This window comes from Delphinapterus leucas, chromosome 1 (assembly GCF_059928025.1).
Source record: "Delphinapterus leucas isolate spDelLeu-1000000601 "Yukka" chromosome 1, BTC_Dleu_Yukka2, whole genome shotgun sequence".
Classification (NCBI taxonomy): Eukaryota; Metazoa; Chordata; class Mammalia; order Artiodactyla; family Monodontidae; genus Delphinapterus; species Delphinapterus leucas.
In genome coordinates, this window is record NC_143129.1 from 40,347,204 (window position 1) to 40,416,332 (window position 69,129).

Consider the following 69,129-nt stretch of genomic DNA (forward strand, 5'->3'; position numbering starts at 1 on the left):
AGTCGGGCCCCAGCTTGAGACAGGACTGGATGAGGCCTGCCTGGCCCAGGCTGGCTGCCTCCACCCGGGTCCTGTGAGTATATCAGTGCTCAGGGCCCAGCCTCCTCCAGACCACGGGCCCAGGTGTGTGCTCAGGAATCGGCATCAGGAGGCCCAGGTTTAGGTGGAGGCTCAGCCACTCAGCGCTGGCTGGGGGGTTGCAGGCTCGCGTCTCCTCGTCGAAATAAGGATGCCTGGGCTGCCCAAGTGGCAGGGCACTCGTGAGGCTCAGAGGAGATATCAGGTATGGGTGCCTGCACCCCAGGTTCCCAGATCTCTCTCCCTAAGGGAGACAACTGTCAGGCTGCTGCTGGGCCATCTGGCGTCCCCACAGAGGGCTCTGACCTGCTCGGGGCCAAGCCTGGGGCAGGGCTTGAGAGAGTGGCTGGCAGTGGCCCCTCAGGCTGAAGGGTTGTAGCCAACCCCCCAGTGGAGCTGGAAGGAGGAGGCTCGGCCTCCACCAGACGTGCTGGGACAGAGGTGGAGAGGGAGGGAAGGCTGGGACTTGCCCCAGCACATCCAGACCTGCCAGCAGGACCTGAGTCACCCAGCTAGCTAGAAGGACAGTCTAGGTTGGTGACGGCGGCACTGCTTCCCACACTCGGGTCCTCCCAGAAGAGCCCTCCCTCCCTGGTAGCCAATCCAAAGTCTAACTCAAGATGAGGGGCCCAGGGGTGCTCGATAGACCACCTTGGCCATGCCCCTGCCCCCAGGCAGCCACCCACCAAGTTGGCTCTGCTTCCAAAAGCACCCGGAGGAGATTCCACAAGCTCTGGGTGCCTGGACCCTGCTGCCCGCCCACCTCCCAGCCTAAAGGTCCCTTGATTGCCTTACTCTGGCTGTTCTTGTAGCGATTTCAGCTCACTGAAGAGAAGACTAAAGTAAACCCTTTAGAAAGATCTGGGTCTCCAGCTGGTTTGGGCGCTCTGATCTCTGGGCTCCTGCAGGAAGGCTGAGTTCTCTCTGTACCACTCTCTTGGGTCCCTTTGTTCTTTTTCTACTTGAGCCCAGCCCCAAGCACCCAGAGTTGAGGTGGAGGTGAGGAGGAGAAGACTTCCCACGAAACTGGGCATTAAATAAACTCATGCAAGAGACAAGTCACCAGCACAGACCTGTTATATGTCTCTGGCTGGTCCCTTCTCCATCTTCTCAGTCAGGCAGGGCCACGCCAGGCCAAGGATGGGAAGACCTGAGCGATAGCAGCGTGGATGCTGAGGAAGAAGGGGCTGACCAGGGGTCCCGTTCCTTCCTCTCCATTTCCTTCTCTGCTGGTCTTGGAGCTCTCGTCAAAGGGGGGCAGCCTGTGGTCCAGGTAGCCTGTAGCCCAAACCACTAGGCTTAGGTTCAATGAAATTCAAGAAATGCAGTTTTGAACACCTGCTCTGTGCCAGGCATGTAGACACAAAGAAAAGTAAGACATGGTCCATGCCCTCATGGAGCTCACAGCCTAGCGGGGACACACACACACACACACACACACACACACACACACAGCCCTCTAACAGAGGGAGGAAGAGATAAGTGCTGCAGCAGGGGACGGGGTGGGAAGTCCAGGGAGGGAGAGCTCCACTCTGATAGGGACCTTTGGGGAGGCTTCTCAGAGCACTGAAGGACGGGCAAGAGGCAAGAACGGAGAGTGTCCCAAGCAGATGGTTTTGGTCAGTTTCTGGGCGTGCAGGTGAGACAGAGGCATCGTTACATGGTTTGAAGGGATATGTGGTGTTTCAGGCATCAGTACTGCCCAGCCTACACCCCAGAGGGCAGGATACCTGGGGAAGGGGCTTCTAAGGCCACTCCAGTGAGAAGGAGAGGGAAGAGGGGAAGGGAACCCCCACTCCAGAACTTATGGGACTTGGGGGTTTCAGAGGGGCTGTTTGTGCTTGAAAGAGAGAGGGAAGGTGAGGGGAGTTTGGGGAGAGAAGGGAAAGGGTGAGCATTCTCCTCAGGAAGATCTGGGACCATCCGGAAGGCTAGGGACTTGGGGGCTAACACTCAACTATGCTGTGTGATACTGAGAAGGTCATGCAACCTCTCTGGGCCTTAGGGTCCCCACCTTCACACAAATGGAGAATTTAAGATGGAGAGATTGACGAGGCTAGTGAGTTTCTGGGAAATCCAGAAAGTATCTCTGAGAAGCAGACTCAAGTGCAGGCTCCCAGTGTGGTGGAGAGGCGGCTTGGTTTGGTGAGGTCTGTGAGCAGGAACGCACGCAGACAGAGGAGTCGGGACCGGTGTTCTAACCGTGGGGAGTCCTCACTGCTGGATGCCCAGGTTGCGAGGAGGGCATCTGGAGGTGAGTCGGAGAGCAAGGTTGGCTCCAAAGGCTCTCCTGGCCTCCCTCTCACCTTCCCCCGGAAGCAGGGCAAAAGATGAGAGAATGCCAGGGTTCTCTTCTCCACTTGGCAGCTGTGAGATTAAAAGGGAGGTGGCTTCCACGCACAGCTGTCATCTGCTCAGGTATGATTTTGAGGGTGTGGGGAGACCCCTCCTCCCTGGCCCAAAGTCATGGCAATATCAATCCCTTTTCCTATCCAAGACCTCACAGCTAACAATGCTTTTTGTGTACATGGATTCATTTTATCTCCACCATCACCCTAGTGGGTAGCTAGAGAGTTGACATAAGACTCCGCTTACAGATAGCAAACCGAGTCTCAGAAAGATGAGGGGAACTTACTCATGGACACAGCTGGTGAATGGCTGCCCCAGGACAAACCCAGGCTTGCTGACAATGCCGCCGCAGCTGTAGCTGAAGCCTGACACCCACAGGTAGGCTAAGTGTTGCTTGTTACATGTACAAATGCAGGTGACCCTACGAGGGGTAAGCCTTGAGCCATTCACACCTTAGTATGAATTCGTTTTTCCCATTGAACACTTTCTTTACTCTGCCAGAGAAAGAGAAGGTTAGGGTTTGAGAGGTTGAAGAAAAAACATTTTCAAGGAGGCAGAAAGGGAAAAACAATTTTCTACAAATTCCATTGACTTTCTATTTTTTCCCAAGGCTAAGTCCTTTGAGCCACAGAGCTTAATGCCAACCCCAGAGGGAAAAGCCGAGGGAGGATCCAAAGGAACAATTTATTCATCTGTTCATCAAACCTACATGAACATCTGTTTTATGTAAGAGATGGAGGATACTGAGGCGAACTAGACAAACTCTTTCTCTTCGAACATCTCAAAATCTATCCAGGAAGACAGAGGTAAAAAAATGACAGTGGAGCTTGGTAACTGCTAAAACGAAGTTATGATCTAAGAAAGAGAAGCTAGCTGCTGGAGGGGAGCTGGATTAGCAAAGTTCTCTTCCCTCCATGACACATCTTTCATCACACATTTTTCGCCCGTTCATAATCCTGACAGCCAGACAGTCCTTTCTGTCACCTCACTTAAGTACCTCTTGCTCAGCAGTGCCCAGTACCCCTGGCCATGCCCAGTGATCCCAGCCTGTGACCTCAGCAGCTAGGTAAAGGGCCGTGAGGCCTTTATGGAATCTCTGGCCAAGACTCCCATTATACATATGAGGAAACTGAGGCCCAGATAGAGGCAGTGACTTTCTCGAGATTGCTACAGTGAGGCGGTGCTGAGCCTGGGCTCTCACCTGCAGATGTGCACATCACGACAAGCACAGCTGGAGGGGTTTGACCGAGGAACCCCTGCGCTCTGTACAGGGTCAGAGAAGGAAGGTAAGGTGGCTGAGGGGGAGGCAGTAGCGGAAGGTAGAGGAAGCTCTGAAGCCGGGGAGGAAAGAGAGGGCAGGGAAGAGGGCACTCATCAGGAAGGGTTCAGATGGTGACAGGGCAGCAAACTTTCTTCTAGAGGCCAGCATCAGGAGTTCCCTGGTGGCCTAGCGGTTAGGATTCCAGGCTTTCACTGCCGCAGCCCGGGTTCAGTCAATCCCTAGTCAGGGAACTGAGATCCCGAAAGCCGCGTGGCGCGGCCAAAATAAATAAATAAAGCCCAGCACCGTCATCCACAGTCTGTCTTATTGAATCCTCAAAGGCCAGGCCTACTTAAAATTAAATGTAAGTTAATTAAAATTCAATAAAATTAAAAATTCATTTCCTCGGCTGCACTAGCTACCTTTCAGGAGCTACGTGCGGCCGGTGTCTGCTGTACTGCACGGCACAGACAGAACGCGTTTCCATCATGGCAGAAGTGCTGTTCTGGACACCTTACATGTATAATCTCATTTAAATAATATTTCCTCAGAGTGATTAATACATGTTTGTCGTAGAAAATTTGAGGGAACTTCAGTCACAGATGATGCCCTCCACCCACTATTAGCATTTGACATACATCTTTCTAGCCTTTATTTTTCCTTTACAAGAAAATTCAAATAATGCACAGTCGGTGTAAAAAATGCAAACAATATGGGGGCTAGAGAGTAAAAATGTTGTCCCTCCGCAGGGGAAAGCACTGTCAGCAGCTTGGCACGTGTTCCTCCTGAGTCTGCGTTTCCCTCAGCCCCACGGTCTCAGGAACACTGAGGGGCTGCTTTAACCACAGAATCTCTATTTCACTGGCTCTGCCCTCATCCACCTTCGAGAAGACTTCCGGTCCCTCCCCTTCCACTAACCCGAAGTGCCACAGGCCCGGGACCCTCGCAGTGGCCTCTGCTTTGGACCCAGAAGCCCCTCTCTCCTCTTCCCTCACCCAGCCCTGCTCCCTGCGACACCTCATCAGGGCCTGGGGAAGGGGCGCTATATCCTGTTACTTCACCCCCGTCATTTCTCCCAGCCATCCTCCAAGGCCACGGCAGAATGGCAGAGTGGTCCAGAGCACGGGCCCTGGGATCAGACAGTCACAGGTTATGTCCCAGCTCTACCACTCATCAGGATTCCCGAGATCCCGCACGATGTATCTGAGCCTCAGTTTTCTCATCTGAACGTTGGAGATAATATCTGCTTCAAACTGTTTGCTGTGAGAGTTAAATGAGATAATAGATGTAACACATTCTGCATTTCTAGATAGTAATTATTGTCATTTTGCAGATGAGAAAACTGAGGCTCAGCGAGACCTAGGTACTTCTCAAGGTCCTGCTGGCAGGAGGTGGCAGGAACCAGGGTTCTAACCTATGCCTGTCTAGCTCCAAAGCCCACGTTGCTGACCCCACAGGGTCATCCCTTTCCTAACCTCGCTCCTACGCTCCAGAACACCTTCATATGGGTCCAAAAAAGCAAAGAAGCAAGGGAAGCAGCAGGAGAACTGTCAGGTGGCTCTAAACCTCAGACTTTTCCCAAGTCAGAGGCCTGCCGGGGCCAGGAAGGCAGCAGTCCCCTGCCATGCAGTCCCCCAGCTTCCCACTGCAGACTGGGTGTCCTGCTGCTTGTGTCTGCTCTCTGCAGACCTCAGTTTCCCCATGTATATAACAACCCTGACAGTCTGTCATTTTGCACTTCTGTGACCCCCAACCCCGGAAGTCATCAGGGACCCAGAATCGACTGGAGGCAGGAGGCCAGCCCTGCCCCTCAGACCAGACCAGGCCCTGGTGAGGGGCTGACCCACAGTTACCTCACTCTCCCTAGGATCCCCTGGGGCCCTGAGATGGGGCGTGGTCCTCAACAGGCCTGCTGGGTGAGGGCAGGTTTGGAAGGAGGTTTAGGAAGGGTGTGGCAGGGAGGGTGCGCCTGGCAGGCTCAGGTGAGGTCACTAGAGAGGGGGCACGCCTGCCAGCCTCCTCGGCTGTGCCAGACAGGGCCGGGCAGCTTCCCCCTCAGACCACGTCTCTGGGCTCCTCTGTGGGACCCCCATCCTTCGTGAAGTGTGAGCGGAGGTGGACGAACTCCCCTCAACATCCATCCAAGGCCAACTCACGGGACCTGCCCTGCTGGGTGGTGGGCCAGGAGGGCCCCGAGAGCTGTGAGGACAGGAGTGGGAAACCTGTGTGCAAGCTGTGTGCAAGACAGCAGGGTCCATGGAGGAAGGGATTTGACCACAGTTGATCCAGGCAGTCAGAGAAGACTCCTTTGTGAAAGCAGGCAGAGGCCACAGGGGCCCAGATCTGGCTTGCTGTTCCCTGCCCTGCCCCTTCTCCCCTCTACAAGGCAACACCCATTCTCCCTGAGTCCCAGGGGAGGAATGGTCATTGTCTCTTCTTCCTCTTCTTCTGGGATAGAGCTTAGACGCTGTAATTTATTCCCTTCCAAAAGACCAAAAGACCCCAGGTTAGGAATCCCCATGTGGAAGATGATGCCTGAAAAGTAAACTCTGAGACAGCCTCCCTGTTCTAACCATGGGGGGCTCTGGACTCCCACAAAGTAACAGCCTTTCACACCAGTGCTGTGCTTTACAGCTCACAAAGTGTGTTCACACATATTGCCTCGGACAGACCCTAGAGTACAGATTATACTTGAACAAATAGGAGGTCAACGTCCACTGAATTGCCCAAGGTCACACAGCCAATCTGGGCAGAGCCAACACTCTCCTTCTCACATGGGGCCTCAGAGGAGCCAACACAGTCTGTCTGACGGTGGGGAAGGCACAACAGAGAAACGGCTGCACTTGGCTGCAGGGGAGATTGGTCCTGACCGCTCCTGACCGTGCCCAGCGGGGTCCTGCTGCAGCTCCAGAGAGACACACCCAGCCTGCCCCCGTGCTGAGCTGTGTTTCTAACAGCCTCCCTCCTGGCACAGCAGTGAGGGGTCAAGCTACCAGCCTGCAGCTTGTGAGAGAGGAGAGACAAGGGCAGAAACCAGGCCTGGATCCTGAACCCCAGGAACCCAGGGGACAGAGAAAGAGCCCCTGGACCTGCCTCTCCCTACAGAGCAGACACCTTACTTGGCAGGAGCATATCCGAGGATAAAATGGGGCTGGAGAGGGGGTGGCAGTTGGGATATGGAGCACAACTGAGTGAATGAGGTTTACATACAGGCACCAGACTTGACTGTCTGAAGTCAGTGTTTAAGTTTTCAAGGAATTCTTGCTCCTTAAAAACCCCTCTACTTGACCCGGAAAACTCAGCCTGCAGCACGCAGCTCACTCCCTCCATGAAGCTTTCCCCAGTGTCCTGTGTAATGACGGTGCCCCTAGCAGGCTGGAGCTCTGGACTCGACATCCCACCCTGGTCCCTGGCAATAGGGGCTCAATCCATGTTTGTTCAGTAAGTGCTAGACACCAGAAATGAGGCTGTCTTTTGTCTCTACCTGTTCTGTCACTTCGAACTGGGTCGCAAACCTCCATGGTCAACGAAGGCCAGCCTGCCTCATACACACACTCACCCACTTTAACTGGAAGCCAATAATGGCCTTTAGAAACCCTCTCAAGAAGCATCTAACAGGTTTTCCCAGGCTGGGATGGGGTGAGGGAGAAGGTTCAAGACAGAAAACTGTCATTTTTATGTCTTTCCCCAAACTGGGTTATTTTCCTTTGCTCCAAACATTTGGCAGAGGTGTGTGGGCAGAGAAAGTGTCTGGAACTTGGAGTGTCGCTCTGCAGGCATCTGGGTGGTTCTCCACCCTCAGCTGGTTTGCAGCCTGGGCTGGGGCTGGGGGTTGCTAAAGGGAGGGGCCTGGTTTGCAGTGGGTGGGTTGCTGCTCGGGCCTTTGATCATTAACCCTTATCAAAAAGAATTCATAAATTTGTGTTGGTTTTATGCATCTGTCTCCTCCACCGGACTCTGGAGGGTGGGAACCACATTTATTCAATTCAGAATCCTCAGGGATGGGTACAATGCCAAGTATAGAGTAATGCTAAATACATGTTGAAGGCAAAAAAATAAAATAATTTTTTAAAAAAGCACCAAAACCTCCCTGCTAGTCTTATTTCTGGGGCACCCCTGCCTCTCTTAAAGGAAAGAGCTTCTTAGAGCTTCCCTATGCTGATGGGAGGAGGGACCTGTCATTGGCCTCCATTCTAGCTGGAGGTGTGGGCCCTTCTCCCCTGGGCTGCTCCTAAGACTAATTCTTTGTCTCTGTTATTTCTAGCCCCAAACGTGTGTCTTAGGTTTCCTGCCACCTGGCCTGACGGCCCAACCGCCCCAGCTATATCTCTGCACAGCCCCAACCAGACATGGAGATTCACCCCTGGCTTCCTGATAGCTCTCACCCCTATGGCAACCACAACTATTTTTAGCAGAGCTCAGGGGCAGCCGAATGACCTCACTGCCTCATGTTTTTGACATCCTTCAGAGACCTCAGTCCTCCCAACGTTGGGTTTCACTTTCCACTGCTTTTGCTAATCCTCCAGCTGCCTGGGTTTCTTGGAGTGAGTCTTGGGCCCAGCTCAGGGAAGACCCTTTGTCCCCGCCCCACCCCCTGGCTGTAACCCCTAGCCCTAAGCATTTAGGGCCCTCAGAACCATTCGGTTTTCTCAAAGCTGTCAGAAATTCTCCATCCTTTCCTGGGTCAGAATCCCAACATCTGACTCAAGTTCTCAGTCTAACCTAAATCTTTCCCGCTGTCAGGGTTGCCAGATTTAGCAAATAAAAATACAGAATACCCAGTTAAATTTGAATTGCACATAAACAACAAATAATTTTTTAGTTCAGCATGTTTTAGGTAATATTACACTAAAAAATTATTCGTTGTATATGTGCAATTCAAATTTAACTGGGAATCCTGCATTTTATCTGGCAACCCTACCTGCTGTATTCCTTCTCAGTAGAGCAGCAGTTATTAAATGTTTTGGTCTCAGGATCCCTTTATACTCTAAAAACTTATTGAGGACACTCAAAGAGCATTTATGTGGGTGAACTGGTGTTTATCATATTAGAAATTAAAACATAAATTAAAAAATATTTATTAATTTATTTTAAAATAAGTTTTAAAAAGTGACAGTAATAACTCATTACGCATGTACATATATAAAACATTTTTACAAAAACTTGCTATATTTTCCAAAACAAACAAACAAAAAATAGTGAGAAGAGTGGCATTGTTCTACATGTTTTGCAAATGTTTTTAATGTTTGGCTTAATGAAAAAGAGACAGATTCTTTTCTTTAAAATTAAAAAATTTAATTGTGGTAACAAGATACATAACATAAAATTTACCATCCGAACTGTTTTAAGTGTGTAGTTTGATTGTATTAAGTATGTTCACATTGCCGTGCAGAGTTGGATTCTTACGTCTCCTTCAGCATCCGGTCTGTCGTAATATCACACACCATGAAGCTTCTGGAAAATTCCACTGTGCACTCATGAGAGAATGAAAGTAAAAAGGCAAATGATGTTTTCATATTATGATGGAAACAGTTTGGACCTTGTTTTCTTCTGAAAGGACTTGGGGAACCCCCAGGGGTCCCTGACCACACTTTGAGAGCTGGTGCTCTAGAGCAACACCAGAGACTTCAGTGCTGATCAGTGTCAGCACCTTGCCCCTGACATTGATTTGGGGTGGGTATATGACACACTGCACACATAATTTAATGTGACTCCAAGCTGCTTCTTGTTTCTGAGATAGGTAGTGGGGGTGGGAGGAGGCTGAGGCCGGATCTCGTCTAGTGCCTTAGCAGGGATGAAAAAAAATGGGTCTAGAAAGACTCGGACCCAAGGGCCCTAGGGGTGGCACACAAGTTATGAAGTGGACCAAGCTGACTCAGAGAGAGAGTTACAATTCTGCCTCATCTTGAGGCTCTGAGAGGCTCTAAAGAAGGTAAACTCCTCCAGGCAGCGAGAAAAGAATGGATGGGCTGCTGGGGACAGGGTCAAAGAACCAGTGTGCTCGCTGCCCCAACCGGCCCCAGCCATAGCTGGCAAGGAGGGAGCTAACCACCTTACGCCCCCGTCCCTCCCTGGTGTTCATCTGCTCATTCTGACCCTCTCTCTCATTTCCTGCCACGGCTAGTGGTTGTGAGGAAGGACAGCTGGGCCCTCACATTTCAACTGAGTGGACTCAAGTGAGACCCTGCCTTGGGGCCTAGACACCTAGAGACTTTAGTTAGTGGGGGGCTTATTCATTTACTGACCAATCTAGTGACAAAAGAGTGGGGACCCAAAACAGCCAGTGGTCCATCCCTCATCCACATGAGTGGTCCCATTACAACCAAGTCCAATAGAACATGAGCATACTACACATGTTTTGTACCAGACACACACCCTTAGCACACTCACCTCTGGGCTGTTCACGATCATCCTGTAGATGTTATTTTATAGCTTCAACTTTATTATATACAAATTCCTTGAGGGAGGGAACCATGCCTTTATTGCTTCCGTATTTCCACAGCACCTAGAACACAGTAAGGTCTCAATACACGTTGATGGGTTTATTAGGGGATGGCTTTTCACTGATTCAATTATCAGATTCCCATTTCTAAGGGGCTGGGGCCAGGACAGCAGGTGGAGGCCCTTTATTAAACATTTACTGAGTACCTTCTCCCACTCCTTAGTTTCTTTGGGGAGGTGTTGCTTACAAAGCACATTCATGAGTCATCCAGTTTAATCCTTGGGGCAACAGGACTGGTGTGAGCGCACTGTGAAAGGGGCTCTCTAAGTGACTGCACTCTGTTCTGCCTAAAGGAGGAATGTGCTAAGCCAGGAGCTTGTCTCTGGGGCAACAAATACATGTGTGGGATGTCCTCCAGAGCTGTACTGGGGAAGCGCGTCCTGAACACGGCCACCTGGTGCGTCCTGGCTGAGAGGCTGGTACTCCACGAAGACCATTCATGGCCACAGCGTTCCCTGCCCAGCTCTTGTGCTGCCCGAGTAACCGTCCCACTGAATCTCGGCTTCCCCTCGTGTGAAATGGCCAACAGACAGCGAACGTGCTCATCGGCAAACCCGAGTGTCTGGTGGGTTTCACAGCAGTTCTATTTTTCATTATACATCAACAAATTGGCATTCTGGCTGTGTCTGTTCATCTCCTGGAGGTTTGTGAGTCTGCCCCCTAGTCTCCTGGGCCTGTTGCAAGCAAGGTTTCTAGAGCAGCCACGTGAGGCCCAGACCCTGAATTGTGAAAGGATCTCAAGGGAGACCTGGCCACTGTGTGAGGTTCTGAGGAGGAGACAGCCAGCTCTCCCCAGGTGCCACCTGGCCAATGGCTTTTCCATTCACAGAGAACTGAGCACTGGGCTGGGAGGCAGAGCAAGCCAGGGGTCCCTTAATAGAGGGGGGCTCCATGCCAGCGGCTGGTCTGCTACCAACCAGGGGCCCACCTGCTTGATGGGCACAGCCAAAGATCAGGAAGACACTGCAGGCTAGGCTGGAGGGTGATTCAGAATCCAGCCAGGAAACTTTAAAAGGTCACAGCACCCTTTCCCCGGGGTCTGGGTGAGGCATGTGGTCAGCCCTGCTGGGATAGCTGAGAGCCTGTGCTGTCCAGAGCCCGGGTCAGCACCGCCTGGAGCTGCATTCTTCTAGGAGGGGAAAGCAGTGAGGAGTAGGGAGGGGGTGGTGCTGGCTGGGCCCTCGTTTCCGCCCGGAAATGGGATTTTGGCCTCTTGGGCTGGGAAAATCCTGGCCGGCACTGTCTGTTTATCAGGGAAGCTGAGTCAGTCTCCTATCTCCTAAAAAACTGCTGTTTCTAGAATTTCATTGGTCAGTACCTCTCCCAACGCCTTCCTTTTCTCTGGGGAATTCCTTTGGGGGCGGGGGACAGTGGGGAGAAATTGGCTCTTTCCTAGAGACTGAGACCTGAAATCAGAGTTTTTGCCCATTTATGGACTTAAAGCCCCCCTCCCCAACCCTAGGATGACTCATTCTCCCAACTTGACCTAAATGCCCCCAGAGGGGAAAAGGTGAAATTGAGAAGGTGGGATTAGCTGGGGGAGAGGACTGGTGCCTGGAGTGAGGAGGGAAGAGCCTGAAAAGCATGGGGAATTCTTCCGAGAAACAATCAGTGATGGGAGCATTTTAGAGCCGAAAGGAGGCAGAATAAGAGTGAGAGAGGGAGAAAGAGAAAGAGGTTTGTATCCCAGAGAGAAGCTGTGTGCCCAGTGGCATAAAATTCCTCTAAAGGCAGCAGCTCTGTAGAGGCAAGTTAAGGCTCTCACCTGGAGTCAGTTCTCAAACTTTGGTGTCATCAGAACCAATCAACAGGCCTGTTAAAAATGCAGATTCCCAGGCCCCTGTGGGCTGCGCTCAAGCTCCCCAGTGATCTGAAGCAGGAAGCTCTGAAACACAGGAAGAGAACTGGGAATCCGGGAGCCCGCTTCTCCTCTGGGGCCTGGGTTGTACAAGGCAACTCCCATCCCCTCTGCCAGTGTCAGAGGCAGAGCCCTGGCCCAAGGGTGACATTTCCCATGTTCTTATAAAACCTGTAAAAGCCTTAGAAGGTGCACAGCCGTAAAGTTTCAGAGCGGGAGGGTCTTGAGAAATCTTTTAGTACAGCCCTCTCGTACAGGAAGACTCGGTTCTACAACGGACCGTTCCCCCCCCCAACCCGCCCCCCAGCCTTCTCCCAAGGATGGGAGAAGCCCCGTTGTGTTCCTCAGGACGAGAAAGCCAGTTGCAATCAGGCAGAACTGCCTCCCCAGCTCAGCAACACCCACCTCCCCCGCTGTCGAGGCTGTCAAGCTTTCACAAACAACTGATCAGCTATACAAATAACTGCTTTCCCATTCAATAAAATCCTAGAACCTTTAGAGCTCAGGGACTTCAGAGATCAACTAAGGTGATTTTCCACCCAGAGCAGAAATTCTTTCCTAGCAACAACTCCTAAATCTCTATCTCCAACTCACATCTCTTTCCCAAATTCCAGACTCCTTATACCTCTTACCGCCGCTGGAGGTCGAAGTGCTCCCTAGCTTCCCCCACCCCCCTCCACCTGCCACCTTTCCCACTCTCGAACAGTGGACGCAACATCCCTCAAGTCCTTCAAGCCACCCCCACCCCCTGGCTATTCTCAACAAGCAGCCAGAGGAATTAACAAAAAAAATCCTTAGTCAGATTACGCCATTCCTTTTGCTCAAAACCTCCCACTGGCTCCCCATTTCACTCAGAAAAAAACCATAACCTGTATAATGGCTCACAAGGCCCTAGGTGCTCTACTGCTCGACCCCTGCTACCTATCTTGACCCTCTCTCTGCTACTTTCTCCTTCACTCACTCTGTTCCAGCCTCAATGGCTTTTTTTGTTTTAAAGTGCCATACAAAGGCAATTTTAATTTGCTAAAACAAACAAACAAAAAACCCAAAGAGAACGAACTTTTTCTTACTGCTACATCTACCATCTTAAAAAAGCGATACCCAGAATTTAAATAACCTATTTTCAGGTGTTACTTAAACAAAAGCATTTGAGTAAGTATTCTTGTAAGAAAAACCAGTGGCAAACAAAACCAGAGCCCAGACGCATAATTCTGGCTATGAATTTTAAATTAGGTTTTATTTTTCTGTCCTGAAAATTCTGTGTACTAAAACTTCATAGTATAATAGAAACAGACACATAAATCCATTGAGCCTCTGCATAAACGAACATTTTCAGACTTTACTCCTGATGCATTCTTCAAATTACCTGCAAAAAAACTAACTGCTTATAAAGAAAGCTTTAGGCTATGCTGATGATTTAAAAACAAGCACACAACCAACATAAAAACAAAGAATCTTCCTCTTTTTCAGGAGAAACGTCTTATGTGAAGTTATCCTCTCAAAACATGTTTGGTGTCAATTCTGGGTAAACCAGGATGGCCACTTCCGTTCTCTCTCAATGATCCTCTTATCCTGATCTTGCTCGGAGGGTGTCTCCCCCAAGTACAGCACCATGATCTCCACGGTAGGAGCCTTGAAAGGGGCTCCCTCTTGCTTCCCTATCTGTCGTCTGATTTCCGCTGTCTCTTTACACACCTTCTCATAGCAATAGCCACAGAGGACGTGTTTCTGTTTCAGGTGACCGCATTCAGGACAAACGTCTATATTGTTCTTAACTTTAATAAGCTTATGAGGGTTTCTTCTCCTACACCTGTTAACTTCAATGCTGCGTCTGTCTTTGGGAGATGCCATCCAAAAGATGCTCTCCAAAAAACTGAAATCTCCTTCCTTCCATTGGTATCATTTGCTGGTTCTGTAAATATAGCTGGACCTTGGACCGCTAATGCTGGTCCCCATTGAGGACTGGGAAAGCCTGGCCGGCTCTGCCGAAGTTTCCGCTGCAGTTGCTCCCAACAGTTCCGGAGGAGTCCCTGGGCTGCGGGCCACGGCGGAACCATTAGCATAGGCATGGCAGGTGCCATGTTGCTCGCCCGAAAACCTCAATGGCTGTTTTAGAACTAGCCTGACCTGCTCCCACTTAAGGCATTTCTATTGTCTGTTCCCTCCACCTGGAACACTGTTCCCCCAAATATCTATGTGGTTAGCACCTCCCTCCTTCAGGTCTTTGCACAAATGCCACCGTCTCGATGAGCCCTTCTCTGATCACCCCGATATAAAACGTTATTCCCTGTCCCCTTCCCATTCTCCTCATATGCTTATTACCTGTTAATATACTATATAATTCACCTATTTATTATATCTATTGCGTTGTCTATCTTCCTCCACTAGAATGGAAACCCCGTAAGGGTAGAGATTTTTGTCCGTTTTGTATACAAATGTATCCCCCCAGCCCCAGTCTCCTCTTAAAAATGCCCAGGCTCCTCAGCTCGCCCTTTGTCCTGGCTTCATCACAGTCCAGACATACTCTGGCTGTCAGTGAGTCTCTGGATTCTGGCTTGCAGAGCTGAGCAGAAGCTCTAGTGGGATGTGGGCGCTGTGCCATGCAGGGGACTGTTGCATTTCCATTTCCCCTTCCCACCGGCCCATCAGAAGGTCCAAGGCAGCCTGACTGGGATGGGGTCTGGGGAGAAGGGAAGGGCTCCTCCTGACAAGCCTGCTGTGGGGGTCTCCCCGCTCTGCGCAGAGGAGCCTCGGTACTACCCAGTGAGGGGGTTTCCACTCAGGGACAGCCTGGGTGGACTTGCCCCAGGAAAGGGCTGAGGCTAAGGTGAGAATTCTGACCAAGACTTTCTTGCCTTGGTTTCTGAAGGCCCTTTCCTGTCTACCAAAGTTGCCCCAGGTGGTTGTCTGGGTTATTCACATTCCAGAAGCACTGATGTGGCACTAAATATTCCTAGGGCTTCAGCCTTCCCCCCTGGGGCCCAGAGTCATCTCTTTGAGCCTGCTTTCTGGAATGTTTTTGGTATGAAACATCCTGGCAAGTGAGGGGAAGCATCCTGGCAAGCGAGGGGAAGGAAGCTCCGTGCAAATGGAATCCCCGAGCCTGGGTCTCTAGGGGCTGGAGTAATAGACATTCTCTTCCCACCCAGAGTCTCTTTCCCCAGCGGGCTTCCACCACATCCATCCCCTCTCCTGCCCACCCCTCCCAGCCCCTGGCTTGGAAGAGGTTAAGCAAACAGACCTCAAAGAGGACAAAGATCTCAGGACCAGGTACCTTTGCGTCCCCTCCTCTTCCTAGAAATCCGCCCCGCCAGCAGTGTTAGTAGGATGGGCGGCAGGGGCTTGGCGTCCCTTCTCTCCTCCTGTCCTGTCTCCCCACTCTAGCTTCTCCGTGTTCTCACTCACCCTTTATTTCCCAGCTCCCTTTTGGGGCTTTGGAGGTAAGGGGAAGGCATCTGGGGCAGAAGGAATTGCCGTTCTCCTTGTGCCTGGACAAGAGTGTGGCATGTAATAGTGTCTCAATAAGTATTCGTACTTCCATTCACTGATATTCTCCCAACTCTCCAAACCCAATCTAGTTTAAATGAGCCCCCCCCCACCCCCGTCGCCCACTCCGCTAAGATTTGGCATCCCTCAGACCTGGATTTGAGTTGAGTTTTCCCACCTGCCAACTAGGCAAGTTACTTTATGATTTTGAGTCTCAGTTTCTTCCTCTGTGACCCAAGAATGATAAAAATTGTGCCGAACTAACAAGGCTTTCCTGGGCATTACATATCAAGTGTTTGATACATAAGCACTTAAAAAATGGTAGCCCTCCTAAGTTGCAATTCTTCTCTCTCATCATCCCAACTCCCTTTCAACATTCTCTGAACTAAAAATTTTTCTGTTGAATTTTACTTATTTTTATGCATGCTGGCTTGCTGTTCAGTCTGCAACCTCTCTGAGGTTAGGATCTTACGCGCTGCACCAGGAACAGAGCAATTACCTCTATCTTCCACGGAGCTTAGCACACAATAGGGCTTCATTCCTGAGTCAATGAATAAATGAACACAGTTAACTCCACATCTGAACTCTATGCTTCTTGGGTAAAGACCCTCCCTTATATTTTTCCTGTGTCTACCCACAGTCTAGCCCAGAGCTCCAGCACTCAGTTGGACCTGCCTTGTTTTCAAGTGGTGGAGCCTCGGGGCTGGAAGAGCTTTGAAAAGTCTCCATGAAAAGGCTGGAGGTGGGAACCCCATCACCAGGAGACGTGGAGCCTTTTCAAAATTATCAGACTGAAATACCCCATTTGTAGCCTAAACGGTTTCTTGTTTACTCTCCCATCCTGATCCCATAGTTGCCTGGCCTCCCCACTTCTTCCCCAGACTCAGCAACTTTGCCAGCTCCCCAGATGCAGGGAGGGGGAGGGCAGTGCAGATGCTCCAAACCGGCAGGCACCGAAGGCCGGTAGGAGGGCAGGTGTACGGGGAGCAGACTGTTTGGGGGCCTGCGAACACCAGAGCCGGGTGAGGTAAGGGGGAGGGAGCCTGCTTGAAGCTGGAGCCAGCCGGCTGCCTGCCTGCTCTTTGTCCTTATCCTCTCTTTCATCCTAGCCCTCAGAGCCTGGGAGTTTCTCAATGGAGCGGGAGTCCGGGGAATGCTCTGCAGGGGGTGGAGAGGGACGGCCAACGAGGGGGGCATTCCAAGCATTCTTTACTTCCTCTAAGAGTCAGGCGGTTGGGGGGCGGAGTGGGGAGCAGCTGCCTGCACTGGAGGGAAAGGGATTTCTTTGGAGGGAGAGAATAAAGGCGGTGGAGGTGCCTACAAGCAGCAGGGGACGGAGCTAGATGGGGGAGGGATGGGAGAGGAGGGGGAAGGGTGGGGGCAGGGCTGTATAATCTGCCAAACCCAGTTCTTTAGTGCTAAAGGCAGGAGGAGCAAATTGGGACCCTCAGCCCAGGGCACCCTCCCCGCTGGGTGTTTACAAGGGCAGAACCGCTGATGGAGGTGTAACAGGGAGTCCTTTGGAGCTAAGAGCTCGGTTTTTGGTGTGTGTTCTGTTTTTATGAAGCAGGTTCTCTTTTTTCCATCTGTGAGAGCCCAAGGGAGTGTGTGTTAAGAGAAAACTCGAAGACCTGTGCCCCCACTTCCCCAAAGAGAACCACAGAAGCTATTTTCCAATCATCGTTCTGGTTTTTAATGGGGTGGCTCTTTCTAGCCACCACAGAAGGGAAGAGGGACCATCAGGTAGATAGAATCAGGGCGTGGAGTGAGGGAGCCAGAGACCCCTTCCAGATACAGCGATGGGACATGTAGATTTATAAAAGGCCCCCGGCTTCCCCTTGATCAGTAGGGAATCATTGCAAAAATATCTCCCTGTACACAAAACTTAGATGTCATAGTGCACTTCCCCAGAACATAGTATTCACATTATTGAAAACAGTAAGATTCACTATTTTAAAAATGCAGAGCTGAAAACATAAAAATAAATAAGAACATTCTAGGCCCTGAAAGCCCAGAGAAACAGACACATCCGTTCTCAGTAGCAGGAGCAGCTTGGAGGCTAGAGAAGTTCAGAGTCTTTGAGGTCCAAGGTGGGGTCCAGGGGAATCCGGGCCCCTTGAGATGATGTCCAATAGCAGCCCGAGCCTTTTCAAGTCTTTTAGATTCATAGCAGCGACTCCAGGAGGCTTGGGCCAGGTTTGTAGGATGCGAAAGGGGAGAGAACCTTTGAGGAAACAGAGGCTGTGTTCTCTTACTGCTCAGATAAATAAGGAAGGGCACACTCTAGAAGACCATTCCCAGGACACCCCAGGCACATTAGGGGGGTGCCACACTCCAGTCTGAGTGGTTGGTGGAGATGGGAATGTGTATGTGAACTTAAAGAGTTTCCATCCCCACCTTGGCAGGACGGCACCCTGCACAAAACTTACTCTTTATAGGAGCTGGGCGCTGGGAGCGCTCTTTCCAGCTCTCTGCGGCCCTACTATGTGTACAAGAAACAGGCAACCTGGACTCAGCCTTGGGCCTTCCTCTCTACTTCTCTACTCATTTCCCTTCTACTACCTTCTTGGTTCCATGTGGCTGAAGACATTGAACCCTCAGTACACTTCACTTGCCCACTTCCCACATCCAGCCCTCCCCAGGGCTCAATGGCAAACCACCCCAGCCTTCTGGGCTGGGATGCTGGTCCTGGGAGGCAGGGAAGAAGGCAGTTTCCCCTCAGCGTGCAGCCAGCTGCATCTTAGAGCCAGCCGGGATGGGGCAACGCCCCCCACCTTCAGCTGAGCTTTGAGCAGACCCCCAGTGCCTGTTGGTAGGCCTCTGTCACCTCCTGGCAGTCCATCAGGGAAAAGCAGCTGTCCCCCAGGGGGTCCTGCCGCCAGCACCTCAGGGCCCTGCTTCCAGGGCCCTCTGAGGGGGGCTCCTCAAGCCCCATGAGGCTGTGCACGGACACGCAGCCCCGCAGTGGGGGCTCAGGGAGCCGTTCGGGCAAGTGCAGCTGGTCAAAGGACTCAGAGGACAGGATGCTATCCTCACTTACTGCCCCCGTGGGGCGGCCGGCCCGGGCTGGGGGGTGAGGCGGGGCCAGCTCACCCAAGGAGCCAAAAGTGGCGTGGGCTGCGAGCTCCAGGCCTGCACGGGAGAACTTGCTGTTGTGTCTGAGGATGCCCTTGCGATGCAGCAGCGGCCCTGAGGTCTGCGGGGGCGTGTGCCCCATGGCATCCCCACTTACAAACACGTCCCCTGCATCCAAGAGCTCCCCAGACTCACTGGGTTCAGGAGAGGAGTAGTAGCCGGATTCCCGCTGGCGAGACTTCTTGAGGATGCCCTTCTTGGGGAGCGGGGGGGCAGCCTGTCCTGGGCTCACAGGGACGGGGCCAAGCTCAGGGCCCTCCCTTGCCCCTTCCGAGGAGGTCGATGCCTTCTTCTTGAGAATGCTTTTCGGCAGCTTGAGGTTGCCCTTGCCAGGGCGAGGGGAGGCGTCAGCAGCTGGGTCCCCCTGGAGAGTCTGGGCCATGTCATTCTCTCTGCGGGACTTCTTGAGCGAATGCTGGCGCTCCAGGCCAGGGGCGAGACTCCCGCCTCCAGGAGCATGCTGCTTGAAGAAGCTGCAGACCTTGGCCCCGTTCTCCAGGAGGGGGCGGGAGGACCGCCGGAGCCAGTCAGCCACGGAGGCCCGGCCAGAGTCGCTGCCGGTGCGCCTTCCCTCGTGCACAGCTTCCTGCTCCCCGACACGGGTGGCATAGCCCCAGTTTACCCACCAGTGACTGGCCACATCCTCCAGGGTGGCCCGGCGGGTAGGGTTCACCATTAATAGCCACCGGATCAGACCACAGGCATCTAAAAGAAGAAGGAGAAGGGTTTCAGATCCATAGCCATGAGCATGGGCACCCACAGTCCCCCTCACTGGCTTACCCCCCCCCATTTGTGCTAAGACACTGCTCACTCCTGTGTCAGATATGCCACTCCCACCTAGGGCTCCATACACGCTGCAGCCCGGGCCGGCCCCCCAGTCTCCAGCTTTCCTGGATTGACTGTCGGATTTCCTCTTCCATCCCACCGCCCCTCAGGACCACAGCCATGTTTATGTGTTAGTGTGTATCCTCCTTTGCTCCACTGACATGCAACCCTCTGAGGGTAGGGACTGTTCAAGAGTAAACCAAGGTCCTCACACCTTTCTTCTTGCCTTACACATCGTACGTGAAAGGACAAAAAGATTTCTAAGGACAAGGACAAAAGCAGTAGGAAATGAGACAATTGTAGCAAACAGGATCTAAGCTAGACCTTAGGAAGCACTTTCCAAATATGATAAAGCTTGCCCATAAAGGAGGGAAGGAGCTATCTCTTCCTTCCTCAGAGGTCACAGACATAGGAGGCAAAGAGATGACAGCAGGAGCTGAAGTGGAAGGTACACTCCATCTACAGTGGGCTGCCCTCTTCACTTTACTGTCACTGTTTAATTGCTGCCTAAGGAATGAGCAAAGGACACCCAGCACCTAGATGAGAACACCTACACCTCTCACTCACCAGAGGGTTTAGGCGGCTGCCGGTAGGCCCCATTGCTGATCTGTTTCACCAGCGTCTTATGGTCCTGCCCATCAAAGGGCATGGAGCCATGCACCAGGATGTACAGAAGAACACCGAGGGACCAGCTGTCCACCTGAGGGAGAGAGAGGATCAGCCAGGACCTCCTCATGCCACAGGCTAGAGGGCTTCCAGCCTCACCTTCATTCAGTACCATGGGGAAAAGGGAGCCCATGTTGGAGAACCCAGAGCCCAGTGTATCTGAGGACCACCTCCTTCTAGTACCCAGGGGCAGAGAGGGTGACGCTGCAGAAGGGACTGAGGTTCACGGAGAGCTGCTGTCATTTGCCTCCCCTTGGGAGGAGCAGCCACAAACACAACATCAGTGACGAGGTCATCCCTTCTGGGCCAGGAGTGGTGGTTGTGACAGATACCATCCCTCCAGTGAGGCTGGTTGGGGGCTGGGAAAGGAAATGGGAATGTGGAAGGTGAGGGGCACAGAACCAGACTGGGGGTCAGAAGACTTCAGCTCTTGTTCCAGTTTTGCCACTCCCGCTAGAGACCTGGCCACACACTACTTTGGTGGGGAAGTGAGTTTTGTGATCTGAGAAAGGGAATAACTAGAAAAGTAGCGCATCCCTCTCTCAGGATCTAAGCTGAGGCAGGCTGGCGGAGGAGTCCAGACACTTACCTCTGGGCCCGTGTAGGGCTTCCCGTTGACGATTTCAGGCGAGGCATAGAGGGGGCTCCCACAGAATGTCTGCAGGAACTTGCCTTGGTGGTAGAGGTTGGAGAGGCCAAAGTCAGCGATCTGCAGAATTGGGTCAAACACAGGCAGGGGTCACACCAAGGCCTGTGTTGTTCTATAGCTCCTGGTCTGCCCCCCGCCAGACCCCGGGGAAACCCAGGCCCTAGCAGCAGGAAAGGGTGCCCATGACCCCTACCCCATACCGGGCACCACCAACACAGCTCAGACCCTGGAAGAAAGAGCCCTTTGGAGGTTGTGTCAATGAGGAAAGTGTAGGTAGAGGTGTCGGGGAGCTCCAGGGTCCTCACTGTTCCCCAGGCCCCTTTGCTCACGCTGTACTCTACTCCAGGGATGCTCTCTCTGCCTACACACATCCTCCTGACCCAGCAAGCCCACCTCCTCCAGGAAGCCTTCCATTGCCCTGAGATCTCCTCCTCCCATGAAGCCCTACAATTTGCAGTGGCTCACAGTAGCCCCTGCTTGTCAGTTCCGTCTCCTCATACTGCCACATCAATATGCTTCCCATGTTGACCTCCCGCCCCCACCCCTCCTGCAACTCCTAGCACAGCTGTGACCCATGGGTGGGACTAATGGCCACTTATTGACTGAAGGAAGGGTCTACCAGTTGGAGGGGGACAGACAATGTCTCATGCCAATGCCATGAACCTCAGAAGCAAGCTACCCCATGACTTGGGCTTGGGCTGCCCTTCCCAGCAAAGAATGCATCTCTCTGCCCACACCCGGGCAGGAACGTGGTGGCGGGACCGGGGTCAGCCCAGTATAGCTGAGAAGCAGTACTGAAGGAAGAACAAAGATTACGGTCGTGGTTATAGCCCAGTAGAAGGGATCTTCTTACAGGACTTCCTGAGCCCTCTGATATTGAGGGTTTGAGGGGCCCCAAGCCCATCTTCTCATTCCTCAGAAAGACCCTTCCGCCAGCTATCCTCAGGCAAAGGCTGAGGCCAATGCCCTTTTGCTCCCAACCTCTTCATCCCCAGCAGAGGGTCACGTGTGCCCAGGGTGGGGAGAAGCTGTTTATGAACTCTGGCTCCCTCACCTGTGGGTTTTATTGGCCTCCTATCAAGCAGTTACCAGTTGAAGCCTATAACGAGGCAGGTGATTGGGGCAGATGGGACAGTTCGTGCCTGCCTGGGTTGTGTGCATTTATTGGCTCTGGCTTCCCCCTCCCTGGTCAGCATCAAAGAGAGCCCCACCTACTCCGGGAACTGGTAAGGAAAATGAACTCAGTGCCAGGGCGCCTTGGGGCACAGGTCAGGGGCCACTGGGGAAAGGACTATGCTCTGGGTTCGGGAAGATTCTGAGGAGGGTCCGACTGCAGAGTCAGAGCCCTTCCAGGTATCTGCAGGGGCCAGCCCTTGCCGTCTCCCCTTCCAGCCCCAAGACCCGAGTTTATCACATCGACCTGAACTTCTCAGGCCTAAATTTAACTACTGAGACACGGGAGTTGAGCAGCTGCAGAAAGCAGGAAGCTGGCTCTGGAGTGCCTGCTGTGGTGAAAGGTGCTAAAGGGCTGCCTAACTGCGGCAGATTGAAGTGTGCATGCGCGCGTGCACGTGCGTGCACGCAGGTGGGGAGAACTCAGGCCGTGGCCTCTCCGTGCCAGTCCCAAGGCTGTGAGCAGAAGCCAACCTTAGATCTAGACTCCTTCAGCCTTGTGACGTCAAGAGCACTGGTCAGGGAGTCAGAAGACTCTGGTTCTAGCTGAGGCTCAGCCACCTGCTAGCCATGGGACCTTATGCAAATCACTGCTTATCGTAAGGCCTCAGCTTTCAATCCATAGAATGAGGTACTGAAACGGATGATGGCTAAGGTCCTTATCGTACCCATATAAGAGTCTGAGCTTTGCTCAACTCCTTCTGGAACCCCCTAGGGGCTTAGAGATGCTTGGCAAGGGACAGTGCAGACAGGCTGGGGAGGGGTAGGGAAGCAGCTTTAGACAAGAAGTGAGGCTCACCTTGATATTTCCATTGGCATCTAAGAGGATGTTCTCCAGCTTGAGATCCCGGTGGACAACCTTGTTCTGAAAGAGGGAGGGAGGAGGGTCAGGGGAAGGCCACCAGGGAGGGAAGGACATGAGGACCTGGTCTGGACAGTGAGGGAAACACAAAGGGGGCCGCGTCGGGGTGAGCACAGGTAGGCTGGGAGGCCCATCTTTACTGGTACATACTACAACAAATCATGGTCCTTCCAACCCCAGCCAAGAGACTTGAAGCCAGAGACACCAACATTCCCTAGGCTGAGTCCAGAATTGAGTCTTGCCTCTTTCGATCTCCCTGTGTGATCCTGGACCAGTCATGGAATCTCTCTGGTGAAACCAGCCCCCGAGCCCCAGGAACCACCCCCTCAGCACAGGGCTGAGGCAGGTGCCGCTCACCTGGTGGCAGTAGTGCACGGCGGAGACAATCTGCCGGAAGAAATGCCGGGCTTCGCGCTCGCTGAGCCGCTGCCGTTCACTGACGTAGTCGTATAGGTCACCCCGGCTGGCGTACTCCATGACGATCACAATCTTGCTGCTGTTCTCAAACACTGGGGCAGAGCAAGGCAGGAATGTCAGGCCCCTCCAGAGTGCACTGCTCCCCGCTAGGGAACACGGATCACTCCCAGGCCCCCAAACCAGACAGGACCTCCCACCAGAGACATCTGCTAATGAGGCAGGACAGTGCCCTTTGATGCTCCCAACACCTTCCAGTAGCAACGGATTAAGGCCAAGGGAACGGGCTCACCCTCCCTTTCCTTGGAAGTTCAGGCTTCCGAGGATTCTTAACACTACCCTGCAAATTCTGAGACATCACTGGATGAGAATGAAAAACCAGGCTCTCTGGTTCAGTACTTTTTTGCCTCGTGACCTTGGGCAAATCTCTTCTAGATACATCAGTAAGAACGTAGGTTTGGGATTTGAATCCTGGCCCCATCATTTACTAGCTGGGTGACCACGGCAACTTATTCAATCAGTGTGCCTCAGTTTCCTCATTTGAAGAGGGATAATGATAGCAACGTCACAGAGCTGGGGCGAGGAATAGATAAAAGTTAGTCACAGCTCTCAGGCTGGCGGGGCAAGCTGGTGTGGGCTCTGACATACAAGTAAGCACTCAATAGACTGTACCTACTGTTATATTTATTATCAGCATCCTCATGCATAAACTTGAAAAATAATGCCCATAATAATGCCTGACTTGAGGATCAGAAGAGGAATAAAAGTATGAAAGTGCTTTGTAAACTGTAAAGTACCATGGAGAGCTGAGATATTGATCACCCTTAACATCTTTGACTTCCCGTCCAGAATATCCAGGCTGGGGCTTTGTACATAGAAACGATCAATAAATATTTGGTAATTAATTGACTGGCTGGGCTCCTGGCAGCCAGCCTACTCCAGCTGGCTCATCTCCATGTGAGGAAGGGGCCTTATTGCCACTTCAGGCCTTGTCTGGCCTCCTGGAAAAGTAGGGAATGGCTGGTTCACCAAACTGGCCCTTCAGCAGGCTGTGTGTCAAAACATGTGTCTGTGATATTGCATCTTTGCGTCAAACGAGTCCTATGAGTTTGGCTTGCTCAGCCAGCCCCAGGGAGATTACTGTCTAGCCTGTGAGAAGGAGCTAAGAGAGGAGGCTTCTCCCAAGAAGAGTCCCAGCTCCCAGGCAGTTGGATACATGGTCAGGAGGACTGTGCTTTTTCCTAGGGGAGCACAGTGGCCCAGAATGCTGGGGGGTGCCTAGCTGAGGCTCCACCCCTGTGGTTCTCCACATCTCTGCAGGATGTGTGCAAACTTTGTGCCGTAAAATTGGGGGTCAGGAGCCAGCCAGGGCACATTCTGGAGAGCAGCTACGTTAGAAGTCAGTTCCCAGGACTGCAGCCTTCCCCCCCCCCCAGTCCATATCTCTTGAAGTCTGTGGATGGGGATGGATCTGGGGGAGGTCTACCAGATACACAGTAACTATGACACCCCAACATTTGCTGAATCTGAAGATGCAGTAAGTAGCAGCTACATCCTAAGCTTCAGAGCTCAGTTCCCAGACCTATAGCTGTAGATAATGGGTGCGGGGAAGAATTCACACACACACACAGCCCAGTCACCAAGCTCAGCCTGGCCTAACCAATACTCTGTCATCTGTCCACTCCCCCCTGGGGGAAATAAACAGAGAAACAAGTAGCCTTCCAGCCACCTGCTAGGGCTCATGGGAAAGGCTCAGGCTTAGGGCTCAGGCCCTAAGTCTTCCTCTAAACAGAACTTAAGAGAGGAGACCTCTCTTTCTTCCTATCAGGAATATTCAGACTGAGGGCAAAGCCACAGGCTCCCTTTCCTCCTTCCTGCTGTTCCTGCCATTCCTCGCTTCCTGTCTAACTGATATTATGTAAAGGCTGGAAGCAGACAGGTGTGTGTGGGAGGCTGCTCCCCCTCTTTCCCTCATCACCCTCTCTTGCTCACTTTGTTGTCTGGGTCACAGGGAACAGGGCAGCTGGAGAGGAAAGCCAGCGCCGATGTCAGAGCAAGAGGAGGCTTCAAGAGACAAGGAGAAGTAGAAGCCAGCCCCATGGCGGGAATGATTCAGAGGACAGGAGGTCTGGCTCCTGTATATGAAGAAAAACAGCACCCACACACCTGAGACGCGTGCAGGTCCCCGTATGTTTCAGCCTCCCCTAGACTGCTAAGGATCTCATTGGTCTGGGGAGACAGTGTTCCAGTACGGAAAACCTAAGAACAAAAATGCCTACAATCTGTGGAGTTCCTCCCATGAGCGGAGCACTTGGTGACATTTAATTTGAATTTTTTTTTTTGGCAGTGCCACAGGGCATGCGGGATCTTAGTTCCCTGACCAGGGATCAAACCCGTGCCCTCTGAGGTGGAAGCACAGGGTCCTAACCACTGGATCGCCAGGGAATTCCCTGGTGACATTTAATTTGATCTTTGCAACAACCCTGTGATGTAGGTGGGATTATCCCATTTTACAAATGAGGAACTGAGGCCCAGAGACTAAATTAAATTAGTTGCCCAAAGTCATATAGCTGGGTTTCAAATCCAGCTTCTGCCCAAGCCTAAAGCCTGTGTCTTGTTTACCTCTGTGTCACCTGTTCCAACTGGACACACACACACGTACACACACACACACACACACGTACACACACACACACACACACACACACACACACACACACAGCTTCAAATGCTCCGCCTCTGTACCTTCGTGGATGGCAATGACGTGGGGGTGGTTGAGTGATGACATGATCTCAATCTCTCGCCGAATGTGCATCAGATCTTGCTCGTCTTTGATTTTGTCTTTCTGGATCAACTTGATGGCCACCTGGGAGCAGAGAATGCAGGAGAGTGAGGAGAAAGGTCTGGCAGGTAAAGGCGTCCCTGAGGACACTCTGGGAGCCCTGACCCTGGTGATCTGCCTACAGCTGCTACAAAGGCCACAGCGTGCACCCAGAGAAGCCTCTCCATCCTTCACTGGGGCGGGCGGCAGAGAGGCTGGAGGGAACCTTTTATGTTACATATGCTTTACCACACACACACAAAAATCACCGAAAAAAGTTATGAAAAAAATGCTAGTCTCTTTGGTCTAGGTAAGTAATGTCTCTCCCCCAGCAACAAACAAACAACTAGACAGTTAAACAGAGACCTCTGGGCTTTGCTATCTTGTCTGTAAAGGTGAAAATGCCATTTAAGGATTAAACTCTCTGGCTGGTACCTGTGGTGGGTTCAGGAAGGGTGGAGGGAGGCAAGAGGAAGTGGAGAATGAACTGCCAAGAAGCAGCTTAAGCAAAGCTCTTAGAGACTGAGGCATCTTGCCCCCTTCTCCGTTCTACCGCACTGAGCAGAGACGGTGACAGAGTACCAACAGCGCACGCAGCGTGTGGGGAAGACACCGCGTGGTGAGTCAGGGGACCTGGGCCCTCCAGGCTCTGTTGCTGTGCTCATGGGCAAGGCCCAGGCTGGACTAAGATGTCTGGGGTGCTTTCCTGCTTTGACTCTGTGAAATGACCATATAAATGCCCCGGGGCCCTCGGAGGCTACAATGCTGGCATCAGGTGCCGGGCGGGTATGGGGTGGGGTGTCACAGGGCTGGTCAGTTCCTGACAAGTCCTGTCCAAGGACACAAATGGTAAATATAAGACTTCCCCTTCACAGGAGCCGGGCAAGTTATGAGAAATCCCGAGGCACAGGCTGAGGAAAAGAGCTCCTCGTTCATTTCCCAGGAGGGTTCGCCTCCCCTCAAGGTTCAAAAGGAGGTGGAAAAAAGGGAACCCAGAGCCCAAGGGGCGGGGCCTCTAATCCCCCTTTCACAGGGCTCTGGAGGCAGACAAAGGCTTCCGGCTCCGCTGCGGACCGCGGGCCTCGGGCCTATGTCCCCCTCAGACAAGAATGCGGAACAGCCGTAATCCTGTAAGAGGAGCAGCTCACAATGCCCTGGGCCTGGTCACCCCGGCAACAGGCCAGGGATGGCGTGCCCTCCGCCCCGCTCCTCCCCTGGAGCTGCATCCATGAAAGAGGGGAGGCCCGGCTCTCTCGCCCTTCCAGAGCAGGGCAGGGAGGACAATGGCAGCAGGAGGGACGGTCACCATGGAGTCTCCTGCCCAAGCCCCTAGAGGGGCCCACGCTGCAGCTGCAGGGGCCGGGCTGCACCTCAGGCGCTCTCTTCACGCCCCCCACCCCTTCTGCTCCAAACCACCCCAATGAGCTAAGCAGAAAAATCCCTGGCTTAGAATTGCCCAGGGGGTGGGGATGGGGGGAAGGGGCTTAAATCCTCCTCCAACCAGCCTGGAGCTTGGTTCCTGAACACCTCTCCATACCCTTTTTCTCTCCCTGAAGGGGTGATTTTATGGACTAGTTCTTTTCTCTCTGAATTGTTTGTTTTAAAAATCAGACAATACAGTGAAGCTTCAAGACAACTCTTGTTGCTCCTAATTCCAACCCACTAGAGCCATTAAAGTCTCTCCTACATAGAAACTCCAGAGCTGCAACTGTCTTGATATATCAGATAATGTTCTAATAATTTTTCAGTTATGAATTATCACTGCAGAAAAGAATTATGGTCTTATAACTGCAAAAAATGAACTCTAGGTACAAATGAAAGAGAGTTGTCACTTGTACATGAGGACACACCAATCCAGTGGCAACTCAACATGTTTGCCAAGACTTTAAAGGTTATGATGATTATAAATATGAACATAAATGCCTGCACTGAAACGTAATTGCATTACTTGGTGGTGGGGCTCAGGACAGGCTACCCCAGACTGTCACTTTGGCATGTGGATGATTTTGAGCTGAAGACAATGAAGGCTCAGCAGACTCAAGGAGAGCTTTTTATCCCTCCCTTAACTGCATTAAAGAATTTAGATAGGAGGCTTGTACCAGAGAGAGCGCTATTAGCAGAGATAACTTTTTTCATCAGGAAGACTTATCTGCATGGCCCAGCAAACATTTATCTACCAAGCATTCGCTCTTCCCATCGTTCTGTGAATTGCCTTCCTCCCCTTTCAAATGCCACACCCCTACCCCCTTCTCCTTAGCTCAGGATGGCAGGTAAGCCTCAGCTGCCTGACTGTTGGGGAGCCACATATTTGGGGGGGGGGTTCCTGTACATGTGAAATTAAATTTGTTTTTCTCCTGTTAAAAAAAACACAACAGACAGTAGATAAAATGCCATGAGCTCTTCAGATAAAGGCCCATAAAACTGAATTAACAGATAGCAAAAAAAAAAAAAAATCACATGTAAATCACATACCTAGATAATGAAACAAATATCCGAGAGCTTAAGATACACACATATGCAAAAACTAGGCATATCTTGGATGTACAATTGTACACACACAAACATATACAATGAGATAAATCATCGTGGGCTAGGGAGCAGAGCTCTAAAGAAGACAAGGCCTAAAAGAAATGAGGTTTCAAAAAAATAAAGGGCTCTGAGGGGTGCTAGAAGGAGTCCCTGCATGGGTAGAGGGTGTACAAGTTGAATCCTGAGATCTATTTCTTTCAACTCTGGAAGTCTACTGTTTAGAATCAGAATTGTTGATCCTTAGTGGACAGTTGTCCTCCTGCAAGTTCATGCTCTGGCCTCAGGGGGTGAGGTCAAGGACCACCCCTGTGCCCCCCCCCCGCATTGTCTATATTAGGTCTTAAGAGACCACAGCTTGGCTGGCACTTCCCAGGAAAGAAACAACTTAGGTCATCATGCGTCCACCAGTCCCCAAGCAGGTGACAGACAAGAAGAGCCATGTATCACTGCCACGGTGGGGCTGGGCCACTGTTCCCCCATCTATCCTAGTCCCACTGGACACACCTCAACTGTTTACTGGTGAACACAAATCACAAATAAATATTTATTGGTTAAGTCATTGGGCTGATCCCTGACTGATGGACCAGTGCCCAGATAAGACTTTCTGCCCTTTATCCAAGGCATGGGTGGAGAGTCAGCCATGTTTATGAGAACTCATTTTGAGGGACCTTTGTTCTCATCTGCAATATAGTTGAGCAACCATTCAAATATAGTGACTAGAGGAAAGGAAGAGAAAAACAATCGCTGAATGGATCACCCAGAGGTAGGAAGGCCACCTCCCTGGGGACAATCCTGGGTCATCCCGTATAATTATTAACAGTGCCCCTTTTACTCCGCAAAGTATTCGAGTTGAGATGTTATATTATACGGCCACCCTACTCAGAGGGGGCGGGAAACAGAGGCACAACAATGACAATATAAATGTGAACACCAGATTGGTGGAGGGGTGTCAAGAGCCCAGGTATCTAGTCTTTATTTGCCCCTTTGGAGCTACATAACTCGAGACAAGTCACTTAAATGATCCTGTTAACTGGCCTGGCTAGTTTTAATGTCCTCATCTGAAAACTAAAAGGACATTTATCCTCCAAACATTTGCTGAATGCCTACTACGTGCCTGGCACTATGGTAGGTGTTGGGGATTCAGACAAAAATTGGATAGCCCCTGCGCCAAGGCCCTTGGTCCAGTCTAATGTGATGAACATGACGGTTGAGATCCCTGGCTGCCCAGGGGCTCCAGGAGCACTGGAGAGCTTCCTTCGCCTGGAGGAGCAGGGCAAATCACCCCGGGGGAAAACTCTGTTTTAGATCTTGAAGGAAGAGTGGGGTTTGCCAAGCCGAGGTGGGCAGGCCTTTGAGGGGGGCAGTGCAACAAGGGCATTCCAGGCAGAGAGAAAGGTTTGAGCACAGGCCAGAAAGAAAGGAAAGGAACTATACACGAATTTGCACATTAGGATCTCTAAGCTCCCTTCCAAACTCTAGCATTCTCTGCCAAGCTTCTTCAGAAATGAGTCACGTGCTACTACGCCAGGAAGGTGCTAACCAAGGATTGTTACGATAGGTTTATTCAGAGGCCCCATGCTATATCTATGTTTACCTGCCTGAGCAAAATTCCTACTGATACCGGCCCAGTGATTTTCTTGCCCCTGTGGCCCTGCATGCTGGAAAGGCAGCAGAGCTAACTCCTTATCCCATTTTGTAAATGGCAAACACAAAAGTCCAGAAAGGTGACTCTTCCGAGGTTCCTCAACATATCAAGGCTGTCAGGACCCAAGATGGAGGGGTGTTGCCTGGAGAAGCCACCACCTCAGAAGACAAAAGTTCCTTGCAGATGCTCTGCCCTGCCTCCAGCTCCCTGCCTCCTACCCCTGGAGAAGGGAATGCCCCACACCCTGCCATGGGCCAGGCTGTGCAGTACCACCAGCCACCCTCATCCCACTTACAGATATACAAAGACGTTGGAAAGATGGGCGCTGGGGCTCAATTGGTTAAACACTGCCTTCTCTCCTCCCAGCCCCCACAGGAACTCAGATCAAGAATAATCTGGGGCTTCCCTGGTGGCGCAGTGGTTGAGAGTCCACCTGCCGATGCAGGGGACATGGGTTCGTGTCCTGGTCCAGGAAGATCCCACATGCCGCAGAGCGGCTGGGCCCGTGAGCCATGGCCGCTGAGCCTGTGTGTCCGGAGCCTTGCTCCACAACGGGAGAGGCCACAACAGTGAGAGGCCCGCGTACGGCAAAAAAAAAAAAAAAAGAATAATCTGGATTCAGGAGAGGATGGCAGAAAGGTCTTAGAAAAAGAAGATCTAGAGGTACTGGTTTCAGGTGCCGGGAGAGAGGGTACAAGCTGGGCATCTCTGGTCATAGCTATCACCCAGAGTTGGAGCCAAGATCCTTGACTCCTTTTTGGCCTTTCACGGAGCAGCTGCCTCTGGGAGGTGGGGCAAGGAGCTGGAGGATGACCCATTTAGATAATGCAGGAGAGGTTGGGCTGAGCTGGCCAGGGCTGGCAGAGTGGGGATGGCTCACCATCCCACCCAGCCTGCCAGAGAACCAGGCTGGGAGCAGGAATGGGCTCTGAGGGGAGGCTGAGCTGCTTCCCCTAAACCCCATGCTGTGCCCACCCTTTCTTTGCCCACTCTGCCAGGCTGCCAGGCAAGGTGCTTCCCCGCCCAGCCCTCTTGTGTGGTTTGGCCAGAGCCCAAGGACAAGAGTCACCTGCAGCTGGAGTCTCCCTCCCTGCTGCTGAGCAGGCAGATGCAGGAGGAGCTGCGAGGGCAGCACCACACAGAAGAGGCCTCTGGCAGCTGGCCAGGCGGGAGCCCTTCTCTGGATCAGGGGCTAAAGGAGAGGCTGGGACTTTGAACGATGTAGAGACCAAAGGGCTTAGGGAAGCTGAGCAAGAGCCATTCTCTTGCTCAGGGCAGGACAGACCCAGGGTGGGGTGGACTCTCCCTCCCCCAAGAGAGGGAGGGTAGGACCTCAACAAACCCAGCCTTGCTGGGATAGTAACACTGTGTGTGTCAGCTACTGTGCTGAGCACTTTACATATATTATCTTATTTAATCCTATGAGGACCCCACGAGGTAGGAATTATTATAATCCCCACTTTACAGATGAGGAAACTGAGATACACAGAGGTCACACAGCTGGTAAGAAGTAGAGCCAGGATTTTGAATGCTTGCACTCTGATGCTGAGCTGAGCAGTCTTCCTGACAAAGTAAAATGTAGTGTAGCTCACCTACTCGGGATCTCTTGACACTGTCAGTATGTATGGGGGTGGGGGCTGTTCCCAGTGACTCCTCCCACCCTCAGCGCGCCTGGAGCTCTGGGAAAGGCAGTCGGAGCTAGCTGTTGGAATGACAAAGCACACTGAGGCAAGCCTGGGCTCAGCCCAAAGCCAACTCCCAGTCCAAGACTCAGTATTGGTCATCTAGCACCTGGGGTGGTCAAGTCAGGAGCCTATGTTGCAGGCATGCCACTAACCAGCCACAGGACATGTCACCTTCCCTCTCTGGGCTTCAGTGTCCCCATCTGTCAATGAAGGAATCAGACCATCTCAGTCATTTTCAAACATTTTGAAATCCCATGCAACAATCCAATATATGAGACAGAAGCACCCCTGCCCCAGATCACTGTCCCCTTGGACCCCCCTGTGCTCCTCATGGAGTAAAAATTCCATGCAGATCAACCTAAAGGCTTTGGGGGACGCCACCGTTCCAGGGACCCTAGCAGGTGTTTTTCTTTTTAGGGGAGGGGTGGTCAGGAGAGCTGTGAGAGTCAAAGGAGGAAATGCCATGTGGCTACCAGGAGTGTAGTCAGAGCTAGAAGATCCAGAGCAAATATTGGTTTTTCCTTTAGTGCCCTCCTGGAGGAGCCATTAGTCCTGCTCCCCTGCCCCTCCCTCCGGACAATCCCATCTGGCCCCTGAGAAGCCTATCCAGGCAGGGTGGGAATGCGAAATGTGGAGAGAAATTGAGATGGAAGTCACGCAGCGGGCTTTCCTCTGAACCCTCAGTTCACTTTGAGGGGAGGTTGTGGGCTGCTCCCACACCCCTCTCCCCCACTGAAGATCCTGAGGCACCAGGTTGGTCTCTCTTCAGGGAGAAGAGTGAAGAGACAGGAATGGGGGTGCGGTGGGGGGAGGATTCCTCTCCAGAATTTTGAGAAACCATTAGCAGCGCGTAGAGCTGCTCTCCAAGGAGGAGGGAGACCCTGAGCAAGAAGTACAGGGTGGTCTATGGATTAGGGAGCTTTAGGGCAGGTCCCACTCCTCCTGATATGGGCTCCCTGTATACAAGAGACATGAAGCCAGGGAGCACCTTCTGAATTCTCTCTGTTCTGATGTAATAAGAGCTGGAATCCCTGCCTACAGCCACTGAGGTTTGAAAACTGAAATCTGGTTTATCTCATTCCAGAATCAATGATCTTTCCTTTTCTCTCTTTCACACACACACACGGAGACACACATGCGGTGACCCAGGTCAAGAGCTTAATGGGATTTCTGAACTTCAATCTCAGTTTCCAGGCCACCCCAGTGCCCCCAATCCAGTCTGCCCCCCAAAAGAGGCACGAGCCACAAGCAGCTATATTCCAGCTGAGCCCCTGACAAAGCCTGGGCCCAGCTGTCTCCAGCCTGGAGCCTCACCGGGCCCTCACACTTTATAGAAAGAGAAAGAAAAGGAAAGCCAGGAAGTACATGATTGCCCAATAGCTGTAACCTGGTAGCAGGCAACTGGGGACCGTGCCAGGTGTTAGCAGGAAAAACATACTCGGTCCTATTGATGAGGCCATAATCCATTCCCTTTCCCCAGCATCCACTCTCCTTCACCAATGAAATGACTTCTTGAATTTCAAACCAGCTACTGGCTGCAAAAGCAAACAGTCTGGGGAGGTAACTGCTACCATACCTGATAGGGCAGACCATGGCCACTCACACAGGCACACACACATGCATGCACATCTCATAAACAGCACCCAACTGGATTTGGCAAAACAATCCCTAAACCACCTGCCCTAAAAGGCCTGTCAAAATACAGTGTATTTAGGGCCTTCCCTGGCGGTCCAGTGATTAAGGTTCTGCGATTCCACTGCAGGGGGCACAGGTCTGATCTGCGTCCTGATCCCACATGCCAAGCCTGCAGGGTGCAGCCGTCCCCCCAAATACAGGTTATTTGGCCCCATCCTACACCTTCAGAATAAAATCCTCTTGGTGTGGAACTAGAGAAGAAGTAGTTTAAACAAGCACCCAGGTGATTCCTATGCCCATTAAACTCAAGTTTGGGGACCATTGTTAACTTTTGGCAAAACTGCTATCCCTTCGGGGCCAGACTTTTCAAATATAAATACCAGTTCTCATGGCGGGTTCTATTGTCAGCAACAATTTAAATTCATATTTGTATCTCATTCAATCCTCATAGCAGCTGTGAGGGAGGCTCTGTTTTCTTCATTTTTGCAGAAGGGGAAACAGAGTACAGAGATAAAGTAAATTACACAAGGTCCCACAGATTACTACTACTATACACACACACCCATCCCAAATTAACAGGACACATACCTGAAAAGGCCCCAAACCCAAAGGTATCTTGGGGCACAGTGGATTTTTCACCAGAGCCTAGTTTCACATTTACCAGAATTAAAAACCCATCATAATGAAACTCTGGCTCAATCTTAGACCTGGAAAGGACCTAAATGTCAAACCCACCCGCGCCCCCCGGGAGGGGGTGATATCTCCACAGTATGCTGGGCTGCCAGACTATTAGAACTGAATTGAGGAACTGGACACTTCATTCACTTTTTCATTCAGCTACACACGTTTACTAACCCCTTGCTAAGATCAGGTGCCTTCTACTTCCTCTCCCCATCCCACTCTATTGGATAGTCTTGTTACAAGCAAAATTCCACTTAAGTCTCATCGTCTTTAGGAAGCCTTCTCATCCCTGGACACCTTTCGTCCTCTGTGCACCCCGCCTCACTTATTTGGCAATCATCACTTGCTGACCGGAGTTGGTGGGGTTCTCAGGTCCACGACCACTGTCCCTACAGCCATGGACAATTTCTACACTACCAGCACCCCATACACATACGCAACCTCAGCGCGGTAAAGACTGAATGCGGGCAAGTCCACCAAGCAAGGCACTAGCTCCCGGCCCACCCTCCATCACCCGCCGCCTGCGGCTAACTCCCGAGCCTGACCGGCTGGCGCCGCGAGAGGGAGCCGCACTCACCAGGCGCCCAGAGCTCTCCCGCGCCTTCTTCACCTTCCCGTAGGTCCCCTTGCCCAGGGTCTCCAGGAACTCGTAGCGGTGTCGCAGGTTGTGCTTGTGGTGGTGCCGCTTCACTGCCTGCTTCTTCATTAGGGGCTTGGGCGACTTGAGGAGCCCGTCGGCCAAAGGCCGAACGAGCTCCGCGGCCAGGGCAGCGGTGGCCGAGGGAGCCGGGCCGAGGCGCCGGGGGAAAGCCAAGGACTCCATGGCGAGCAGGTGAGCGAGGGCGGAGGAGGAATCGGCTCCGCAGAGAGAGCTAGAGCCCGGGTCGCCTGCCCACTCGCGGCGCGAGAATCCACAGCCGTACCAAAGCGCGCGACCAGGCGCCGAATTCCAAGTTGTTATAAACGCCCTGAACTAGAGGCTCTGGCCACACCCCCCGGCACCCATTGGCCTGATCGCCGGCTGCGCGTGACCAGGACCGCCAGCATTGGCTTGCCGGGTCCCTGGCTCCGCCTCCTCCAAGAGAGGCTGGGAAAGGTGTCAATGGAGCCCCGCCCACCTGGGCCCCCGAGGGTCAGGCAAGGGGAATACCTTACGCCGGGGTCGGCTACGCGGGGCGGGGCGGAGATGTTGGTGGGGTGTTGAGGGGGGTTGGGTGAGTGGCGGCGGGGGTTGGTACCACTGGGGTCCAGAAATTTTCCGGGTCTCTGGAACAGCTCTTGCCCCTGAGAGGCTCTCGGTCCTGGTTAGAGGCCCTGTTGTCTTTCCATTGTGCTGTTCTCATTTAGCAAGGGGCAACCTGACAGTACTAGAGGTCCCCAAAGTATTTCCCCATCCTGAGTAATTTGCTTCCCTCAAATCAAAATCTGTAAAGGCACTTGACCACTTCTTTAAGACTGTAAGGAGGAAGGAGGGATGGAATGGGATGGAGGCAGACTCTCAAGTTGGAGGGCTAGGGGAGAGCTGTTTCAGGGTTCTGAATTCAACTGTCTTCAGTTGGATCAACCTTAATTGTATCTCAGAAATGCAGTTCTGGAAAGTTCTTACTTCTTCAGCAAATAAGGCTTCTAAATTTGAGTGGGTCCCTCAAGATGTGGTGGAATTTACAAAGCATTGGGAGGAGGTGGAGAGAAACAAAGGGAAACACTCATTCATTAAAAAATGTATTACACTCCTACTATAGAACTTGTGTCCCTAAACCTGTAAATAGCTGCCCACTCAAGTTTTCCTTTCTGTGATTTTGGAGCCAGGTAGGGCATGACCTATGGCTTCATTTTTAAGGCCTGGAGCAGAATCCCCAGGTCCAGAATCCCCATACTGAGTGTCATTTAGAGTGAAATGAGAATATCCATTTCTCTCCTGCTTCATCTAGATGTGGAGTGTAATGGGGAGAAAGGAACATTTCCCCTTGAGTCTTCATGGTAGCTCAATCCTGTGCCCAAGGCCACACAACTGGTGAGAAACTGGCAGAGCTGGGATTCAGAGGCCTCAGGAGGATGGTGCCTCCAGCTGTGTATTCAGGACATGCTGAAGATCAAGAAGGATGTGATCCCCAGTGACTGAAATTTATATTTAGTGTCTGCCCACTTTCCCACTTCCACTGATCCTTTCTATTTTGAGTTAGGGGTGGAGAATGGGGCCGTTGGCTTCCTTTATAGCTGGAGAGGATCCACTTATGCAGGAAACAAACACTGCTTCCCCAAATCTGGAGGATCACAGGAGGTGGTAGCCAGTTTGGCATTCTTCTCTCTGCCGGCCTCCCCTGGGTTATCTGTGAAAATAGAATGAGGCCCAGGTGAAAGTTCCCCCCCCCCCCGACTTCCTTTCCCCAATGAGATCTGCATCCATTCCTGGGGCCCAGGTAGCTGGGGCCATCTAGATAGATTAGGGCTCTCAAGAGGAAGCATGGGTAATATAAGATCAAGCACAGGGCTGAGTGTTAGGAGCCCTGAGTTCTAGTTCTGACTGACACCAATCATGTCTGTGGCCTTTTACCCCATCACTTAGTCATTCTACAAATACTGGTGCCCACTAGGTGCTGGCCTATGGATATGATGGTGCCAGGGTGGACATGGTCTCTGAGAGTTCTCAGTCTAGTGAGAAATAAGCAAATCCTAGACAGAGGAAGATGTGTTCGCAATGGGGGAAGAACAGAATGCCCTTGGGGTATATAACAGGAGGGAGCCCCTAGCGCAGAGAGGAGGAGGTTGGTCTGGGGCAGTTTCCTGCAGACAGAGCCTTTTAAGCTGAGACCTGAAGGATGTGAGACAGTTAGCCAGATGAATCAATATTTTATCATAAGTAAGATGAAAGAATCATACAGATGAGCCTAAAATTCCCTTTCAAGCTTAATCAAGACTTCTATGAAATCTAGATTAGTCTAGACCTAATCTAGATTCCAGGTATCCCTAACACTTAGCCCACTGCTAGGCACAAAAAAGGCACTCAGTAGATGCTTATGAACTAAAGGAATGCATGTACAGTGGAATTCAAAGGCTAAAGTGATTTCCCTCTGTTCCCAGCTAAACTGACTATTGCAGGGGTGGGGGGGTGGGGGGGTGGGTATTTGGGGTAGATCTCCCGTACCTCTTGGACCTTCCCCGCCCTCACTTCAGATTCCTTTGATCAGAATGTGAATCCCCATTTAGGGGGCAAGCCATGATAGCCAAAGTCTGCAGAGAAAAGAGATCTCAGTTCCAGTCAAGATGCAGCCTGCTGGCCTCTAAGGAACTACAAGAGAGGGCTTTAGTGATGAATGGGCCTGGCTGCTGTCTGCCTACAGCAGACAGGCCAGGGAGGCAGACGAACAGACACAGAGCCGGAACAGCATACAACTCGGAAATGATCTTAACTGCTAAAGCTCAATGCTCAGATTCCTTAAAGGGAGGCCTGGTCTGTCTCAGAGTGAGAATGCCTGACAGAGAGTCTGATTACGTCAGGGGACTTGGCTGCCGCCAGGTATTGGGGAATTCCTGGGTCATGTGCTCGGATGTGCCCAGGAATCTGGGCTGAGCTGAGCCATCTCAATCCTGCCTGCCCCACCAGCCAGTTGCGGGGCGTTGGGGGGAAGCCCACTATTGGTGATCACTGTGTGAGGGGCTCTGGGATTAACCACTTATTGAGCCTACTAGGTGCCTCACTGGGGAGACAGGAACAAATATCTGTGCCAATTCTTGCACACTTCACAATCTGTGTGTGTCCAGACCAGCAGAAGAGGATGTTAATGTGGCTCAGAGTAAGGATTGCTGTGATGTGTGAAGTGCAGGGTGCTCGTGGGAGGGCAGGTGAGGGATACCAAGGCCACGCTTTGGGGTATTTCTACTGAAAAAGAAATACATCTAAGATGACTCTTGAGGGGCAACTAAGAATTAGCTCCCTGCTCTCAGGAAGTTTACAGTTTAGTAAGGGAAATAAGATAAATAAAGTACCATGTAATCCAAAGCAGGAAGTGGGAAGGCTGGGGCTTCCCTGGTGGCGCAGTGGTTGGGGGTCCGCCTGCCGACGCAGGGGACACGGGTTCGTACCCCGGTCCGGGGGGATCCCACGTGCCGTGGAGCGGCTGGGCCCGTGAGCCATGGCCGCTGGGCCTGCGCGTCTGGAGCCTGTGCTCCGCAACGGGGGAGGCCGCGATGGGGAGATGCCCGCGTACACAACACTGTAAGTCAACTATACTCCAATAAAAAATTTTTTAAAAGTAAAATAAAAGCTACGAAGAAGGTTAGATAGGTGGTTTGGTCAGTAGCACAAATTTAGGGCACAAGAGACGCACTTAAATTCTTGAAGGAACTTCCCTGGTGGCGCAGTGGTTAAGAATCCTCCTGCCAATGTAAGGGACACAGGTTAGAGCCCTGGTCCGGGAAGATCCCACATGCCGCGGAGCAACTAAGCCAGTGCGCCACAACTACTGAGCCTGCACTCTAGAGCCCGTGAGCCACAACTACTGAATCCCGCACAATGAGAAGCCCACGCACCGCAACGAAGAGTAGCTGCCCCCAACCCCCAGCTCGCCCCAACTAGAGAAAGTCCATGCACAGCAACGAAGACCCAATACAGCCAAAATTAAATAAATAAATAAATTTATTTTAAAAAATGCTTGAAGAAAATATGAAGGAAAAAATTTTATGAGTGTTAACCAAAAAATAAGCAACTTCTTGCAACTACCCTATGTCTGGTCTCATACCATAAATTTCACATCCCCATATCTACACTGTTAATCCAGTCATTCCCTTGGAGAGATGAAAACAAACTATAATAAATTTAAACTATGTATGTATTAAAAAAAAAAAAGACAGGTACAAAATGCCACGTGGGGCTGAAAGGATGGGTCTTATTCTGGCTCAGGGGTTTGAGGGAGGGCCTCACAGGAGGCCAGTTGGACCTTGAAGGGAGGGTAAACTGTGATGAAAGACCTTCTGGGATGGGGTGGGGGTGGGGTAGGAGTGAGGGGAGATGCTGAAGGAGTAGTGGGGGCAGGAAAGTAGAGGGCCAGCTAAGCACTTTCTGGATCTGATGATCTGCAGGGGAGCTCCCAGGCCCTAGAGCATCTCCTGCCTTGGGATTTATCTCAATATAGATGCCTGGGGCCCTCTTTCCTTTTCTCTGGAAAAAGGGCTGCTGCAGGCTAAAGGGCTCAGCTTACCACCTCTTTGCCTGAGACCTCAACCATTATATTTCCCTTTCTCAGAGCTCTGAGCTACAGCCCTCAGTAACTGACACTCTCGGGTGGTGGACAACATGGCCTTGAAGGTGCTGACCTTTCTTCCTCAGGGGCTGGTGGAACTGCTTGGTTAGGAACCTACACATTAGAAGTGGCCCTCCGAGACTGGGAGCTGGGCATCCGAAAACAGGATTGTGAATTCTGCAAGTCTCTGGCAAATTGAGATGCTTGACTCAATGCTGTCCCCTGCTGACCGAACTAAGCCTAGCAAGTTTTATGGGATGCCCCATGCTGTGATCACAAGTGGAGGTCAGCTTAGGCAATTTGTTCATTTCATTCATTCATTAATTCATTCATTCAACAAATATGTGCTGAGCGACTGCAATAATAGGTATAATGTTATCCGACATTTATTGAGCCAGTCCTGGTTTTAAGCATCTTAGATATAGTGTCATGTCCAAGACCACTCAGTCCTAGCTACGAGTAACACAGCTGGGAGGCAAACCCTGTCAGCCTTACATCACAACTCAAGTCCCTAAGAATCACATTGTCTTGTGGTGCCCACATGGGCTTCGGAAACACAAGATGGAACTGGTGAGCCGCTTACAATATAAATTTAGTAAGCCTTACCAGGAGTTTGGGGAATTTTGTGCTGCAGACGCTGAAAACGGTCCCCAAGCTCTCAGTTACAATGGGAAATTGAATGTTATTCACGGGCCAGGCCTGAGAGGGATGTGACCAAGGAGAAGCTAGCTCTTCTCCCCAAGCCAGAGAGTTTGCACTGTCTCCCACCTGGAGCAGCAGGGAAATTACACACAGACGGACAGGAGTCACGAGTCCTGGGTTCCAGGGAATTCCCTGGTGGTCCAATGGTTAAGAGTCCTTGCTTTCACTGCCGAGGGCCCGGGTTCAGTCCCTGGTCGGGGAACCCCGCAAGTTGTGTGGTACAGCCAAAAAAAAAAAAAGGAGTCCTGGGTTCCACCTCCTCTTTCACCACTACCCACATTGTTGGTCATGGCCAAGGACTTTCTCTTTGGGGTGCAGTTTCCTCGTCTATAGAAAGGGATTTGGATAAATCAACTCTGAGTTGCATTTCAACTCTGCTGTAACTTCTCTGCAATGTTTAAGTAGGGACAAATTAGAAATCTCAGTCATGCCTGTTCTTTTGCCCACCTGGCAACTGATTCCCTCACTACAGGACACTCACGAGCCCCATTCCTGCTCCCACCCCTGGCATGATGTTTTGGCTCAGGAGTTTGACACCCTGGGCTCCTGGCTCTGCTCTGCCACTAACTGACTATGACTATCCCTTATCTCTCGGCAACTCTCTGGATAAGAATTATTCTCTTTTGCACAGCTAACACGCTTACTGTGTGCTAGTCACTGTATGAATGAATTCAGTCCTCACCACAATTCTATGAAATAGGTTCTAACATATGATTATCCCCATTGCACAGATGAGGAAACTGAGACACAGAGAAATTAAATACCTGCCCATGTGGGGTTACAGAGCTGGCAAGTGGTGGAGCCAGATTGGAGCCTAGGCAATCTGGCTCCAGAAATAGCATTCTCAACCATCATACTTTGGCTTGGAGAGGATCCTTGATTTACCCAAGTCTCAAGTAGACTAAGCTCTCTAAGTCATAGTTCACTCAACATGAAGCGTGCCTCAGGACCCCTCCTGGGCTTGCTGTGGGACGAAACAAGATGTGAAGCTGTCAGACTGATGGTTTCTTCTCAGTCTGCTTGGGGTTTTGCTGGGCTCTGGTCCTCCCAAGTCTGCTCCCCCCAGCCCCCATTCTGGCTGAGACCGAAGTGTGTGTTTGTGTGGATGGGAGCTATGACAGCAAGGGGCTGTCCCCCTGAGCTACAGCTGATCTGATCTGGGACAAAGGACTGTTAAGATAAGTTCAGCGCTAGGAAGTGGTCATTGAAACCACCCAAGGCTGGAGCTCTGTGCTGGGGGAGGGAGGGAGCAGCCTCACTTGGGGGGGAAAAGGAAGGGCCTTTGAATTACTCTCACTGCTTGTTTTTAAGGCCAGACGAGGGTTCTTGCTGAGAGCTGGGAGGTGGGGTGGGTGGATATTTGTGTAGCTTTAAAGTCTAGGGCTTCTAGTCAGTACTTTGGAAAGGGGTCTCCTTACCTCACTGTTAACGGCAAAACAAAAAGAGCTCCTTTCTGCCCCTCGCTTCTATGTTCATTCTCAATCTCTGAGGTTGTGTAACTCCCATTGCTGTGGGGTGGGGATGTAGAGGGGGCGCCTATGCTTATGACTGGGACAAAAGCTTTCATGGGATTCCTCCACTGGGTACCCAGTCACCAAGTACTGTCCACCGGCTAACCCTGGTGTGTTGTTGCCATTAGTCGTCTGAGATCCTTGATGGACTGAGATGGAGAATACGTAAATAAAAATAAACCCCTATCATTACGGTGGTCAATACTTTCATACCCACTGATCCTTCACTGACCCTGTGAAGTCAGGGCCTTGGGTTAGATTCTGGGGTACAAAGGCTGTTGATATAGATGAAGAAGGGGGTACATGAGCCTCAGAATGGCAGTCAGATAATGGGTTTCCATACCGAGCTCTGCCCCTTGCTGGCCACATGACCTGGGGTGGGTGACTCAGTCCCTTCAGGCCTCAGTTCCTATTGGCCAAAGGAGATCCTGAATGTGGAGCCTCTTTGTAAACTGGAAAAGGCTCTCCAGCAGCTGGGGATTTATGGCTGTGCGTACTGTGGCTTGGAACTCAGTACTTTATACTCCATTTAAATGCTGCTCCCTTGAGGGGGCTGAGGTCTTCCTCCTCCTGGTCCTGCCTCCACAGCTGCCACCCTGCACTCAGGGAGGTCCAAAGAGGTCCAGGCAGGACCAGAAAGGGCAGGGCATGGGAGGTATGCCCAGGAGGGACGAGGGAGGAAGGTCTGCCCAGTGCCGCCTCCCTGCCCATGCTTGGCTCCCACTGGCAACCTAAGCCCTTTGCCTCCCAAACTGATCCTGGAATGTAAACCCCTAGCCAAGCACATTCTTTAGCCAGGTCACCAGCTCCTGGCCCTTGGGAAGGGAAGCCAGCATTTCTCTTGGCCCTGAATGACGCTAGCACAATCTGGTGCTGGGGCTGCTACCACCAGCCTGGATTAATAGGCTGGCTGTCACCCAAAGTTTATGAAAAGCCCAATTCTGACCTATCACTCCTGTCAGAGCCCGGGGAGAAGGGGAGAGAGAGCCCACCTCATAAGCAGGGGGATTTGAAATACTGTTCATTTCTTGGCTCTGGTTCCTCATACCAGCCAGATGCGCTCAGAGGAAGGGGGGCTTTGTAAAAGTTCCTCTCAAAGCTGGTGCTCTCTGGGCCCTTGGTTGTCTGACTTTCCTTCTGTTTGGTTGTTTGCTACGCATTTGTTCCATTCAGCCACTTATTACACATTTAGGCTCTGGTGCCCAGCGCAGTGACGCTCTGGGCATGAGGTTTAACAATCTCACCGTGTCCTGAGGAGCCCTGTGTGTATGGGGGTGAGGTGGGGGTACACAAGGAGGGGGTATTCTGCATTCTGCGGGGAGGGATGGGCTGGGGCGGGGTAGCGGGGGGAGCAGCAGGGACAGGTTAGGGAACTGCCTGCTCCGGTGGTCTCCCACAAGCCACACTTGGCAGAGGTAAGGAGGCGGGGCTGGAAGGGCAGGACTTTCGTGAAGGGTCTTAGAAGTCAAGACGGAGGCTGGGAATCACCTGGAGGACCGGGGAGCTGAGGGAGGGTGTTTCAGCTCTGTGAGGGTGTAGGCAGGTTTGCAGATGAGAACCGCTTCTGAAAGGGCAGAGGAATCCAGCCGCCATGTGGAGGGGGCCGGAGGTGTGGGACGAGGCGGTCGTTTTCCACCCACGGTTGAGCTGCCTTCCCCAAGGTGCTGGGACTTGAGTCTGAGGCAGAGTAAGGCCAGTTTGGAAGGGCAGCTCCAATCCAGTCCCTTCTCCTACAGATGGGGGTGCTGCATGTGGAGTGGGGAGCCTGGGAAAGGGATTTGTAAATTATTATTGCCTTATAAACGTTTGTTTTTAAGAATGTGAATTGCTAAACTGAGATTAGGACCAAGGCCCACTGTCTGTTGAATGGGAGGCCGGTCGCCCCAAAGTCCTCCTTCTGGTCCTCCAGATAAGGCAGGCAAGGTGGGCCACCTTCTAGAGACAGTGAATGGGGCCTCAGGGGTCCCTCACCTCCTGGCACATCCACATCCCCCCTTCCGAGGCTGACCGAGGCTGGGGCCTGGACAGCCCGGTTAGTGCCCAAGCGGGTCAGAAGGCCACCAACTGCAAGCCCGGAGTTCCTCGCCCACCCGGTCTCCACACTGCAGCAACGTGGAGGGTGCGGGGAGGGGGAGGCGGACCCCACGAGCCTGGGGGAGACAGAGTTCTCCCTGAACCACCTACAAAAGCCACCACTTCTAAAGTGTCACCTCAGGCATCAAGTCTTCAGACACTTCCGGGCCTCCAGCCCCTCACCCCATTGACCTTCTGAGTCGTCTGCCAGATATTTCCTCTTCAGAGGAGGCAGGCGGCTGGGAGGTTTTGCATGAAAAAAAGAAAAGAAAAGTCTCAAGAGCCAGGAGAATTCAGTCTGGCTAAATTAGGAATGGGACTGGGGCACCAGGATCTTTTCCCCTGTCCTTTCCCTTCACCCATTCACTGTCTCAGTCCAGGTTTACCAAGTGCTGGCTGCGTGCAGGGCATGGACCAGGTGCTGAGCGTGTGAAGGTAAGCAGGGAAGCCGCAAACGGTTCCCCCCGGCCCGCCCCGCCCCTTTTACGGAACTCGTGACAGCTTGGGGAAGCCACAGGACTCCTTTGGGTCTCAGTTTCCTCCCCTGTAAAATAGATGGATCCCGGTCTTTCCTAAGGTCCTAGGGAAATGAGGGTGCAAAGGTCCCCCTGGCTGTTGCAGCAAACTGTGCACGAGGTTCTGGAGGGGCCGGCAGTGTGGATGTCAAAGCAGTGGATGCTCCTGAGCTGGCAACTCACCGTCCACACTGAAGGGGTGCTGAGCCCGGGCACCTGCTCCCAGTGTGTGTACCAGAGTGTAAGTGTGAGGGGTATATGTGTGAGTGCGAGGCGTGCGTAAGAGCGTAAACATGTGTGTGAACGGGTGTGCACATGCGTGTGAAGTGCGTGTAAAAGTGTGGGGTGTATTTGAAGTGTGTGGGTATAAGAGTTTAAGGCACGTGTGAGTGTGAGCTATATTGTAAGGGTGTGAGGCAAGTGTGAAGCATAAGAGTGAGGTGTGTGAGTTGTGTATGTGAACATGAGTGATTATGTGAGTGTAAATCTGCGAGTGTACATGTAAGGTCTGTGTAAGAGTGAGGGGTATGTGGGTGTGTGAGGTGTGTGTGTGAGCATGAAAGAGAGAGGGGAGGGGAAAGGGAGAGAGGGGAGGGGGAAGGGAGAGAGGTGAGTGTGTGTGTGTGAGCGTGTGTATGTTTGTGAGTGTGCTCACGTGCAGGGGTCGGGCTGGCCCAGAGCATGCTGGGTGGAGTCGCAGGAAGTTTGTCTGGTATGAAATACCGACTGCACATAACCTGTAAAGGGGTCCATCACTCTTGGAAAGAGGGACACTTTGGCCTCTGGGCTGCAGACGGTGGTTTCTTGGTGCTCTGCTTCACGCCGTCAGGAACACGTGGGCTCTGGGGGTCCTTTGAACCAGGCACATACCTGCCTGGGGAGCTCAAATGAACTGGATATTTGGGAAAACACCCCACAGTTTAAATTATTAAAGGGTCACATCCTGAGGGAGAATGCAGACTCTACAAGAACGTAACACAGGGTACTCTAGAGACATTGTGCACTTGCAGCCAGCTGGCTCGCCGCCCTTTCCCAGAGATGGGCTCCTCCCCCCTACTCCCCACCCCCTCCCCCGTCACTCCTGGCACTGCCAATGGAGACGGGTGTGCTTGGAGAGGCAGCCACAACCATCATATCACACTGATGCTGACCTTCCTCAAACCCTTCTTCTCGAGGCATCGACCCACTGTTCAGGGTCGGCACAGGCTCCAACTTGCCTTCTAATCATTTTTCACATCACTCCCCACTCCTGTGTGCATTTTGGCACCCAAGTCTCCCTTCCCTTGAGGCCCAGTTATAACAGCAGTCTCCTCCAGGAAGCCTTCCCAGATCAGCTCAGTCCTCAGAGCCAGGAAGAGGCAAGGAAGGTTCCCCCTCCCTCTTGATTTCAGACTTCTAGAATTGTGAGGCAATACATTTCTGTTGTTTTTGAAGCCACCAGTCTGCAGTGTTTTGTTATGGCAGCCCTAGGAAACTAATAAAATGGAAGCTTATCTGCCCAACCTGTCTGGGTCCTTTTATGTGCCCGTCTCTTCAGCTGTTGCCTGTGCTCTGCCTCATGCCTTCACTTCTGCAGTGGTCTAATGCCAACAAGAAGCGCCTGCCCACGCAACTCTTTGATCTCACCAAGCCCGGCCTGAGGCTTTGGTCCTGTTCTGCCGCCACCCAGGGGCGGGCATGCCATCTCTTACTGCAGAGCTCAGAATGGTGGGCGGTGGGGGTATGCACTACCCTCCACCCCGGCAGCTGGATTAGAGTCTCCGTTCCATCACTTGTTAGCTGTGCCGCTTGGGTTAGTCATAGGGTTCCCGGTTCTGTTTCTTCTTCTACAAGATGGGGGTTGGAAAAGGCCGATGGTACCCCACCTCCTGTTCAGTGTATCTGTGGGCCAGAAAGCTCAACGCAAATGCAAGAGATCATTAGAAATTCTGGAGGAGAAGAAGCTATGGAAGGGAGGGACTTGTCCACTTTCTGTGGTTCTAAACCCTCCTGGCACTTTAATCGCCCAGCAGATGGACCTTCCTCCAGAGGAGGCCTGACAAGCTTGGCCCACGTGTTTTTCTGAGGATTCCAACCCCAACTGGGGTTCTTTCTTTAAAAAAAAAAAATTGTTTACTTATTTATTTATTGGCTGTGTTGGGTCTTCATCGTGGCACGCGGGCTTTCTCTAGTTGCCGTGAGCGGGGGCTACTCTTTGCTGCGGCGTGCGGGCTTCTCACTGCGGTGGCTTCCCTTGTTGTGGAGCGCAGGGTAGTTGTGGCGCACGGGCTTCAGTAGTTGTGGCGCACGGGCTTCAGTAGTTGTGGCGCACAGGCTTAATTGCTCCACCGCATGTGGGATCTTCTTGGACCCGTGTCCCCCGCATTGGCAGGCGGATTCTTAACCACTATGCCACCAGGGAAGTCCCTGGGGTTCTTTCTCATCTTAGATGGTGCCTTGGTGATTTTACTTCGTTTTCCTCAGAAGAGGAACTTGGCTGATCCTATGTTCCAATGGCACAAATATGATCATGATGCTTCTCCACTTAAAATCCTTAATTTGCTCCCAGTTTCCCATATGGATAAAGTCCAGACTCCTTAGCAAGGCACGTGAGGCCTCTTGATCTGCCCTGCCTGTACTTCCAGCCCATCTCCCTAGATTCTCTGCAATGTGCATGTTGTCCCTCAGTGGACTTGAGAACACCTCTGTCTCTCCCTCAACAACAAAAAATAATAGTGCAGCTACTCACCTTATATATGCAAATCATTTTGTGTATAGTAGGTAGCTCTTAACCTCAGTGAGGCCTTATTTTTTCATTTTACAAATAAGGAAACTGAGATTCAGGGGTTAACAACGTACCCAAGTTCAATCCGCACATGACAATTATGATTTGAACTCACATTTCTTGCTTCAAAGCCTGGGGTCATCCCCCTCTGCCTGGCTGCTCTCCCTCTTCTTTCAAAGTGCAGTTTGAGATTTGTTTTCTGGAAACCTCTCTGATCCCCTCAGTTCCTCTCAGCTCTCTGTAGCCAGTAAGGATGGGGCACCTCTGGGTTACACTAGCAAAGGCTGACACTTGTCTCATCAAATACTAACTGCAGATTTAGTCCCCGTCTCCCTCCCAAGGCTGCAGCTACTGGAGGGCAGGAATCCCAAGTCCAGGACCATGCCAGACACATAACTGGAGTTCAGTGTCAGACAATGCTTTGCAATAGCTGACACAGTCAAAGGGCCAGAAGGGAACTTTCCTGGGATGTAAATTTAGGGCTATTCTATGCTCGTTTCACGTTAGGGAGCCCTTCCCAATCTTTCCTTGCTAATTCTCATACTCATTCCTCGGGGAACAAAGGGACTGTTTGGAGCCCTCCATCTTTCCAGGTTTGACATTCTGAACCCCTACACAGTACAGAGCAGCTGATTTTCTCCCCTTTCCTATGTGCTATTCCATTTGAGGCGATGCAGTACTGTGGTCACAGGTTTTAGAATCAGATTTGGTTCAGTCACTTGGTAGCTTGTGACCTTGGACAAGTTATATGACCTCTTGGAGGCTTAGTTGTTTCGTGTGCAAAATACGAGGATACTGCCTTCTCCACAGAGTTGATCTGAGGATTGAAGCGGGTGCTTTGCCAACTTGTGAGATGGCATTGTCATTGCTTTTGTTTTACAGATTGGGAAATGAAGACAAGAGAGGGGAGGGGCCTTCCAGAGACGGACTGGGATGAGAAGGCCTATGGCAGGGAGGGGGTTGAGGCCCGGAGCCAGGCCATTGGACCCCAGATCCTGAGCGGCCTCTGCAGCACCATGAGGTACAGCCATGAGGTATGCCGCTGACACCCCCTATTTCCCTCGCTCCTCTGTGAGCCACACCCAAAGTCTTCCCAGCATGGACCTCCAAGAGGTGAGTCCTCAGCAGATACCAGCTTGAGCCCTGAGTGGCCCTCACAGGTTGCAGCAGTCAGTCCCCCATTCTCATAATGGGAAGAGCCTTTAGGGCTGGCTACAGCCCTAAGGTACCCCAACTATTTAAAACGCCTCAGTCCCATCCACATGTCTGGTGCCATTTTGTGTGCTTGGAAAGCCTCCTACACACAAAGCTAGGCTTCCTGTTGGAAGGGGTGGAGGGAGCCCATTTGTAAATGCCTTTCTTGGGGAGGGGTTGGGGAGGGTGGGAGCAGGCAGTGCAGAGACAGAAGTGGAATGGAGGGCTGGGCTTAGCGATGCTTCCCCTAACCTGCTGCCCCGGCCTCTCTTTCTAACAGTCACTTCAGGGGGCTCAACGGAAATGGGCTGGGCGTGGGGGTCTGGAAGCAGTAGGGAAGGCCTCTCTGCAGTCTGCTCCGTAGGGTGCACCCGTGGCCACAGGATGCCAAGGTGGGAGGGAAAGGCTGGGTCAGCAGGTGGCAGTGTCCTTCCAGTGCCCAAGTAAAGAAAAAGATCAGGTACGAGAGAAAGGGAGGCAAAATGACTGTCCCGTAAAGACCCTGGTTCCACTTGTCTGTGAAGGTTCACTGGAGGTGTTACCTCCTCCAGGAGGCTCCGCGTGACCCCTCAGACGGGTGTTCCTGCTTCAGGAGAAATAATCATACCAGCACGTGGTGCGTGCTCCCTGACCCCCCCCCCCACCGCCCCTCCAGGGCATGTATTTTTTTCATCTTTGTATCCCCCGTGTTAGCACAGCTTTTAAAAATAACTTGGAATCAGAAAGCGGTGCTATACCAGCTAAAAGGAGGCACGTCCTTCACGTTTTTACATTAGTGAGCAATTCCCTTTCTACTGTGGGCAAGACAGAAATGAGCTGGAGCTGAATGAACTGAGGCCAGTCACAAGACGTAACCCAACGAAGAAGTCAGTCAACGAGTGCAGCCTTTTCCCAACACGCCTGTGGGGCGTCAACGTGCAGGAGACGGGAAGTGGGCTGTTTTCCTAGGAGTGAGGTGACTGGTCAGGGCAGGGTGGTTTGAAGGTGGAACCACCTCAGAAGGAACAGCCAAGAACAAGTGGTCCCTTGGGGCCCCGTTTAGCCTGAGAATGTCAGAGGGACTGTTTCATGCGGTCCCCTCCGCATATCAAGACACCGTCCACCCCACCCCTGCATCAGGGTGCCAGAGAAGATAGGAATATAGATTTTAATCATTGTGCTGCTGCTGTTAACCAGAGTGCAATTAATCCATCCTTTGTGGATTTTGATGCCACAGTGTCAATAAGAAGGTTTCACACAGAAACACTCTGGGGCTGTCGGTGACAAAGGGGAGGGGTGCCTCTGGTGCCTCTGGTGGGGAGGGGTGACCGAAGGAGAAATGAAGTGAGGAGAAGAGTGGGGAGCAGACCCTGGGCTGGGAGTCTGCTCCATTCCCGTCATTACATTCCCATCAGGACCCCGAGAGGCATGGGTCCTTCCTGGCCAGGGCTTCTGACCTGGACCAGTGCACGTGAACCCGACTCCCCTTCCAAGTCAGCCGCCTCCAGCCTCAGGGCCAATTCTTGCTGAGTAGATGAGGTCCAGGGCAGGCCCACAGTTGGCCACCAAAGGGGGAAGGGATGTAGACCAATGGAGAGAATAGGGGTTGGGACCCCTGTAACCCTTCTCCATCTTCCATCCCAAGAGACCTTCAGACTAGCGCAGATCCAGGGAAAGGACAGCTACAAGTAGCTATCCTCTGGGTCAGAACTGCCCTGCGTACCCCCTATCCTGGAGATGGGAGAGGTAAACCCACAGGAAGGGAGGTAGCATATACTCCTGCTACCTACCTTTCTCTGCCTGAGCAGTAAGTGAGAACTCTCCCCAGAAGTCACCTGAGCCCCAACAGGGGAAGGGGGATGGCAGAGTCATTGAGACTTCTTACAATTTTCTCGGATTGGTAGGGTTTGGAGGTGGAGAGGTCACTTAGAGCCCTATGGCCTAACCCCACTGGCTGCTGACAGGAACTGGCATCCGGGGAAGCAGCCCAAACTACTTTGATGAGATCACTCCTCTTGTCCAGAGTGGGGTGATCCGGTCCAGGACATGGTGGCTGGACCCAGAGCCAGCTAGGAGTCAGAGACACATAGGGCTTCCACCGCATCGCTCAGACCCTGGTTGACGCCCCCCACGGCTAGGAGGCAGTTCTTGACAACGATGCTGGAGCAGGCACAGCGGGGTGTGGGCATGGCGGGGAGGACCTCCCACTTGTTCTTCCCCGGGTGGAACGCCTCTGCCGTCTCCAGGACAGTGGGTTGGTTCCCTGAAAGTGCCAAGGGAACCGGACCTTACAAAGGAGTCCAGTCACCAATCTGCCCCGGGAAAGTCCCCCCATCTTGCTCCCCGCCCCCCTCTGGAACCACAAGCAGAAGCCAATCAACCTCAACTTCCTTGGCTACAGAATTGCTCCTTCCCCACCCTTTTGTCAAACAGCTGCTTTGTCCTTCCTGCCTTCTCTGTCTTTTCATCTCAAGAGTAACTTTCTTTCCCCACCGCTGCTTTTACCAGAAGTTTCTAGACACTACTGCCTCTCTTCTGCCCTTTACTGAGAAAGCTGCTCACATGGTCTAGCTTACATCAAGCTGCTTTCCTGTGTGGGTAAACAGGGTGTCTGTCCACACTGAGTAAACTCTGGGTTCCTGGAAGCTCTGCTGCCCATCTGTCTCTCCCCTGTTGATGTTGGGGTCCTGCCTTCAAAATACCCTAATCTCTGGGAGGTCTTATACAGCAAATCCTGAATTCATTAGAATAACTGATTTGATCACACTGCTTTTCTACTCCATGACAGAGCTGGGTATCCAGGGAGAAGAGAAAGAGGACCAAGGCCAATCCCTGCCACACTTTCACCTCCAGTCATTCCTGGACAGGGGCCCAGGGACCTGTGCTTGGCAAGCCTGTGTCACATGGTTATCAGTATGTCCCTTATGCTCTCTGGGCCTCAGTTTCTCCTGTGTAAGGGGACAGATAGACCGCAACTGAGGCCCATCCATGGAGACACGACATCTAGGCTGGGAGGAGGGGAGTGCTTTGAAATTCTTTGGAGTAAAGCAGTAGGCAGGTGGTGTGCAAGGAGCCAGCACCCTCTCCTGCTCATGCAGATTGCCTAGAATCCACCAAGCACCAGACCGCAGTGCCAGCCCGGAAGCTCTATCCTTACCAAGTCCTCCAGCCACTATGACCCGTCCACTCAGAGAGCCGGCCACAAAGTCTGCCCGCCGCTTCTTAAGGAAGAATGAGCGCTCCATCTTCAGCCATCCCCCTATAGGCCATGGGTGATGGCAGGAGATACACAGAGAGAATTAGATGCTGACCACCCGCCCCTCCAAATACACACGAGTCCCAAACTGCTCTCACCCTAGGCAGCATCTCCACTCCACCCACCCTGTGTGCTCAGCGCATACACAATGTCTCCTGCTGTTGGAAATGATACTCTACCCTCTCCCATGCTTGCTGTAACCCAAGGAACCATAATCTCTTATGACAAATCACCTTGTTCTACCTCTGTTCTCACGGGCTTTAAGCTGGAAAGGAGGCTGACTAGAGGCAGAGAGCGTCAGAGTCAGGATCCTTCTGTTTTTCCACGAGTAAAAAACAGGAAAAAGCCCTTCCTCACCTGGCCCTGGCTGGATGTTGTAAGAATGGACAATAGGTGGAAAAGGCTTTGATAAAAACAACTAATCAATCAAAGGGAACCCAGTACAGATGAAAGAACTTGATCCCAAGAGTAGCCCTGAATGGAGAAGGGTGTTCAGGCTCTGAAAGGCTCACCCAGCTGGGTAAGTGAGCCTGGGTGGATGGATGGGATGGGGGTAAGGTGGGGGATTCAGCCAGAAGGGAGATGCGCAGCCGGGGGCTGGTGCCCAGCTTACCCTGTTCCATGTCGAACACGTCCATCGTCCGGAGGAACTTGGGCTGCTGGTAGAGCCGACCCTGCCGCAGGCCACCCAGGCTGTACAAGCGGTCGTCTAAGGTCACAAAGCTGGAGAAGGCCCGCTTGCAGGGAATGTTGGGGAACTTGGTCCAGGAGCGAGTCTCGATGTCAAAGACCTCGAAGGCGTTGACCGCGTACTTGGACTGTCGTCCCCCTGGAGGCCAGAGTAGGGCGAAGGTTGGGCAGAAGAGTAAGTCTCTGAGGACTGGGGCTGGGTTTCCCCTTCTGACTGTTAACAGATCATATAGGAAGCTCCCTGAGGGGTGGGGCAGCATGATTAACCCCCAGTGCCCCGGAGATGCTCAGCACACAGGCACTGCTTCCAACAGGAACTGACCCGGGGGAGGGAAGAAGGGCCAGACATGGGCCAGACAACCTGTCCTTACCCAGCACATAGATCTTGGAACCTCGGAAGAATGAGGTGGCAGCATATCTCGGGGTGGGCATGGGTGCTAGAGACACCCACATGTCCTTGAGCATGTCATAGTGTTGGAGGTGGTTGTGTGGACGGAGGTCCAGGCCCATCCCGCCTGCCGCGTACACTCGGTAATCTAAGGAGAAAGGCCATACAGCAGACACTATGAGACAGGCCCATCGTACTCAGCTCCTACCACGGCCAGGCTCTGTTAACCCCTGGAATACAAGCACTGAAGCCCGGCTAGGTCCCAACCACCGCTCTGCCCGAGAATGGGTTGGTGGCACCATTAAAAGTTCCTGCCACAGTCAAGCCTGGGTCTTCTTGAAGCCATGTCAGGCCTACATGCCTTAGCCTTCCTTGGTGGCTGGTCCTTGGTTGAACCCGAAATACTAAGGCTTTCACAGAGGTATACTGCAGTGGAGTCTAGGCCTGGACAACCCTTTGCAGGTCTTATCCCCTCCATTCTCCTCCTTCCTGGGCAGCCAGAGGGATGCCAAAGAGAAGGGGTATTCCTCTGATACCCTCCAATAGTGGCCTCTTCCTCAGGAACTCCCGGATCAGAACTCTCTAGACCTAGCAGGAGCCTTTGGAAATGAGGTCAGCCCTGGTGTCATTGGCCTTGTGGGACACTGGCCTGCTGCCATCTCTTTCTTTGTCCGGATAGGTGAAGGCTATCCTCCTTCATGCACAGGAAAGCTCTGGGCTCCAGGAGGCACCCTGCACTGAATGGGCTAGGGGTGAATGAGGGAGAGGCTTTGGAGGAGAGAAAACTGGCCCCTATGAGAAGCCCTGCCCAGAGAAGTGAGTTCCCCCCCGCTCTCTACTGCTCTTGGCTGCAGGTGACACAGTGCAGCAGAGAGGATGGGCAATGCCTCCATGTTTCCCTGGGCCTCACCCCAGTACCTCACGCAGCCTGTTAAGGACACAGCCCTACCCCCAGGGCCCTCTTTTTCCCAGGGACTCACCCCTGCCCAGGATTCTGTCTCCTAGTAGCCAGTCCTCACTGCTTCTGGCTCTATGAGACTTTCATTCTTCAAGGGGATTGCAGGGATGAGTACTACTTCTTTCTACTTTCCAATCTTACTAAAGAGAGGGAAAACAAATCCCAACCCTAGCCTGTGGCTGGGAGATGGGGCCTGCTAATGAGAAATTTACCTTACACAAACTCCGCCTCTTCTATTCCTGTTTTCACCCACACACCTCCAGCTGAGAACCCACACTACCATTCCTGCACCCAATTCTTACTCATCCTTTCAGAGTCACCTGGGTGTCCCTGGATTGCAAGGCTGGGCTGAGAGCGGCGGCTCAGGACCTCCTGTGGCACCTGCATCACCCTACTTGCCACACGTTGCTGAAATAACCTTTGTACGCTTCTTTCAATAGATTGTTAGGTTCTTGAGATTTGTTAATCTGTGGCCCCAGCATCTGCTAGAAAGCGTGTAAATTCTTAGTAAACTAACTGTTGAACCCATTCAATGCCATAGTTAAGAGCACAGACTCGACCATCACCTGCTGGCTGCGTAACCTTGGGCAAGTTACTTAACCTCTCTGGGCCTCACATTGCTTCTCTCTAAAATGAAGATAGTAATAGCACTTAACTTATCAGACAGGTTGTGAGGGTCAAAGGGGTTCATACCTATAAGGCACCTATGGTAAGGACTCAATAAATGTTGGTTCTTAATCTTTCAGCCCCACTTATTGAGATCTGCGGATAAAGGACTACCCTTTCCCTCTCTATTTCCCCATGGGCCTCCACGCCTTCCATCTTTCTTACTGGGAGTTCAGGAGGCCCCATTGGCTACTCTGCCCTCAGGGATTTTGAGTTAGAGTTTCTCTCTCTGACCTTCATTGGTAAGACCTGGGCTCCTAAAGGCAGGGATCAGATCTTCTGCCTCTTTCCTTCCTCCCTGGGACCTAGAACTGTGCCAGGGACAGAGCAGGTACTCAAGAAACACTGGTTTCTGATCTACAGTAGACCCGACAGGCAGCTGAAATGGTTTTGCAAGAGAAGGAGAGAAGGTTGCATCCCACTAAGCCTGTCTGATCTGAACTTGGGGTCTCCTAACTCCTGCTGGGCCATTTTCCATAAAACCCTGTGTGTTTTAGCAAAAGAGCTTTCAGAGCCCCCTCTGTGCTCTGGGCTGTACCAGGCCTGAAAAGAAAGAAATGATGGGCTTGGAAAAAGCGAAATGAGAATCAAAGCTACGTGATCAGCACAGGCATGCCCTGAGAACCTAGTGAACCTGGGCAAGATGCCCCAGAAGCACGACCCTCAGGAACATTATGGCGTCCACTCATCAGTGTCTCTGAGATCAGGAGGCAGATGGTGGTGAGAAGGTCCTGGAATCAGGTCCCAAAGCCCTCCCAGTGGGGCCTAGTGATGGTACGAGGATGGCATGAACATCCCCAGGGCCCCAAATATGTGTCTGGAGGTGGTGGCACTTGCAAGGAAGATTTCAGGGGATTTGGTGCTTTGGGTGGAAGGCCCGATCATTCTGCTGAATGAAGGGATGTACAGGGACATTGCACTAACCCCCTTTGGCTCTCCCCTCTGGCCCGGCCTGCCCAGTTTGCTGGGAGGAACCTGGTGGGGTGGAGTGGAGCTCTGGCATCATATTGATTTACTAGACAAAATTGTCTCAATTTTCCCATCTGTAAAATAAGGCCAGCGGGTCTCTAGTTTCAGTGTCCATTGTAAAGATCAACTGGGGATCAGGAATGTGACAGTGGCCTCCAACTCAGTGTTGGCTTCCATCCCTTTCCCCGTGGCGCCCCACTCCCTTCTCTCTGCCCACCCTCAGCCTTGGCCCCACTCGCCTTTGGCCGTGACAGAAATGCCCATGGCGGCCTCGCGCAGCATGCTTCTCTTCTTCCACTTGCCTTCATCGATGTTGTACATCTCCACGACCTTCAGAGGCAGCTGACTGGTGCCCACACCCCCGATCACCATGATCCGCTTCCCCAGGGCGGTGACAGCCACCCCGGCCCGGGCTGTGGGCAGGGGGCGCAGGTCGGTCCACTGGTCGGCCTCGGGGGAGTAGACCTCAAAGCAGTCCACGGGGACGCCGTTGTCGTCACATCCCCCGATGGCATACACCTGCCCCCCGGTTTCCAGCAGGGAGCAGTAGACCCGGCGGCTGGGCAGTGGCGCCAGGCGCTTCCACTGGAAGTCCTTGACGTTGGGCACCGCCATGGCAGTCCCGGGGACCCCGCCCGCCGCGCCCCCGCGGATTGCCGTGGGAGGTGCGAGCCCGGGGGTCCGCCGGCTACTCCGCGCCTTCTCTCGCCGCCTCCATCTCGCTCCGGTTCGCCTGCTCCCGCCCGACCCCCAGCAAGGGCCCCGACGCCGGCCAGCGCTTCACCGTCCCTCGAGACTCAGCTGTCCGGAGGCGTCCGAGCCCGGCCCTGCGGGAGGAATGGGGCGAATCAAGGGCAGCCGGGCCCGGCGCCCTGGCCTCCTGGCGTGGGCGGGCGAGCGGGCTCCCAGCCCCCCGCCAACTTTCAAGGGAAGACGCGGCGGCGAGGGCGCCACCCCGCGGCGGCATCAAACCCGCACCGCTTCGTCCCCCGCCGCTCCCAGCCAGCTGGTCGGAAACCCGCGGAACGCGTGGGGGGCCGGAAGCGTTCCGGGGTTCAGGGTGCCAGGCTGCCTCCCGGCGAAGCAAGGAGTTAACACCTTTCGGCGCCGCCGCCTGCCTCCCCCGGCTCTCCCTCCCCGCCAACTCCCGTCCCTGCCCCCGCGCCACTTACACAGTGCGGCGGCGAGGCGCAGGCAGCGCATTACCCGAGAGCGGCGCGGGGAGCAGGGGAGAGGGCGCTCTGTCCTTCCTCGGTCCGCACACCGCTGTCACACACCCAGAAGAGGAGAATAAATGAGCAGCAGGAAGGAGAAGCGGAAACGCCGCCGGAGGGTGGGGGTTGGGGGGAGGCCGGCGAGCCGGCTCCACGCACATCCCCACCATCAGCCGCCACACCTGTGCAGGAACCCGCGTGCGCCCCGCGGCGAAGCGAGCCCTGACCTCTTTACAGAAGCCCTGGCTGCGCCCGGCTTGCGGGGGGAGGGAAAGGGCCCGGCGGGAGACGCTCACCTTGCCCACTGTTCAGGGAAAGCGGGGCACTAGAGCCAAGTACCCAGATGACGGGGACTAGACTCCCTCCAGCGTGGGGGTGGGCGGTTTGTGAGTGTTTGTTTTGGATGAGGAGGCAGAGAGTCCAATTACCCAGTTTATCTACAGTACACAGACCCAGTTCGTGACAGCCCGGCTCAATAGTCGACTTTGCTTTGGGGGAGGTATTATCAAATGGTTTAACCTAATAGAAACAAGTTATGTGGGTGTGACACACGCAGACCTGTCACGGGTGCATCCAATGTACACACCGACCTGCGCACATGTGCATAATTTACACATCACCTCACCCTCCACCCGGAAATGCTCATATCCACGGAGAAACTGACAGAAAATGCACAGTTATGCGGACACACAGCCACAGACAAAAGTGGAAAGGCAAACACGTGAGTGGTCCCTCCCACATCACACCTTAGGAAGGGAAAACCTGGTTATCAAATCTTGGCCCTCAGCACCAACCCACAGGTCTTGCCAGATAATTCTTTCAAGCCATTCTGTAATGGCCTTACCAGGACAGTAGTCCCCAGTAACAAAAGTGCCCATGACACCAGTGAGCCACCTGGTGTGATGAACTGCAGGCTTGTGGGGTCCTCCCACATGCTTCCCTTGAATAGAGCCAAGTGTTGAAACGCTCAGGCTTGGGGGTCTGACAGAGCTGGGTTTGAATTCTGGCTCTGAAATTATTTAACTACTCCGAGGCTCAGTTTCCTTATTTTATTTAGATTAAACTTTGTATTTTGAGATAAACTGTGGATTCACATGCAGTTGTAAGAAATAACACCTTTTACCCAATTTCTCTCAATGGTAACATCTTGCAAAACATATAGTACAATAATATCATAGCCAGGATATGGAAATTGATCAGTCAAGATTTAGAATATTTCCATCACCACAAGAACCCTTCATGTTGCCTTTTTTTAAAAATTGAAGTATAGTTGATTTACAACACTGTGTTAGTTTCAGGTGTACATATTGCCTTTTTTATACCCATACCTTCTTCCCTCTCACCCCTCTCTCTCCAACTCCTGGCAACCACCAATCTGTTCTCCATTTCCATAATTTTGTCATTTCAAGAATGTTATATAAATAGAAACTTACAGTATGTAACCTTTGGGTATTGGCTTTCTTTGCTCCCAGGATGATTCTGCGGAGATTCATCCAAGTTGTTGCATGTATCACTAGTTCATTCCTTTTTATTTCTGAGTAGCATTCCATGGTATAGATGTATCTTTGTAGATTTTTGTGAAGATTAAATGAGATGATATTTTTGGGACTTCCCTGGTGGTGCAGCAGTTAAGAATCTGCCTGCCAATGCAGGTGACACCGGTTTGAGCCCTGGTCCGGGAAGATCTCACATGCCGCGGAGCAACTAAGCCCGTGCGCCACAACTACTGAAGCCCGCATGCCTAGGGCCCGTGCTCTGCAACAAGGGAAGCCACCGCAGTGAGAGGCCCAAGCACCACAACGAAGAGTAGCCCCTGCTCGCCGCAACTAGAGAAAGCCGTCGTGCAGCAACGAAGACCCAACGCAGCCATAAATAAATAAATAAATAAATTTATTTTTTTAAAAAATGAGATGATATTTGTAAAGTGTTCAGTTCAGCTTCTGACACACAGCAAGGGGCTGGTAAATCACTATGGATACCATTACTACTACAACTACTATCAACAAAACCAAGAAAAAGAAAAACTGAGAACAAGCACAAACATTTTGCCCCTCACTTAGAAATGACTTCCTGTGAGAAACAGAGGTCACAGTACCTCTTAACAGCTCATAGGCCCACCTTAACATCTTGAGTTCTTGGCTTAGAAATTCCACTGCTTTTTAGTTTGAATTCTCTGTACTTACATAGTAAGTACCTCTAAGAACCTTCACAGAGGACAGTTGTGTTGGGGCTCAGAGCAGGCCACCCCAAGGTATACCACAATGGCATACTGATTATTTTAAGTTAAAGTTACTTGAGAAACAGCCGTTGGGAAAAAATATTTGATATTAAGAAAACACTCTGTACCCCTTCTTTCCCCCGAAAGTGGAAAATAAATCTCCCATGTGAAAGTATCCTCCCCATATCAGGAGAGAGAAAGCATCCTTACTTATCACCAGAGTTAGGGAATTCAAGGCTAAGAAAACTGTATAAACAGATTTTGTTACTTCATTAGTCTGTACCTGAAGCGCAAGCCCCTTTGGTAAGTCTTCACAAATAATTGTTTGTCTAAAAGTGACATATAGGGCTTCCCTGGTGGCGCAATGGTTGAGAGTCCGCCTGCCGATGCGGGGGACACGGGTTCGTGCCCTGGTCCGGGAAGATCCCACATGCCGCACAGCGTCTGGGCCCGTGAGCCATGGCCGCTGAGCCTGCGCGTCCGGAGCCTGTGCTCCGCAAAGAGAGAGGCCACAACAGTGAGAGGCCCGCGTACCGCAAAAAATAAAAAATAAATAAAAATGACATATAAACAGCCTGCTATGGCACTTTGGGGGTCCCATTTCTATGGGACCTCTGTGCATGTGAATTAAATTGGTTGTTTTCCCCTCCTGATAATCTTGTCAATTTAACTATTAGACCAGCCAAAAGAACTCAAGAGGAGTAAGGGGGGAAATTTCCCCCTCCCTGAAATTTGTGTTCTGTTTATTCAATAAGAACACAAATTCCAAAAAATGTGGTCTGAATTAATGAAGTTTCACAGGAAACATCAAACATTTCTCTTCTTCCTGGAGATCACAGTCTGCCCAGAGGCATAGGGAACAAACCCTCAACCATCAATTTAAACTGTCTTCACAAAATCACGGCAGGGTGATCAGGAGGATTGAAAGCCATACGCATTCCACAGAGGGGCTTGTTGAGGGTCCACCTTCAGCCTCTCTTGCCCATGGAGCCTTCTCCCAAAGCAGTGAGGCAAGGCTTCTTGTGCCTCCACCCACCCCAGCTGGGACAGCTCAGTGAGCAGGTATATAAAGTTCATACTACTTTATGTTTGCATAACTCGAGCTAAACTAAGCCCTCGCACATCCCCTTTCTCGTAATCTTAAAAACCCTAGGAAATGTTGTCAGGCAGGTATTAGCACCCTGTTTTACAGATGAGGACTCTGAGACTTAGTGACATGAAGTAACTGACTTATGACCATGTGAACCATTCAGGGTGGGTCTAGTTTGTGAATTCCAAATCCAGTGCTCTTTCGCTTTATCATAATTAAATCACAAATGAAAGAATTGTGCATTATTAAGGACATCAGACTTCACTACTCTCACTTGGCTTTCTGTCCAATTACAGTGAAGGAAGGGGCCCAGACCTCAAAGGTTTCAGTGACTGTCCTCTCCCCGTTGCCATACTGTCTGTGCCAGGCAGCATAGCTGGGAAAGGACTAGAATCCAGGCCCAGAATAGGCCCCATTCTAACCTAATGTTCATGTCCTGCAAGCAACACCCTCTGTGAGGACTATGGGGCTCAGACCCTTGGAAAAGTACTAAGAACAGGATGCCTTCCAGGCCATGGCCTAATTCCTTGTTTTGGAAGTCCTGGCTTTTCTCCATTTCCCCCACTCCTTCCCCCATAGCTCTTCCTCCCAGCCAGGTGACATCCTTTAGTCTTTACACTGAATGCACGTTGAGGAAGCTTGTAACCTAGCAACCACCACTTAAGATTCCCTGAGTCACCTGCGGTTTCCATGCTTGGGTTGAGTGCACCAAGCTGGGGACTTGTGGAGCGCCAAGCAGAGGTGGGGAGTCCAGTGACCCCCTTTAATTCTTCACCAGCTCGTACCAGTGGGTAACCACTTTCCCCATCAGGAAATTCTTCCTCATGTCAAGCCTAAATCCTTCTGCTTTAAAACCTTGTGTTGCCTCGGGTCTGGGTTTCTCTTCTCTCTAAGAAAGCGTTTGAGTTTTTGCCTTGGTCACAAGGTGGTACTGGGAAGGTAGGAAAGTGGGGAGAAGAAAGTTCATGAAAGCCTCTAAAGATGAAGCCTTTGGTACTTTGGAGTCTTAATTATTGTGATATTAATGCATCAGTCAAATCGGTTAAGGGGTGCTCAGCCCCAGAAATACTTATTATTATTATTATTTTTTTTGCGGTACGTGGGCCTCTCACTGTTGTGGCCTCTCTTGTTGCGGAGCACAGGCTCCAGGTGCGCAGGCTCAGCGACCAGGGCTCACAGGCCCAGCCGCTCCGCAGCATGTGGGATCTTCCCAGACCGGGGCACGAACCCGCATCCCCTGCATCGGCAGGCAGACTCTCAACCACTGCGCCACCAGGGAAGCCCCTATTATTATTATTTTTTAAGTCTCAAATTGGGTTTATTAAAGCCTAATTTACATACATGAAAATGCACAGTCTGACTCAGCATCGACTGAGTTTATTAGCTATTCAGGGGCCGGCCTTCACTGAACTCTGTGGTAGGTTTTGGGGAAGCTGAGGGTGTAGTGAGGTGACAGTCTCTTCCCAGTAAACTAGGCAGATTCCCAGTGTGGCAGACTATGGATGTAGTATCTCTGTGTAGGGCCTCAAGGGACTGGTGGGATTCCAAGTGTAGAGCACACAGGGGTGGGGGTGGGGAAAGAGGTGTTGTTTAGCTATTAAATTCTACAGTAGCTCCTTTCTCCCTCCTCAGAAATACAATTTACCCTCCTGTCAGTGGATACCATGGAACTCCCTCTGTGGGTACCACTCTGGGGGAGGGGCGCACCTGGAGCCCCCTGAGGCTGGGTCACCTCCCCTGTGTAGTTCTCCCTCTGCAGTGCCCCACAGTCACAGGGCAGTGGGAAGGTGTGTGGAATCTGGAATCAGACAGATGCTTGAATCCTGGCTCAGCCGTCCCCTGGCTGTGTGACTATGAATAAATCACTTACATCCTGAATCTCAGTTCCTCATCTGTGAAAAAGGGAAGAAGAAAATCTACTTTCTAGCATTATGGGGGGAACGAGATGCCAGGCATGGCTCCTGGGCAGGCAGTAGGTCCTCTATAAAGAGTACAGCTTTCCTCCCTCTGTGACGGCAGATTTCCATACCTCTGACTTTCTGTGTACTCCAGGCAGTGTGTCCAATAGCACGTGCCAATCTCACGAGGTATGCACCTTACCAGGGCCCACACCCTCCTGTAACCAACCATTTCTGGGCCTATGTCTTGGATAGGATATTTCCTCCTAGCTAACTTCCACTGCAGCCTAAACAGCATTGTGATCTGGAGAACAGCTGGTGCCCCTCCTTTAGATAAGTACATTCTTATTCCTCACCAGAAGCTTGGGCTTGTGGTATTCAGGGGCTGGGGAGGGAAGGTGACTCATCCAATTAGGACTGAGGCTGCCAGCAGACCAAGGGAAGGGTAGATTCCTCCCCCAACATTGAAAAGCCTCATTAGAGCCCGCCCTGCCCAGTCCTGACATCAGCCCAGAGGAAGGATTTAGGGCTCAAGAGGACTTGATTGGAGCTGGTGCAACACAGGTGCCAGCAGTCACAACCATAATCTGCGTCTGTTCATATGGCACTGCCACCCTTAGGGTGTCAGTCTGAGGTCCCACAGGATGGCCTCAGACAACAGGGCTTCCCCTCCTGACCATGCAGCCTTGATTAGAGAGCTGAGTTAGCCACACTCCTTCCAGTACCCACCTTGCTCCCTCCTCCTACTCCAAAGTATAGCACAGAGCACACAGAGCAGAGCACAGAGCATACAGCATAGAGCCTAGAGCCTAGAGCCTAGAGCCTAGAGGGACTTACCGGGTATCAGTTTTAAATGCATCTGTCCACCCACGAGCAACTTCTGCCTATTTAGGTAAAATCGGGACATTTTACCTAAGTGTAAAATGGATCACAGGTAAGGGATTGGCAGGGCGGGGTGGGCGGTGGTCATCTTGATTTTCAGACTCACAAACTGCACGATTTAGAAGAAAGAATTGGGAAGCGCATACTCTTCCGTTTAATGCATAAGATGACAATGACAGCAGGAAGAGGAACCTTCTTTGAAAGACCTTGGCGACGTCCCTGTGCTTATTGAGGAAATTGTAAGAGGAAATGGGGCTTATAATAAAGCCTGAGGATCTGGGTTATAAAAAAGGAAGAATTTCCTGCCCGGGAGCATCAGAAAATTAAAACACCAGCAGGAGGTGAGGTGAGAGACCATGGTGTCACCTCCCCTGGGAGGTACTGGAAACAGGAAAGACACAGGACTGAGAGTCAGGAAACCTTTGTTCCAGCCCATTGTCTTGTCATAACCGGGCTGTGCACCTCTGGGCGAGTCATATCCATTCTGGAGTCTGTAAAATTAGAAAGCAGAGGAAGCAGACCGCAGCCTGAGGTCTCTCCCAGCCGGAGTGTCCTTCCACAGCGGGCGTGCAGGGTGGCAAGCCCTAGAGAAAGAATCGTTTGACCATAGTGACAAAGCAGAAGTTTCCAGAATGGACATCCTCACATTCTTCCGAGACGTGCAAACACACAGAGGTCTGGCCTCACCGACTCTCGTAGGCACTGCCCACTACCCAAGGTTCTGTCACCGGAAGGGACTTTACTGGGGGCCTTCCCCTGGCGCTGTTGTTGCCACCACCTGCATTTTCCCCCAGCTCAGCCGGGGACACAGGGACCTGTGATAGCTGCAGCTATGGCTAATGGGCTGCCTTTTTGTAGACCTTGGGCACCCACCTGGAAGCCTAATCATGCTTCCTGCTGGGTCCTGACATTTCCGGGGTGCCTTTTGCCCTCCCACAAGCTGCAAGAACAGGAGGCAGAGGACTCAGGGCTCAAGTCATCCCAGTTCTGGCCCTTCCTCTAAAAGCAAAAAATGGGCCCGTTTGTCCCAGGTCACAAGGCCAGGGCCTGACTGGGCACTGCGGGGGGGCTTATCCTCTACCCCTTCTAATGTAGAGGATAGCAGAGCCTTGATGGGGGTCTGGGTGGATCTGCAGAGGAGCAAGAGGCTGTAGGCTAGGGAAGGCAGGAGCAGGGCTCTCAAACACAGCTCTTTAAATGCCCATTAGTAAGTTAATACCGCCATCTCCAGAGCCAACATCACCCTCCATTCTTCTTAATTAAAAAGAGCTCCATGTCCTGGCAGAGCTGAGAGAGGGCTCTGAATGATTTACACACCAGCCCCGCTGCTCCAGCTGGGAAATCGGCAAGGAAGATTGATTGGCAGATGGGCCAGCCCGCCTGTCATGGATGGTGCCTGCGTGTGTGCACTTAGGGGGCAAGGTCGGGGAGGGGGGGCGGGGGCTGGCTCTCCTGCTGACAGGCTCTGAGTGAGCAGGGTGGTGGACACACAGCCCAGTCCACGGAGCTCTGAGGCCCAGGAATAAGGCCTTCCTCAGACAAAAGCCTCACCTGCTCACCTCCTGCACGGGCCCCCACTTCCCGGCAAAGCTGTCTCATCCGGAGGACAAAAGCTCAGGCTGCAAGGCTGCCGTCTCATCTTTGTCCTGGCAACTCCCTGGAGAGCCCCCTTGTTTCCAGGTGGGTACTGCTCACCCGGTAAATCACACTTGCTGGGTTTCTATTGATCATCACTGCTTACATTAGGAGGAGGGCTTCTCAGGGCCTGACTCTCCTTCCCTGCCTCCCTGTTAGCAGCAGATTTGGCTGAACCTGATGTGCCGTGGGATGCAAGGCTCCAGGCCCTTTTACGGGGTTGGCAGGAGCAGGAGGGGGACCCGCAAGTTGGACTGGCATGAGATGACACTCAGCCTGGGGCCTCTAGAGAGCCAGGAGCTGAGAGCAGTTACCCTCAGAGGTCCCAGCCCTCTGCCTCTGTCTTCCTGCCAGGCCTCGGGCAGCTTCTAACAGAGCAGCCTCATTCTCCAGCCTGTGGCTCTGCTCACCTCCACCTCCGGGAGCCCACGATCCTCCATGCGTGCCAGAGAAGCAGGTCTGGCTCATCCTCCAGCTGGAAAGAGGTGTCTGTCCACCCTGGTTGGGACCTTTATAGACGTACAGGGTGGCTCTCCCTCTGGCACTGTCTCTCCTCACCTCTCCCCCTTGTCCTCTGGTGCGTCACATCTCACACACACTCACACACACACACACACACACACACACACACACACACACGTCCTCCTCCCCAGAGGTTCTGGAGAAGGGACCAGGCAGAGGCACATTATTAAAGAGAAAGGGGTGGGGACTGTGGAGCTGGCGTCATCCATTCCCCCGCTTTAACCCTTCCTCCCATGGGAGACCGGCAGTCTGCCTCAGCTGCAAAGTTGCCATCTGGTGTAGTGACCTGTGTTCTCTCTGTGCTAGAGACAGAGAGAAGGGGGAGGGCTGGCTGCAAGTGGGCTCTGTGTGTGTGTGTGTGTGTTTGTGTGTGTGTATGTGTGTGTGTGTGTGTTTAACAATAGATGTAAGAGAGCCCAGGAAAGGGGAGAAACAGGCCGAGCCTTGGGTGAATCAGAGGTCCAGCCTGTCCTCAGCAGGTGTGCCCCTGGGAGGTCTGGGGAGCCCAAGGAGCTTGCACTGCTTTCCCGGTTGAGGATACAGCCCTTGAGCACCCATCCCTAGCCTGTCACCAGGAGATGGCTGCCTGCTCAGCACCCACGAGCCCTCAGTCCTTCCTGGACATCACTAGGCAAGAAGTAGAATGACACCTCTATTCACGCCTTGACCCAACGGCTGCCACCCCAGCAGAGACCATCACCAGGGATCCTGTGCATCCTTTAGTCCTTGGAAGTCCTGGCCCAAAGGGCTATTTTCTTCCTTGGGTGACATCCCTCCCCTGTGGTCCCAGCCTCAGGAGTTATGTTCTGAGAGGTTCCTTGGTACAGAGTCTCCCAAATCTTAGGTGAAGGCCTCTTGTAATACTTTAGGGCAGGGGTGAGCAAACATGACTCGTGGGCCAAATCCAGCCCTCCACCTGTTTTTGTATGGCATGTGATCTAAGAACGGTTTTTACATTTTTAAATCGTTGGGAAAAAATCCAAAGAAAAATATTTTGTGATATGTGAAAATTATGTGAAATTCACATTTCATCATCTATAAATAAGGTTATATTGGAACACAGCCATGCTCATTCACTCATTCGTTTATGTGTTGTCTGTGGCTGCTTTCCCACTACAATGGTGGAGTGGAATAGTTGCAACAGAGAGCGTATGGCCCGAGAAGTGTGAAATATTTCCTATCTGGCCCTTTATAGAAAAAGTTTGTGTCCGCCCCCGCCCCCTGCCCACTTACGCTACTTTAAAGGGAAATAGAGGTATACCACCTTTTCCTTGACAGCCTGCTTCTCGCTTACCTTGACGTGTTAAGTTTGCATAGCAGTACCTTATGACAATGGAAGGAAACTAACATTTGCTGGGCACCTACTGTATACCTGACACATTTTCTCTGTTTATCACGTAATCTTTACAGCAATCTTGAGAGGAACAAGCACTAATGGCTGCTTACATTATGAAAGCACGGAGGCTCAGAGGAATTCAGAAACGCGCCCACGCTCTTACGGCTAATCGGAAGAAGATTCTGGATTCAAACCCAGTTCTGTCTGAGAATATCTTCTCCCAAAGCCAATATCTTCTCCAGGCCACCATGGTGCTAAGATGACTTCCAGCAGCCCAGTGAGGACCCGCCCAAATGGCTGCTGATTTGGGCATCCCCACAAACAGTAGACTTGAGACTCAGGCTCCAGCAAACCAAACCCCACCTCAGGCTCCCTTAGCCTCAGGGCCTGGTCTATGGGTGTGGGCAGTGTGGGCCGCAGGCAGCAGGTCAACAACACAACGTCAGCACCACCTCCCACCTCCTGCTTCCTCATCTCTTGCTATCTACTTTCATCACGTATTAGCTTTCCTTCAGGAAGATTCAATTTGCAGTTAAATAGAAAACCTCCAGAATGGCTCAGATATAACAGTTAAGGTGCTAATTACAAATTCATTCCTCTTTAAATATTAAAGCATTTCAGTTCATCTCAGGGGTGATGGAAGGCAGCAGGAATGCACGGTATTTATAAGTAATGAACGTTGAGCTGTTTATTGCGAAGCCCTTACAACTCCCCACCAGCAGAGGGCAGAGAGGAGGTGTTCTCAAGACCCATGGAGGGGTGTGTGTCTTAGGAACCTAAAATCAATGAAAAAGAAACATCCAGGGGCTTCCCTTGTGGCGCAGTGGTTAAGAATCTGCCTGCCAATGCAGGAGAGACACGGATTCGAGCCCTGGTCCGCAAAGATCTCACATGCCGCAGAACAACTAAGCCCGTGTGCCACAACTACTGAGCCTGTGTAACAGAACTACTGAAGCCTGCGTGCCCTAGAGCCCATGCTCTGCAACAAGAGAAGCCACTGCAATGAGAAGACTGCGCACCACAATGAGGAGTAGGCTCTGCTCACCGCAACTAGAGAAAGTCCCCCCGCAGCAACGAAGACCCAACGCAGCCAAAAATAAATAATTTTTTTTTAAAAAGAACACTGATTTAAAAATAAATAAAATAAATGTCCAATAACAATAATCCTTGAAAGAAACTAGAAGATGGCCAGCAGGATGGAAGCTGCTAGTATGGGGCAGAGGGACGTCCTCAGGTTGCCAGTTCCCTGAATTGCTTATAAGGGCCTCAGGGCAGGGTCTATGCCTCTCTTATATACCACTCTCTCCCATCACCAAGCCTAAAGCCTGACATGCAGTGGAGACTCCAGGAATACTTGTTGAATTAATGAATGAATAAGTTAACCAATCAGTCAGTTATGGGAGAGATCATTTATTCAACTACTGTTATGAGTCAGGTGTTATGCTAGATGATTTTCATGTCTCCTTGTTAAATGATTTATTCCTCTGCATTTCCCCCAGAGCTGTGCAGATGACATACTATTTCTTCTTTATCTTGAAGAATAGTACTTTGCATTTTACATATTGATTTATACTTTCACATTCATATGTCATGGTTAATAATTATAACAAAATTGAGAGGTGTACCAGGTTTTATTATTCCCATTTCACAGGTGAGAAAACAAACCCAGAGGAGGAGAAGACATGAGCCTCAGAGCACCCAGTTCAACTGGGAGCTCAGCCAGGACCTGAACCTTGCTCTTGGAGTTCCCAGCCTGGATGTCTTTCAAGTGTCACACTCTCCCTCCTCCCGGGGCTGGGCTAGTTACTCCGGTATTCACAGTGTCACACCCCAAACTTGGCCCTTGTCCTCAAGATGCTGGGGCCCAAAGTCCAGCTCAGCCTCTCGGCCAGGCTCAGTGCCTGGTCTCCAGCCAAAGTGCTCTAGAGCTGACACCCAATAGAACTCTCATTTCTTAGAGCCGCACCACGGCTCGGTGCTGCTCTGCTACATTTATGCATCCCTGCCTGTTGAAATCCTCTTCCCTCTTCAGTGCTCAAACTCAATACCACCTCCTCCAGGAGCCTTGCATGATCCCGGCAGGCAAGAGCGATCTTCTCATGTTTCCTAGAACTTTATCTGTAACTGTGTGAGCACTTACAACTGCCTCCCATGATAATAACCACCACTGATATTCAGAGAACTGCTCCAAATTCTTTACATATTTTATATAATTTAAATTTCATATGAGTTTAATAATTATAGTTAACAAAGATATGGTGATTATTAATGTCATGAACAGATCTAAGTTATATGTATATGTGTGTGTATAATTTAGCCTATAAGGTAGGCACTATTGTCCCCATTTTGCAGATGAGGAAACTGAGACTTAGAGAGGTTAAGTGACCTGCTCAAGGTCACAGAGCCAGAATAGAGTGTGAAATCAAGATTGTCTGACCCTGGAGTCCACATACCATTTGTGTAGAGGTTCTATTTGTCCTACCAGGTGGTAAGCATTTTGATGGTGGGAACCGCTGTAGTGTGTCATTCTTGCAATTCCTTTGAAGCCAAGCACAGCAATTTGTACATAGTTCATATTCAATACGTTGAGCTTAATTCAGACCAGAACTAGAAGTTCTGGATGTTGGCTGTATGTTGGTCAGTCTGTGCCCAAGACAGTGATCTTGGAAGTTAATTAGGTTAGAACCAGCTGGGAAGGAAACTTTAACTGCAAAGCCAGAGTGGCCGAGCTGAGGAAGAAAGTCACTTAGAGACCCTCACCCTTCCCAATCCCATGCCAGTCTGTCTCTAACAAACACTCCTACCTGTCTCCCCAGCAGCAGGCACTGGGGAATGCCAAGGTGACACTCTGCATACATGGATTGAAATAAAACTTACCTGACCAGGGGAAAAGGACATCAAGTGACCATCTGCCAAAGACAAAGGAGGAGAGGGAGCTGGAGAGGACCCGGTAGGGGTCGGCTCGAGGTTCCTCCTAGGAACAGGCTGGGGGCAGGGACTACAGTGTCCCCAGGATCCCAAGGGCTTTCTCCAGGATTACGAGTTCCCTGCTGCTGCCTCTGGCTGATGAACTGGGATGCAGCCAGGCCCTACGCAGGGGGCCCCATCCTGAATGCATGGAAGCTTGGGGGTCTCTGAGCTCAGGAGGCGTGAGGAGCTCAGCCTGCTTGCAGAG

General features: G+C 51.9%; 3 protein-coding genes and 1 long non-coding RNA gene across 9 annotated transcripts; 1 reads left to right on the top strand and 3 right to left on the bottom strand.

The window, feature by feature from the left end:
• Window positions 1-13,257: 13,257 nt before the first annotated feature.
• On the bottom strand, window positions 13,258-16,739 carry LOC149750479 (large ribosomal subunit protein bL32m-like). The gene is given in 2 exon segments (XM_089908428.1): window positions 13,258-13,925; window positions 13,928-16,739. Coding segments are annotated over 2 exon segments (564 nt in total). The 5' UTR covers window positions 14,130-16,739; the 3' UTR covers window positions 13,258-13,563.
• A 51-nt stretch (window positions 16,740-16,790) lies between these two features.
• Window positions 16,791-35,214, bottom strand: NUAK2 (NUAK family kinase 2). 3 transcript variants are annotated; one of them, XM_089908403.1, is made up of 8 exons: window positions 34,832-35,214; window positions 26,004-26,124; window positions 23,202-23,353; window positions 22,782-22,847; window positions 20,750-20,869; window positions 20,062-20,194; window positions 18,805-19,374; window positions 16,791-17,758 (listed from the first exon to the last, which is right to left on the bottom strand). In XM_089908403.1, the coding sequence occupies exons 1-8, from the start codon at window positions 35,075-35,077 to the stop codon at window positions 17,604-17,606; spliced, it is 1,563 nt and encodes a 520-aa protein (XP_089764529.1). In that variant the 5' UTR covers window positions 35,078-35,214; the 3' UTR covers window positions 16,791-17,603. The 3 variants fall into 3 exon arrangements, with proteins under 3 accessions (XP_089764529.1, XP_022449353.2, XP_089764524.1); XM_022593645.3 differs by having other exon boundaries at window positions 17,705-19,374; window positions 34,832-35,200; XM_089908398.1 differs by lacking the exon at window positions 34,832-35,214 and adding an exon at window positions 33,954-34,037 and having other exon boundaries at window positions 17,705-19,374.
• Window positions 35,215-43,987: 8,773 nt separating this feature from the next.
• Window positions 43,988-60,382, top strand: LOC111184772 (uncharacterized). 2 transcript variants are annotated; one of them, XR_002647396.3, is made up of 3 exons: window positions 43,988-44,215; window positions 47,942-48,093; window positions 58,026-60,382. It is a non-coding gene; the product is annotated as an uncharacterized LOC111184772 (long non-coding RNA). The 2 variants fall into 2 exon arrangements; XR_016392459.1 differs by lacking the exon at window positions 43,988-44,215 and adding an exon at window positions 44,235-44,536.
• KLHDC8A (kelch domain containing 8A) lies at window positions 49,052-56,564 on the bottom strand. 3 transcript variants are annotated; one of them, XM_022593648.3, is made up of 6 exons: window positions 56,332-56,514; window positions 55,399-55,986; window positions 52,550-52,714; window positions 52,102-52,317; window positions 51,390-51,491; window positions 49,052-50,495 (listed from the first exon to the last, which is right to left on the bottom strand). In XM_022593648.3, the coding sequence occupies exons 2-6, from the start codon at window positions 55,772-55,774 to the stop codon at window positions 50,302-50,304; spliced, it is 1,053 nt and encodes a 350-aa protein (XP_022449356.1). In that variant the 5' UTR covers window positions 55,775-55,986; window positions 56,332-56,514; the 3' UTR covers window positions 49,052-50,301. The 3 variants fall into 3 exon arrangements, with proteins under 3 accessions (XP_022449356.1, XP_089764535.1, XP_089764538.1); XM_089908409.1 differs by lacking the exon at window positions 49,052-50,495 and having other exon boundaries at window positions 50,535-51,491; window positions 56,332-56,564; XM_089908412.1 differs by lacking the exon at window positions 49,052-50,495 and having other exon boundaries at window positions 50,535-51,491; window positions 55,399-56,564.
• Window positions 60,383-69,129: the final 8,747 nt, after the last annotated feature.

Coding starts and splice junctions, on each gene's coding strand:
- NUAK2 (XM_022593645.3), bottom strand. CDS start 35,077: ATGGAGTCCTTGGCTTTCCCCCGGCGCCTCGGCCCGGCTCCCTCGGCC. Junction 23,354..26,003: donor CGTCATTGCCATCCACGAAG/GTACAGAGGCGG, acceptor GCTCTGCCCCAG/TGTTTGAGAACAGCAGCAAG. Junction 19,375..20,061: donor GCAGCCGCCTAAACCCTCTG/GTGAGTGAGAGG, acceptor TTCTTCTTTTAG/ATGCCTGTGGTCTGATCCGG.
- KLHDC8A (XM_089908409.1), bottom strand. CDS start 55,774: ATGGCGGTGCCCAACGTCAAGGACTTCCAGTGGAAGCGCCTGGCGCCA. Junction 52,715..55,398: donor CATTTCTGTCACGGCCAAAG/GCGAGTGGGGCC, acceptor CTTTCTCCTTAG/ATTACCGAGTGTACGCGGCA. Junction 51,492..52,101: donor CGTGTTCGACATGGAACAGG/GTAAGCTGGGCA, acceptor CATGGCCTATAG/GGGGATGGCTGAAGATGGAG.